The sequence below is a fragment of the Rhododendron vialii genome, chromosome 12a, assembly GCF_030253575.1.
Source record: "Rhododendron vialii isolate Sample 1 chromosome 12a, ASM3025357v1".
NCBI classification, from domain to species: Eukaryota; Viridiplantae; Streptophyta; class Magnoliopsida; order Ericales; family Ericaceae; genus Rhododendron; species Rhododendron vialii.
Window position 1 is genome coordinate 10,920,450 of NC_080568.1, and position 72,089 is coordinate 10,992,538.

General features: G+C 41.3%; 2 protein-coding genes across 2 annotated transcripts; both read right to left on the reverse strand.

Annotated features, from left to right (window-relative positions):
- Positions 1–11,801: 11,801 nt before the first annotated feature.
- On the reverse strand, positions 11,802–19,184 carry LOC131310145 (leucoanthocyanidin reductase-like). The gene is made up of 5 exons (XM_058336992.1): positions 18,761–19,184; positions 18,255–18,395; positions 16,919–17,156; positions 12,797–13,000; positions 11,802–12,266 (listed from the first exon to the last, which is right to left on the reverse strand). The coding sequence occupies exons 1-5, from the start codon at positions 18,962–18,964 to the stop codon at positions 12,004–12,006; spliced, it is 1,050 nt and encodes a 349-aa protein (XP_058192975.1). The 5' UTR covers positions 18,965–19,184; the 3' UTR covers positions 11,802–12,003.
- Positions 19,185–32,893: 13,709 nt separating this feature from the next.
- LOC131309421 (uncharacterized) lies at positions 32,894–38,419 on the reverse strand. Its single transcript, XM_058336061.1, has 4 exons — positions 37,355–38,419; positions 35,050–36,994; positions 33,751–34,911; positions 32,894–33,660 (listed from the first exon to the last, which is right to left on the reverse strand). Exons 1-4 carry the CDS (start codon positions 38,417–38,419, stop codon positions 32,894–32,896), a joined length of 4,938 nt encoding a protein of 1,645 aa, XP_058192044.1.
- Between the last annotated feature and the right edge of the window lie 33,670 nt (positions 38,420–72,089).

Sequence of the window (72,089 nt, forward strand, 5' to 3'; positions counted from 1 at the left end):
ATGCCACATGTATAACGAATCCCCTGAAATTCTTAAACATGTACTCTTGTCTTTATTCAAAATTTTTTTTTTTTTTTTTTTTTGCGTTTGTTAGTTTTATGGCAAACTTTTATGTGATATAAGTTTTTTTGGATGAGAGGAATCGGAAAAGTAAAAAATTAGTATGACTTTTACAAAAGTATTTTGGGACATATCCGAGAAAAAAAATCCAAAAGTTGATTTTTTGAGCTTTTCTTTGAATATTTTCCAAAATACTTGTGTAAAAGTCATACTAATTTTTTACTTTTCTGGTTCCTTTCGTCGAGACGAACCCATATGACATAAAAGTTTTAGCATAAAATTAATAAACATAATTTTTTTTTGAATAATGACAAAACTAAAAAGTTGTGCTTTCATAAGTTAATTACTAGCGTGAACGGGAGCTGAATTCTTAATAAGGAGCATTGAAGTGTTACTAATTAACAGAAGTAATGGGAGGTAGATAGCTATGTGGTGGTTAGAGCATGTGCACCAGCATAGCTAATTAGAAAGTCATTTCAGCTACGTTACAAAATGGGTTGTGCAGCAGCCTCAATTAGACTTAGGTAAAGTGGCTGTTCTTGGGTATATATTTACCGAGACACTGTTCATCGCAAATTTATTATTATTATTTTTTGATATTTTCGAAAATCTAGGGATAAAAGTAATTTTTTTTTTTTTACTTTTTGGATTCGTCTTCGAAATGAATCAATAATCTATGAAAGTTAGGCTCAAAACTATCAAACGCGAAACAAATATGAATACAGACAAAACAAAACAAAAAGCCCCAAAAAACTTAGTGGACGAAGGCCTAATTTTTGTTTTTGTTCCACCTGTCTCTCTCTCTCTCCACACTCCACAGTTGCCCTTCTTTGGTGAGTTTGGCATACCCACCAGGTCCCCACGTTCACAGCACTACAAATGTGGACTTTAATAGCATAATTTTAGTAGGGTTTTTTCAACAATGCTATTATAGAGATGCACTAATACCGTTCCTTAAGTTAAAATAGAAGGACACGTACAGTTTGGACATGGAAGAGTTTTTTTTTTGTCAAAATGATAGAAGTTTCATTATCAATCATACGAAATAATCGAATCCATCAAGAAAAACAATTATCTCTCCCAAAAGGAATCAATAACCAAACAAGAGGCCTAACTTTTCAAATTCTAACACCAAAATCTCACAATCCCGATCTTGCGAATGGACACTTGATACACTTCGGTGAACCAACACTAACACCAAACTCACGAGTTATTACTGGCGCCGCAAACCGATACAAATTCAGGAGTTATTATTTCTAATTATAACATACGTGCTTCTCAGTTCTCAAGTACAAGGCATCAACCTCCTGGTTGAGTTGAACCCAAGTGCTTCTCAGTTCTCAAGTACAAGGCATCAACCTCCTGGTTGAGTTGAACCCAAGTGCAGTTAGAAAAAGCATCAGAAGTCAACAGTATGAAGTCTATTTGGGTAAGGATGGGATTGATGATGAAGTTTCTGGGTGTACATTTTTTGACTCACAAGAGCAGGAGCAGAACATGATTGATAAGGAATTGCAGAACACCATCATGGCAGGTAATACTCTTGGTATAGTTTATGATCATACTGGCGTACAAAGAATGAAAAAAGATGATAGAGGAAGAGTCCAAACAATGGCAATTGATGTGGAAAAATAATTCCTTAATTAATTTGCTCCGCTGCAGAGGAATTAATAATATCAACCATAATTGCTAAGGTTTGGAGTAACTATGAAGAGTATTAATTTCATGGAACATAAGGGGACTAGGTAGCTCAGTTTAGAAGAGATTTTATCAAAACTAATAGAGGAAAAACAATGGCGATCAAAATAAGAGTGGCTTTTTGGGTTAAAGCGTGGTGCAACATTCAAGTGTATTCTATTGAGGATTTCAAGAGAAACTTGAGTGGGATTACAAGTGTATCCAGTTTTTGGAGGGCTAGGTTATCTTGGGATTTTCAGGATGAGTTTTCTAGTTTGGTACTTTTGGGTCATTGTAATCTTGGGCTCATTCAATCTTTATTGAATGTAATTTTTTTTTTCCTTTTTTTTCCTTGCAGGCCTCTTATGGTCCCCAATCTATGTGGTTCATATTTGGTCTCGCTTCGATGTACCCTTTGTCGAGTTTCTAATAAAATTTTGTTGTCTACAAAACGAAAAAAAAAAACCAAAAATGTTATTTGCGAAAAGCCACCACTGGATCTGGGCAAACCAAAGTCCTGACAGGGAGAAGCATATCCACAGCGAAAAAATTGAAAAATAGAAAATAAATCCACCAGCTTCCCATCTCTTTTATTTGGCCAATGCTTCGTCGACACCAAACTCGCCGGATCTGCACCTATCGGAAGGGTTGAAGGTGGAAGGAAGGAAATGTATGAATATCTGAGATCAGTAAAAGCAGCAAGGCACAAAGATACAAATAAAAACCGCAGGATAAACTTCACACACACACACACACACACACACACTCTCTCTCTCTCTCTCTCTCTCTCTCTCTCTCTCTCTCTCTCTCAACCCTAGCCATCACATTTAACTTCCTTCTCCCTTCTCCTCTCCCCTAGGTTAAGAGGTTTCACAACACTAATATGGCAGTGGGAGGGAAAGACCATGACACTAGTTCTCAATCTCTTTTCCTGTTTTTTAATCCTTGATTTTTTTTTTTGTGTCTCTTCTGATCAACAGCTTGTTGTGGGCAGCATGCCCTTAGGAAGGATTCCGTTCCTTCCCAAAGCAGGGCCCATAATCGAGGGAGCGCGAGCACGGATGGCAAGCGCTCAGAATACAGAGTCGCCACTCGGGTTTGAAAGTCTGACACCTAAGGAACTGTATTTCGAAGCACCTACCGCACTGTTTGATTTGGAAAAGTGAAGGCACCAGTCTGTCATAACCATATCTGGGTTCGGGAGCTAGGCTACGAGAAGAGAATGATTTTAAGGCACCCATTTCGCCCAATCCGAAGATCGTTCTCTACTTAGGCATTTGAGAAAACATTTGTGATTCTGTTTGATTAATCAATTCTTTAGAGGCGGGGGAACAGTTTAATGGGGATTAAGACTGTAACAATTTGCAAGATGTGGTTGATAGCATGGATGCGAAAGCAGTTAGTATAGGATGAAAACATAATCCTGTTGGAGTTTAAACAGACTGGATGGCTGCTATTTTGAAGTGACGTGCGCAGGTGGAAACCAATATGCACTGAACAACTCACTACATGTTGTTCACATATGCGCGCGTCAGTGAGCTCAAACCCACACCTCTTATTTTCAAACCCTCTGGGCTCTGGAAATGACCAGTGTACACCCAAGACAAACCAAGCAGTTTACAGGCAGCATAATATACAATTTAAAGGCTGAAAAGCCCTACAAATTAACAAAACACCACATAAACAATGTGGGGATAAAATAGTGGCCCAAGGCCAAGTTACCCATGCAAGGCCACTCATTGGTCAGAGACAGACAGGCGCGCGCGTATGGTGCCACGGCACGTGCGTGTTTAAACCATTTAACTAGTGTTTGATTTACATGTTTCTGGGTTTTGAAACATATCCAGAATAATTCCAAGGGTACCCCATAGCAACAGGTATGACTATTGAACTAAAGCTAACAATTTTAACTAAGGAAAGCATAAACAGTAGGACACCAAACCCCACACAGACCTGCGTGCACAGCCACATAGTGACACGCGGGTACAGTCGACCTGCGCGCGCTGGTTCCTACTACGAGAGTTTTTGAAATTTTGCCAACTTTAGGGCCAGGGCATGGTATTGATTACCAGCCCTGACCCTGCCAGCCCCACTCAGGGATCAGAAAAGAGAGCAGAACAAATGTGTTATACCTTTGGTTTTGGGGTTTGAAAAGAGTATTTGAGCTTTGATGTTGAGGCTTGATTGAGTAGTTGGATGTTTGATAATTGAAGAACAAAGTGATTGTGCTTGATTAGGGTGTGAAAATAGTTGTGGATGTTATAACACTTGTAGAAAATTGGAACCCTTTTTATGGAAGAACCATAGGGGGTATATAGAGAGAGAGGAAGGTAGATATGGTGCAAAGAGAGGAATTCAGTCAGTCCACAAGGCTGGTTGAGGGTTACTTGGTGGTTATGCTTACCATCCCATAAAGGTGATGGGGACAAGCTTAACCGGCGCTTGCGCATTGCGCCCTGGCGCGCACGTGTCATACCAACACGTGCGTGAGTCAACGGTCAAGCTTTGACTGTTGACCACCACCTGTCCGGTTGACCTGCGCTCGCGGGTTTGGGTGTAGCGCGCGCGTGTACCACTTACTCATGCGTTGGTCAACGGTCAATCTTTGACCATTGACCAACACATGTCAAGTTGATCTATGCGCGCAGACTCTCAACCAACGCGTGTTGGTAGGGTTTTTGGCTTTTGAAGTGGTTCGGCTAAATTAGATTCGATGGTTTTGCAAACACTCGATATTGCCGGGGTGTTATTGATTCTTTTTATCATTGGGGAATCAAAAACCGAAAGTAAACTAATCTGGATTGCCTTTAAGTTTCACGTACTTAAACAAGGCATACAAGTGTGCTCATACTTGTTAAAGTTTTTTGAAAATCACACAAGTGTTTCATACTTGTGTCTAAGTTTCACGTACTTAACTGTTTTTGAAAATCACACAAGTGTTTCATACTTGTGTTTACGTTTCACGTACTTAACTGTATACCTTGCTCCTCAATACGAATGAGGAAAACTAATCTCGTAGTTCGTATTTAAAACAAATACCAACATTTATACTAGAACACAACAGTTATACTAAAAAGTGATTTTATTCTTAATCTGTAAAACTCAAGAGGGCGTTATTCGTACCCCTTGTAACTAGAATAATCAAAACTAGAACAAATGAATTATATTCGTAATTCCCACACAAGTACGTGGTGCAAATCTAAAACAGAACTTAAATGATTCTTTAAATAAAGAATTTTCGTAGATTATGGACATTCCAAGGCCTCGGAAGTGGATGACCATCCAAATCTGCCAATTTGCAGGCCCCAATACCTACAATCTCGGTTACTCGATAAGGGCCTTCCCAATTGGCCCCCAAGTTGCCTTCGTTGGTCACCTTGGTGTTGCCGAGCACTTTTCGTAGTACGAGGTCCCCAACACCAAACTCTCGTGGGTGAACATGTTTGTTATAGCTCTTCATTAACTGCTCTTGGTAGGAAGCTAGATGCACCAGGGCCCTTTCTCTCCTCTCTTCGGCTAGATCAAGCTCGATTTCAAGAGCCCTGTTATTACCTCCCCTTTCAACCAAAACGGTCCTGTTGGTCGGCAGACCAACTTCAAGAGGGACAACAGCCTCTGTTCCATAGGCCAAAGAATAGGGGGTCTCTCCCGTAGACCCTCTTGGGCGTTGTTCGGTGAGCCCATAAAACTAAGGGTAACTCATCTGGCCACTTCCCCTTGGCTTTGTCCAACCTCTTCTTGATCCCGTCAAGGATAGTTTTATTAGACGCCTCTGCTTGCCCATTACTCTGAGGGTAGGCTGGGGTGGAATAATAATTTCGTATTTCATACTGAGTACAAAAAGCCTTGAATTTCTTCTGAAATTAGGATCCATTATCTGTGATCAATGAGTATGGGACCCCAAAGCGAGTGATGATGCTTTTCCACACGAACCTTTCTATCATAGGTTCAGTGATTTTGGCCAGTGGTTCTGCCTCAATCCACTTAATAAAATAGTCAGTTGCCACAAGCAGGAATTTTCGATTTCCAGTCGCTTTGTGTAGCGGACCCACGATGTCCATCCCACATTGAGCAAACGACCAGGGACTTGTCAGAGGCACCAGATCCTCGGCGGGTGTTCGAATCATTGGTGAGAATTTTTAACACTTTTCACAAATCTTCACATACACCTTTGCATCTTCCTGCATGTGTGGCCACCAGTAGCCTTGAGTAATTGCTCGGTGGGCAATGGATCTGCCTCCAGCATGGCTCCCACATGTTCCCTCGTGGATTTCATGAAGAAATTTCTGCACCATCTTAGGATGCACAGATAGCAAATATGGGCCTGTAAAGGATTTCCTGTATAACTTATCCTCTGGGGACAACCAGAACCGAGCAGATTTGATTCTTATCTTGTGAGCCTCCTTTTTGTCAGGAGGGAGTATCTCGTCTCGTAAGAACTCCATGATTGGGTCCATCCAACTTGGTCCTTGGTTCACGTCCAAGACCAAGTCTACGTTCCTCCCAATGCTCGGCTCATTCAGATATTCTACTGCCACCTTCCTTTTGAACTCAGTTGGGACAGCTGCAGCCAACCAAGCTAATGAATCTGCATGAGCATTCTGTCCAGAGCTTATCTGTTCAATATACACCCTCTCGAATGTATCAAGTAGGTCCTTGGCTGTCTGCACGTAGGCCACCATCTTTTCATTTCGAGTTTCGTACTCGCCGAACAACTGGTTCACCACAAGTTGTGAATCACAATACACCCTTACCCGTCTTGCTTTTAGGGTTTTTGCACTCCTCAATCCAGCTAAAAGTGCCTCGTACTCTGCCACATTATTTGACGCACTAAAGCCTAGCCGAACAGATAGCTCCAACATCATTCCATCAGGGGGAAGAAGCACAATCCCAATCCCTGACCCTATGTTACATGCTGATCCGTCAACATACAATTTCCATTCCAGGTGATCCTGTTCGGCTGGGGGTTGATTCTTTATGGGTGATGTCTCTGTTGCCTGCTCCTTTCTCGTAGGAGGTTGGGGAGCCACCGTGGGAGAAAATTCCGCCACAAAATCAGCCAACACCTGGCCTTTGATTGCTGTGCGTGGCTGATAATCGAGATCGTATTGACTTAACTCCATGGACCACGTCGAGATCCTTCCCGACAAGTCTGCTTTTCGTAACAATGATTTCAATGGAAACTCAGTGTAAATCACAACCTTGTGGCTTTGGAAGTAGTGTGGCAGCTTCCTTGTGGCTGTCCTAAGTGCCAGGACAAGCTTTCTAAAGGCAGATATCTCGTTTCTGCATCTAGCAATGTCTTGCTAACATAATAGATAGGGATTTGTTCCATCTCTAAGTCCCTTAACAGAACTGCACTTACTGCATGCTCGGAAACAGCTAAGTACAGAATTAAAGACTCACCTTGTTGCGGTGTTGACAAAAGTGGGGGCTCGGCCAGATACTTCTTCAGGTTCTGGAAGGCTTGTTCACACTCTGCTCCCCATTCAAATCCCTCCCTCTTTTTCAGCAATTGAAAAAAGGGTCTGTACTTATCACTTGACCTGCTAATGAATCTGTTAAGTGTTGCTGCCATTCCAGTCAGTCTCTGGACTTCCTTTGTGGTTTTGGGACTTTGTAGTCTCTGTAGGGCAGCAATCTAATCGGGATTAGCCTCTATCCCTCTCATGGTTACCAAATGACCCAGGAACTTTCCTGAACCAACTCCAAACGCACATTTCGAGGCGTTGAGTTTCAATTGTACTTCCTCAAGATTTTGAAAACGTCTTTCAAATCAGCTATATGCCCCTGTTTATCTCGACTTTTTACCACCATATCATCTATGTAAACTTCCATAATCTTTCCAAGTAATTTCTTGAACATAATGGTTGCAAGTCTTTGGTATGTTGCCCCAGCATTTTTTAGCCCAAACGGCATAACACTATAGCAGTACAACCCTCGTGGCGTGATAAACGAAGTCTTCTCTTGATCAGGGCCGAACATAGCAATTTGATGATACCCTCGATATGCATCGAGAAAACTCATTCGCTCATAACCAGCGGTTGCATCAACCAACTGGTCAATTCTTGGAAGAGGAAAACTATCCTTTGGGCACGCTTTGTTTAGGTCTGTGAAGTCTACACAGACACGCCACTTCCCATTCTTTTTCTTCACCATAACGGTGTTGGATAACCATTTTGGGTAGTAGACCTCGCGTATCGCTTTAGCCTTCAGTAAACGATCGACTTCTTCTATTACTGCATCCACATGCTGCACGGCTGCCCTTCGTTTTTTCTGAATGACCGGTTTATGCTGGGCATCAATGTTTAAATGATGACAGATCACATCTGCATCCACTCCGGGCATCTCCCGATATATTCCTTCAGAAATCTTATTGACTCAGCCTTTTCCTCTGCTGGTAATGATTTCCCAATTAAAAAATATCTTTCAGGATCAGTCTCGCTGATCTGAATCTTTTCCAAACCTTCAACCACTTTTTCAACCGGGCTTCTTCCAACATCCTCGATAGTTGGTTGATCCGGTACTTCTAACGTATGAACATAGTGGACCTTTGGGGCTGTTTTAATGATGGAGATCAAACACTGTTGAGCCACTTTCTGATTGCCTCTGAGCACTTCAACCCCATTCGATCCTGGGAACTTTACCATCTGATGTTAAGTCGAGGAAACTGCCCTCATCTTGTGCAACCATGTCCTTCCTATAATCGCGTTATAGGAAGAGGGAACATCGACTACTAAGAAATCTGTCCTCAATACCACCGTCCTAGCCTGAACAGGTAGTGTTACCTTTCCAAGGGGCCATACTGCTCCTGCACCGAAGCCGATCAGGGGTGTTGTAGATTGCTCTAAATCTGTTTGGGCCAATCCCAGCTTCTTGAACGCATCGTAGTACAACACCTCTGTACAACTTCCTGAGTCCACTAGAATTCTCTCAATGTCATATTCCCCAACTCGTAGGGTTACAACCAAGGCATCGTTGTGGGGTATTTGGACCTCTCCCAGGTCATCATCACTGAATGCTAAGCTCTCATTGCATACATCAGTCTCTCGCCCTCTCTTGTTTCCCAATCGCATCACGTGCTGATCGTGCTTAACTTGCCTTTATAACAGCCTAACCTCATTTCTCGTATAAGGTGTGGCCAACCCATGTATCATATGGATTACTCCTTTAGGGTTTTGCTCGTAACCCAGCTCTATAGTCTTCCCTTTCTCTTTAGGATCCTCCTGGATAAATTCCTTGAGATAGCCCCGAGAGACCAAATCATCAAGGTGCCTCTTGTACATCTCACAATCCTCGGTCATGTGGCCTCAATCTTTGTGGTAACTGCAGTGCTGATTCGTAGCACGTTTTGCATCCTTGTCTCCGCCTAGACTCGGGTGCCACTTAAAATATGGCTGATTCTTTATTCGATAAAGAATTCTGTATATTGGTTCCTTCCAAACCGTAGTGATAGAAAAGAAAGCTTTTGAGTCAGGAGCTTGCTTATCTTTGGACGGCTCTTTCTTAGCCTGCCCATATTCCCTTCTCTCTCTATAAGTTTTGGGCTCTGGCTTATCCACCTTTTTGGCAGGTGCCTTCGGCTGTTCGGCAACCGTCCTGCCATCCTCACGGAGTATGTCATCCTCCATTCTGGCGTGTTGCTCTATCCGTTCCATCAATTTAGCCAATGTGGCTACCAAATGTTTATTCAATGAACGACGCAGCTCTCCCCGAACAGGCAAACCAGTCTTGAAGGTAGCAATTGCGTACTCCTCACTGCAACTTTCAATCTCATTGAAAGTCTGCCAGTACTTCTTTGCATAATCCATGATCTGCTCGTTCTCCTCCTGTTTCATGGTGGAAAGACTCTCAAAGGTCTTTGGGGCTTTTCTGCTTGTCAAGAACCGAGCAGGGAATTCCTCGGCCAACTGCCTCCATCCTCGTATGGATCATGGGGCCAGTTTATGAAACCAGGATAAAGCCACCTTGCCAAGACTAGAGGGAAACATCTTGCACAAGATGGAATCATCCCCTTCATGCATAAACATAGCCTGTTGATAATGCTGTATGTGAGCCATGGAATCCGTATTTGTCTAGTAAAGTACGAATGCACCGTGCTTCACTCTACTCGGCAACCTAGCCTCTTGTAGCCTCTTTGTAAATGGGGAGGCCGCAATATTACTTAATGCCTTGCCTGCTGCTTCTCGTGCAGCCACTGTCCCATCCTCGAACTCCTTGGACTTGTGAGCCGTGGCTTTGGCCCAATCAGTATCAGGTCTCTCGTACCTATCTCGATGGTGTTTCCTTGTTCCCTCCTCTTCGGGGGTGGAACTTCTATCTCTGCTTCTCTCTTTTCGTGAAGAAGCCCTTCTCTCGGATGTTTGGCTTTTACTTCTTCTTCCCCTTTTTCGTGGAGAAGCCTCATAACGCCCTATGACAGGACTTCTGCTACTTCTCCTCCGTGAATGGGTCTGCTTATGGACTACCAGCGTCTGTCCATCCTTTGGGAATGCCTACGAGAGAGTCCAGACTCTTCTGGGTGCTCTCGTACCCGCTGCAACTCCTGTATCTCATACTCTCGTTTTTTAATTAAACGAGCATACTCCTCGATTTCCCTTATCTTCTTATCAAGGACATCGTTATCATCGTGTATACTCTTTGAACGGGTAACTGACTCTTTTCTTCGATGAGACCTACTCCTTCTCGTGGAGCCGGTAGTGGTTTTGTCTCCTTTTTCCTTGGAGTTACCTCTGTCATGTCTACCAGTGGGCTTTCTCGGAGCGCCTGGTGGGGATTTATCTCTTCCCCCACCCAACTGGTCCTTTGGACTAAATGGAGTAGCTGGATCTTCTTCTATCGTACTTGCTTTTCAAAAAAGCTGGTTCGTTTCCCACAGACGGCGCCAATTGTAGGGGGATGAAAACAATTGATGCTTCGGATCAACTGGACTGCAACGGCTTTCTCGGGCCTCTTCACCGGAACCCTAATTCGTCGTCGGAACCCTAATCTGCAAAATAAACAGGGGGTGAGCGCACCTTTGCCTCTCGTGGCAAAGGCCCTCCGATGCCAAAGTTAGTATCACGTACTAGCAGTTAAACCCTAATTCTCAGTAGGAAAGCAATAAGAATGCCAAGTATTGCGTACCTTTTGCCTCTAAGTTTACCTCATATTTATAGATTTTCGTATGCTTGTTGCCCAAGCATTCCTGGTGCCATAGGATTCCTAACTCGTATAGGAAACCCAGGATTTCAAGGAGTCTCGTTCCCTTTATCAGTTTATGGAAAAGAGTCCTTTTAGGATTCTTTTCCATTACAGGCCGAACATCCCATTCTCATTGGGTATCTTAACCTGATCCTATATTCCCGGGATCTTATTCCTTTACGGAATATGACTATTCTGGAATCTTCCAGAGTATTCCCTCTGCTCCAACACTTGATTGGAGTTCTTTCCTTGTTCGGCCATATCGTTGCCGAACAGACTGCCTGGACCAATGACTTCTCATGTCACTGGTCCATATCGCCGAACACCGTCTTGCACGGCGACTGTCCTGTCTATGTTCAAACTATGGTCCCACGTACCATTTGTTCGGATATCAATTGCATTGCTTTCAATCCGTCATCCCTCGCATCACGTACTCGGTTCTTACTTTATCTGTTCGGCTGTATCGTAACCGAACAGTTCTGTTTGGACCTGCTACTTCACATGCAACTTAGTCCAAGGTAATCGGAATGTCACTATCTGCTGATCAGTCAGCACTGATCGGCGATCAATCATGTTCAATTTCTCACGTGAACTTATACACGTGTTCGGCAACTAGATGTACCTGTTCGGAAATACCCCCTACATAAAAATAAAACTCTCTCTCTCTCTCTCTCTCTCTCTCTCTCTCTCTCTCTCTCTCTCTCTCTCTCTCTCTCTCTCTCTCTCTCTCTCTCTCTCTCTCCCCGAACTAGAGAACTTTATTCTCCTTCAAATTAATTTGATTTTCCAGATTCAAAGGCCTATTTCTCCCCCGCCCTCTGAATAATAAATTTAGATCACCCTTTAGAAGTGAAATCATAAATTGATCGTGCAACAAATTATAGTGGGCAACAATTTGACTCCCAATTTTATTCATAAAATTGTTGCCAAGAAAAAATAGTCGGACTATATAGAACGCTTAGCTAGCGCACATAGAATTACGAGATGAAATCATAAATTGATCGTGAAACAAATTACAGTGGGCAACAATTTGACTCACAATTTTATTTGCCAAGAAAAATAGTCAGACTTCTAGAACCCTATTCAAGCGCACATTGCTGTGATTGGCAGCGCATCAACAACATGGTTTTGCGCGACGATTCCATTGGCGACTTCGCCTTTGCTTGTGTCATCAACACGAATCATATAATCTTCGAAGCAATCTTCGACGGTTTTGAATGATTCATCTGGGTAGAGATCGCACACTTCAACTTCCTTAGGACCATCAATTGAAAAATTAATTTGGCACCCCCTAATAAATATGTCGTGGGTGAAAGATGCAACGACACTTTGGGGGATGATATTCGCTGCAATATCGAAAAAGTTCAAAGAATATTATATCTAATCAAACTCAAATAATCTACGAACAAGTTCTCTTGTATTGGGTTAGATTTGAAAACATTAATTTCTCCTCAATTTTTGCAAGTTGAAGTCATGTAGACACACCAATATATTACATTGGGTACTATTTTAATATTTGGGCGAAATCAAAATTTCCCAAAGACCATGGGTAATAAAATAGTTCAAAAATGTAGACTTAGTTTGAGAAATTCCCATTCAAGACGATCCTGAAAACACTAAATGCAGTGTGAAAACTTCTTTCCAAAGGTTTTGTCTTTAGTCATAATATTTACTTTTTATAATCTGCTTATATAGATGAATTATTAATCTAAATTTTTTTAGCAAATATCAGTGAAACGACCCCAAAAACAGTGACATTTTGGAAATGAAATTATTAATCTAAATTGGAAACGACAACAAAAACATTGACAGTGACATTATTAATCTAAATTAGTGATTTTTTCGTATTGGAAATGAAATTTTGGGTGAAAAGAACCTGCTGCTGCAGCTAGTAGATCATCTTCTGAGACTGTAACCCTAGGGAGGCTTCGACCAATTTTTTTCTCCCACAAAGATGCAAGTTCATTTATATTCAGATAATTGCACGTTGGTCGGAAATGAAGTTGTTTGTTCAAAGTACGAATATCATCAGCAGCTTTGATTGTAAATTTTCCGATATCAGAGCCCGCAACAAAATAAGCTGCATTAACAAAATAATCAGAGAATTAGTCAGAAGTCAACCACACGAAAAAAAAAAAAAAAAAAAAGTACTCTCTCCATCTCATTTTGTCTGTCCATGTTCGTTATTTGTGTCGTTCTTTAAACGCTTGTATGTCTCAATTCTATAATGTTTTTCATAATCTTTAAAACTTTGTATCATAGACTTGATCGAGAACTATTAAATAAGATCTGTATTGTATATTTTTGAATATTTATATTGAAAGATATAAGCAATTGAAAATTGACACGAATATCAAAAAATGACAAATAAAATAGGACGGGGGGAAGTACTGAATTTGAAATATATGGACCAGATTCAAATGACCGGAGTGCGGTTCATACCGGACCCACCCTGTTTGAAAAAATCAACTGAATCGGATAACTTTATGTACTTGATCTAATCTTTCAATTCTTCTATGTACTTGTATTTTTTGTTTTGAGTACTTAATGAAAAATTGAAAAACTAGATCAAGCACTTATAATTATCCGATTGAATTGATTTTTTTTGTTGGACCACTAGACCAACTGATTTTTTGCTGGGCTACTAAACAATCTGAGCATAGCAAAGAAATTTAAGATTAGCGCAAGGGACCACCCCATGCACCTGGATCACCCAACCTCCTCCTCACTATCTCTTTATCTATTGCATTAGGTTGTAATTAAAAAGTGGACTCTAGTAGCCCATTAAAAAGTGGGTGCATTGGCAAAGGAATAATATACTCGTCATATATTTTTTCTTTTACACATAAAAATAATAACGGTCTTTCTATTGTCAGTCCCAGTGGGTTGACAATAAGCACACAAGAGGATAAGGAAAACACATATTTCTATATATTTTTTTACATTTTTTAATACACATTCACATTTTTTATTGTCAGCCCAATGAACTGATTTTAAATTTTTTCAAATAATAATTATGTAATTTTACATCATTGTAAAAATTAAAAAAAAAATAGTGCATTCAAATAAAAAAAAAGAGCGTAAAAATCAATTCACTGGCGAAAACACACATTTGTTCATATGTCAAAAGATTTACTAATCTATCCTATGATTTTATATTTTAGATATGGTCCACAAACCCCAAAAGTCCACAACTTGATGATATTTAAGTTGCACGCTAAAAAATCGTCAAGTCCATGTAAGACCAAAAGAACAGGACCCCACACTGGCACTCAAGAAAGAAAGGCATAAAACCCACCACCAAACACAACCACACGCGGATCAAAAAAAAAAACACAACCACACTTGGTTGTCGGTCCACTCTGTACGTAATGAGAAATTTTTGGTAACAACCGGCCGATGTGGTGCCTGAGTAATATATTTGGACTGTTCAAAAGTGTATTGAATGACTCAGATTGAAATACTCTCTCTTTTATTTTTTTTTCTAAATTCGAGCCGTTCAAAACCGAAATAGACGGATCGGATGTACTGAGCAGATACCACGTGATACCCGCTCGGCACTCAAAATTTTCTCGTACGTAACTATGTTATTTTCTGGTTCTCCTTTTGTCATCGGGAAATGATATTGGCACTCCAAAAATTGATGCAGACACTTCAAAATCAGTGTAACACCAAAGCCACTTTCCTTTATTTTTTGAAGTGTCTGCATCAATTTTTAGAGTGCTAATATCATTTCCATCGTCATTTCTCTGCTTCACTCTTCCATGGTTTCTGTTTTTTTCGTACAAGAGAGAAGATAAGGTTTTGGTTTTTGTGGTTGCGTCCGCCCCGGACCACATATATTTAATTGGGGCCGCTCATAAATTGAATTGACATTTCATTCATTCTGTCACCTACTCTCCGGGACTCGAACTCATCTCCATGCCATAAATAACATCTGAAAGGGTTGTTATTATATAGAAAAAGGAAAAGAGTCGTGAGCTTCTCTACAAGTACCGGACACTCGGTCCTGTTTGTGGGTCATTTTTAGTTCAGGCAATTAGAATCGGATGTTGTTAATGCTAAAACTTTTTTTTTTTTTTTGCCAAAACTGTTATGCATAAAATCTTTGTACCACGTGCAGGGTTGATTTTTATATGTTCGCTAGATCTTTCACAGTTGACACAAATAAAAATAGTTTTGGTACTATCATTTTCGTTAAAATCGATTCTTATCGATAATTTTTGTTCGTAAAAAATCTTGTTTGTTTAATATTGATTCATACATATACCCGAAACATATTTATGTTGCGAGAAATAGGACAAATATAGAGTTTGAAACACTGACTACTAACAAATCAATTTCATGTCGTGGAGTGGATTTGATGAACTAGATCCTTTTACAATACAGATGTGTTCTTGGAAAATATTAATGAGATCTGATAAACCTGATTTTTAGCGTGAAATATGTTTTGAACAGTATTTAAAAAGCTTAGACAATTTGAATCGTTGGAGCGAGCCTAAGAAAAGACCCACAAACTGGCCCTACCGTCCGGTCATACCCTCAAAAGCAAATCACATACAATCAATGAAAGGAACATGAATTTGAAAGAAAACTCTAAACACAAATGTATCCATAGTCGTTCAATGCAAGTGGATAAAAATACATCCAACAACTTCAGACGTTGTTATTTTTCAAAATTGTGTCGAAAGGTGTGTTCCTAGTCTTTTCCCTCACGTAAAACTTTGCAAAGAGAGCGAATATATAAATGTACCCATCCATGTAAATAGACACCGAACGATTTAAAACACAGTGTCCGATAGTGCATTCCTTGGTTTTTCCCTCATATAAAACTATGCAAAGAAAGTGATTAGATAAACAACTATGTGATGCCAAAAAAAAAAAAACCTGTGTTACTCGCACAGACAAATAAGGAAAAGATCATGCACATAGTTTTTCATGGGGCCCACCACGAATTCTCAAAAGATGATTTGAATTACTCATTTTCCTTAAAACATTTTTGTATGCAGTTTCATTCTACGAATTTAGGAAAAAAAATTCATCTCTAAAAAATTCCTACCGATATCCGATTGAAATGATTTTTTACTAAGAATACATAAACAAAAGTTCAAGAAAATTGAGTGTTTTTTGGGAACCTGTGCTGAATCCGACGAAAATCTGGGGATGAAAGGTCATCTTTCTCTGTGCAAATGGGATCCAGGGGCTTTGTTGTCCCTCGTGAGGGATAGAACCTGTTGTCCCGGTCAAGTGGGGCCCACTCTAGTCTTTCTTTGACGATCGGAAATGTTCATTTTTTAAAACTCATTGACTAGATCAACTTTGCCAAAAATCAGCTCAATTAGATACTATTAAATCAAAATCAGCTCAATTAGATACTATTAAATGCCTGATCGGGACACTTATAACTTGCTAATAATGGGTTCCAATGGATTTGATTCATTGTATTGGATCCATTCTTTTCAAGATAAAAATGTTTTGATTAAGCACTTAATGATATCCGATCGAATTGATTTTTTGTAGAATTGTTCTGCTCGACAAGCTCTATACAAAGTGAACACTTCCGAGCCCCACTCAATCTGAACAGCAAGTATTGTCCCTCTCTTTTCTTTTTCTTTTTTTTATACAAAGTGAACGCTTCCGAACCCCACTCAATTTGAACAACAGGTGTTATCCCTCATGAGGGACAACAGAGCCATTGAGAGCCCGTTCCAAAAATCTTCTTAAAAAATAAGCAGCTTATTTCACATTTTCAAATTCAAAAATAATATAAATAAAAAATATTTTTTCAATTTTTTTGCATTGTGTAAAAAATCTCGATGAGATCTTTCAAACAAGATCCATATTGTATATTTTTAGATTTCAATAAACCCATAATTTTTGAGCTTGAAACTGCCTTCTTAAAAAATAAGAACTTTTTTTCAATTTTGGAACAGACCCTGAGTCCGTGAAAACGGACTTTTGGGTAGATCAATGTCCCGATCAATATAAATAGGGTTACCTTTGACGGTTCCGTCACCGTATATTTGGAACTCATCCAACGGAGGCAGGACTTCGGAGGGATGAGTGTTGTCGTAGTAGGGCCAGGAAGCAATGGAGTTGCAGCAGATATAGGTGTAGGGAATCCCCAACTCCTCTGTCAACCGTCGAACCTTCCGCTTCTCTTTATACATTGTTAGACCCGGCTCCACCGGATCCGCCCTGTCAACGTCATGCCCAAACTCCGATGGCAAGAACCTCTGCAACCAATCCAAAGACAAATTTTTTGTTTCACTTCTTTTAATAACAAAAAAAATACCCCATATTTTAGGAGTACTATATATATAGGGGGGAAAAAAAAAGTGTAGTAGCATACAATGGAGTGATATGGATCCCTTGTGCAAAAAAAATTGTCTTTTTTGGTTGGTTCTTTTCTTAATTTCTTCAGATTTGGGTCAAATTTTTTGTTGATTTATCTCAAAGAGAAAAATTTTAAAAACAATATATATAAACCACTGTTGAAAATAGTTGACTAAAAACAAAAAAAATAGAAATAATTTTTTTATACTTTCTTGATTATTCTCGTCGAGACAAACAAATGTGATGTAGTAAGAATTGTGACGTAACGAAAAATTAAATAATACAAATGTCTGTAACAAAAATTGATTTAGTCTAAACTCACCTTATATCAACCTAGACATAGTTTTTTGAATTTTCAGAATCCCTACTTACTTTGCGTGAAGCACATTTTAACTTTCCAAAAATTATTTATTCTACCAATTAGTAAAATAGTTAGATTTTTTGTGATATAGCACAAAAAGTAAGAAAATAATTCATCCATAATTTTGATAGTTGACTTGTCAAAGAAGGGGAAAAATATGGAATACAATCAATTTTCTTTTCATTGACTTTTGACTCTTCATTGGAAAATTACAAGAAATTAAACTCTGGCAGCCCTTGACTCACCCTTGATGAAATGATTTGAGAATAAAAGTATTTAAATATTTTTAATGGTGAAGTTAGGACAAAGCTGATCATGTTTTAAAGCCTTGGACAGTCATCAGTCCTTCACGTATTTTTTAATTGGACCCTTCAGACGGTTAGAAAAATCAGTACCTATATTCAATTGCTTTCAAAGGTTTTCAACTTACGAGATAATAAGGATAATTATTAATTATTCAGTGTCGCACTGTTACGTTGTGGTCCACGCATCCCTTCAACATTATTAATCGTTAACGATGAACCTCGCATCAATGTGGTAGTATATGGTTTTGATGGTGTCTCGAATAGCATAATTTCTCATATAATAATTGACTTTTTTCGTCAATACATTAAAATCTGTTTTTTTTTTTGGTTACCTTGATGGTTCCAACCGAATTGATGGCACGGACAAGGTTGAGCTGGTCCAAGATATTCTCACCACCAACAGCTGATATAACTATATCGATCTCATTCTCCTTTAGTATCTTTTCCATTAACTCTTCATCCTTCATAACACCCTGCAATTTAAGTCATTACAAAAATTAGAAATACACCTCTCTCTCTCTCTCTCTCTCTCTCTATTTTATCTGCAAAACAATATATACTGATATACACAGAAAGTTGTCGAGCACACACAATACATGTGCAAGAAATGAGAAAGAAAACACGTAATTGATTGTTTCAATTAAAACTTTACGCCAGTTTCTTTCAATGTCTCGCTTAAAAGTATGAGCAAGATACAAGAATAAAAAAGATGTGAGTCATCATTCATAGCTAGAGAAGTGTTCCTTAGATTGTTTGAGTGTGTGTGTGAGTGCGTGTGTGTGTGTGTGTGTGTGTGTGAGAGAGAGAGAGAGAGAGAGAGAGAGAGAGGGTTACTTACATGTATGATCATGGCCCCTTTGTCTTGGAGAACTTTCATAGTTTTGGCATGAGAAGAGCTAGACCGGGCAAGAAGATAAGTGGGCCGACCACCACTTAAACTAGCTTCAGCAATGAACTGACCAATGAACCCAGTGGCTCCAATTATCAGGACCCTCTGGCTCTTGGCCGCACCACCACTAGCAATACAAGTTGACACAGTCATGCTTCCACCTCTCGATTTCTCTCTCTCCCTCTCTCTCCCTCTCCTCTTTGCTCTTTCGCCAACCCTTACTGTTTCTAGTCCTTAAGTGGTGGAATCTTTGAATTCTAAATATAGGGGGATGCTCATGGGCTGGTATTTAAATAAAAAACTATTATTTTTTAACAAAAACAAAATAAGATATAACAAATTAATTCATAGCTACCCTTCAACATTTACACTTTTTTTTCTAGTGTATTGTTGTTTGCATGCATGAGGTATTTACCCATCAGGCCATCATCTACTCTCTTTGATTTGACCATTAGATTTAGAAATTTCTTTTTCTTTGATTTTTTCCTTTGACTGACTGATGGCTTGAGAAAAGTCATGCTAAATCACAGACTACTTCCTTCTTTGTCTTCTTCCTTCTCCCGTGGCCACCACAATCCATTGATTACCTCTGGAGGTCGTATGCATGGGACTGATCAGGTCCATCACCCAAGTGTGGAAAGGGTAAGGGGCACGAATAGATTCATTAGATTGTAGTTCAACAGAAGGGGCGTGAACTAACTTCCCATACTTTTGGCCGCCTTTGCACCTCCCCACATGTCATTTCGAGTCCGCCTCCATTCGTAGGCCAATAGAACCCGAGATGGACCATATGTTCAAACAATTTCCATCAACCTTGATCAGAGGCGGCTGCACATAGCAGCTTTCATGGTTAACTGAACATCCGAACAAAAAAAATTTTCTTAGAATACATGTAAAAATTAGGAGCTAGCCTTTCTTTGAACACTCAACGTAAATATCAATGAACATCCAATTCTAAAAGTCTTAAACACCTAACCTTAAAAATTAAATTTTTGTTAAACAAATAGTATATATTTTAAGTTCTCATTTTGTTTCGTAGTTAATTTTTTTAGAATAGAGATTTTGTTTTTTGACCTTACTATTTATACAACTATATGAGATTTTGTACACACACACGTATATTAATATATCAGGTGGTAAAGTTAAGGTAAATTCCGAACACCCTATCATAAATTGCTGGAGCCGCCACTGACCTTGATGTTCCAACTCATGAGCTTTTTGCAATACCTTCTAGGCATCGTCGTGAGATAGGCACCGCAACGGTATTTTGTCTAGGGCTCTTCAAATCAATTGATCATGAGTGGAAAGATCCCAAATGTTATTAAATGATCACCCATTCCACTCCCAAGTAATGTGAGACTCTATTTCCTTAACAGTTAGAGTTGCCCCTTCCAGAAAGGATCGTTGAGACTTGTGAGCATCGCTGAACTCTTCGGGCCTCTTTTGGATCCGAGGGCACAATGATCCCTCTCGAAGGTAGTCAACGTATTCCTGCTTCCAATCCTTCTCTTCAGTAAGGTTGCATTCTGTTTCCACAGCGAGCACGGGACCGCGCACCTTGATCGGGCATTGCGATCCGTTAGATATCGCAGAGGTAGGGCGGGGCTACTTGCATGGCACCCACATGTTGCACCAACCTACAGCGATATGTGAGCTGGGGTTGGTCGGTCAAAGAGTCAACCCCACGAGAGTAACTATATGTGTCACCCATTGATTAGTCAATCAACTAGTCAAATCGTAGCGCTCATTGACCTTTCTTACACTGCAAACACAAAAATGTACTCCCTCCGTCCAAATTTAACAGTCATTTTTTAGAGTTCGTGCCACTTTTCAATCGATTATATCTTATAATTTATAATGTTTTATCTAATTTTGAAATCATTGTCTTATAGAACTAATTGAGATCTATCAAACAAGATCCATATTGGATATAAAATTCATTACTAATTTAAAGATATAACTCATTTTTTATCCAATTAGGATTGAACTAGGGACTATTAAATCCGGACAGAAAAAGTAAGAAGAAAGGGCCTGGCTCCTCCCCAGTCCAATAGTTTGGACTAGACGGGACAGGCCAAATTGAGATTGTACGTTGGTAGATTCAACGGTTCGAATTATACTTTTACTAGTAATAATACATTTTTACCGGAAAAAGTATAAAAATACATCTATACATCTATACCCTTTTTTTTGAACAGGAAAGAAAATTTATTAATCTTCAAAAACATATTACAAAGATTAAAAAGGATTCAAAGCACGAGGCATCAAACAGAGCAAGAAGAACTCCAACAATCATATGCCGATAGGAACCAGAAGAGAAAAATAATCACCCCTGGATGGCAAGAAGCTAACCCGGGCCAAAAAACCCAAAGAACAGACAAAATACACCCAAGACCCAACCACCTGCCCCTGATGACTAATGATCAATTATGAATTTACTTAAAACTTCCTCATCAAAGCCCAAATAATCTTCGCCCAAGATTTTCTCAATGACCGAGTAGCCTTTGTATCATCAAGGTAACCTGTTAGTGTCTCTGGAAAAAGTAGATAAAGCCGCAATAGCAATCGCAGATCTAAAAACAGTGCATTTTTTCTTCTTTCTTCCCACTTTCTTCTTAGATTTAGGAGCGCCCAACATTTTCTCAGTCAACTTATGCTTCCAATTTCCTTTCCCCATTTCTTTAGTATTCTTAGCTTGGTCGAGTTCCACAACTAACTGGATACCATCAATAGATTTAACATGGGTCAGGTTAGGTTCAACCATTTCCATATCTGCTTGATTTAAAAAATTCACTTCTGAGAGATTCCAAAATCCTTTGTCAAACACCCCAACATCCGAAACCGGATCATGAATCAATAGTGGGTTTATCTACTTAGCTACAATTACACCATCTTCCAAGACAAAATTGCTAGAATCACCCACCACTGATTTCACAACCTTGGGACTAGAGTCATCCCCAATGAGTCTAGAGTCGGTCCCACCACTTGCTAAAGAGTTCTCATAATGGGTTCCACTCTCTTGGACAACATTAAGCTCCACACCAGAAGATGACCCTTGGTTTCACTAACTTGTGATTCCATCACAGAGAGCTCACAACCTGAAAAAGAGCCATCACTCTTAGATACATCGCTGACCTCTTTATCAACACTAGTGTTCTGACCAGACCTACTCCGAACCTCAACACCAAATGCAAGAGGTTCTTCCCTAACCTTGACTTTGTAGAGAATACCATCAATGTCGAGTTGAATAGAATCGTCAATAGTGGACATGATCTCGGTGGCAACCAGAACCCTACCATTTGTATATGACAAACAATGAATAGTGGAGTCATCAAACCTTCATGAAAGCACCCCATTTTTCACCAATCTTCCTAAAATAATCCAAGTTCCAGTCATTTAACGGAATACACCTATACCGTTGATTGCAGTAAATGAATGGTCCCGCTCAAAACTGTCTCCTCCAGTCCAAAATATAGACCGGAGAGAATCCATTTTTAGGAAGAAATTACTTTTCGAAAACCTGGGTGCGCCCGGGGGTTTTTGTTCTTTAACGAGGAATCAATTTCATACCATTGGTTTCTTTGTTCAACAGTAAGATCCACTTGTCGATAAACAAACGAGAGAGAGAGAGAAATCAAAATCAAAGCACTAACAGAAATCAACGGCCCGGATCAAAACATCTTTTTCCTTTTCCTTTTTTTTTTTTTTAAATCCGTTCGATACCTTTACATATGGGCCGTCCAAAATACTTTTGAACGACCGAGGTGTGCTCGGCACTCCTGCTTAGCAGGGGGTCCAGGTCCCTAACAGAATCCACCTTGTGGCCCAAAAGTAAAAGAAGGAGGGGAAAAAAGGGGAAGAAAACAAAACAAATACTATCATCTAGTCCTATATATAGGTACGCCCTTTGGGATACAAAATTTGCACACCGTATTATGTGAGACTCACCTCGGAGCCCTACAAAAATTATGCGAGCCGCTCATTTTGTTTAAAATAATTTTTAAAAAATTTCGGTAAAAAATCAAGTTAGTCGGATATCGGTAAAAGCTTGATCGATTATGTGCTCAATTTTCTAACATCTGACAGAAAATTCAGCACAAAACGAATCAAGTCCTTACCAATGTCGGACCGAGTTGATATTTATTAGGGATTCAGATTATTTGATAATGACTCATGCGCTTTATTTGATGAGTGTATTTTTTATTTACGAGATATGAGAAACTTAGCCAAAACTCTCTTATATTTATATTTTTTGAGATCAAGGACAAGTACCTTTTGCAATCAAACATAAGAACAAATTTGCCTATGAAAGTACTTAAAACCCTAAGGTATCCAATGAAAGTGCTTAAAATTCTAGCGTACCCTATATATGAAGTGCCTAAAATCTTAGAGTACCCTATTAAAGTGCTTAAACTACTAAAACCCTATAATAGGAAATTGCATCCCAAAATCTTATGAAAGTGCCTAAATATATTTTGGCCCTATGGCTAAAAAACTCAAAAAGTTCAAAGATCTCCACTGAAAACTATTTTGCTAGCGTCATTCCCTTAAATAAAAACTATTTTACCGTCCTCATAGCCAATTTTCCAAAAAAAACTAATATCACCTAATTCGTATGAGGAAACAAGTTTTAAGACCACAATTTTTAAAAAACTATGCCTAAGACAATGAGGCTCACCCTTTTGAGTTAATTCTGGGCCGGTCCTATTTTTCAATTTCATAGCCCACTAGATCCTTTTTCTATAGAATGCAATTCCTAATAGATCCTGTGAAGTGTATTTTACATTTTTACCCTTGTTAAAAAATAAATAAACCCATACAACCTCCTACACCACCACTACCACCACCACCACCACCACAACCAGCGCCACTACCACCGTCGTCACGCCGCCTCCACCACCACCACAACGCTGCCACCGCCACCACAATGATCACCACCACCACTCCACCATCATCACCACCACCACCACCACTGCCACCACCATGTTGCCGCCGCCACCACCACCACAATTAACACTGTTAATCGTGGCGGATTAACACTGTTAATTCGGGTGTGAATTTAGACGAAAATTAACACTGTTAATTGAGGTGTGAATTTAGACGAAAATTAACACTGCTAATTTAGACAAAAATTAACACTGTTAATTGTAGTGGTGGCGGCGGCGGCGACGTGGTGGTGGCGGCGGCGTTGTGGTGGTGATGGTGGCGGTGGGGGTGGTGGCGTCGTGGTGGTGGTGGCGGCGACGTGGTGGTGGTGGAGGAGTGGTGGTGGTGGTGGAGTAGTGGTGCCAGCGTTGTGGTGGCGGCGGCGGCGCGGTGGCATGGTGGTGGTGGTGGTGACATAGTGGTGGTGGTGGGGCGGCGGCGGCGTTGTGGTGGAGGCGGCGACATGGTGGTGGTGGTAGTGGCGGTGGCAGCGGTGTGGTGGTGGTGGTGGTGATGGTGGCTGGATCGTCTCTCTCAAAAATCGTCTATTTTTTGCGAGGGATATTTTTGTCAACAAAATAATGAAGAGGACTTACTGGACTATAGGCTCTTTGAGTAGGACCTAGTGGACTATTCTTCACCCAGACAGGACCGGCCAGGAAGTTGCTCATTGATACTCAATGCTTCTTACATCTGTCCCAATATATATAGCAAAGAGCTCTCCTTCTTTGTAGATTTTTCGACGTGGGACTTAAAAGTATTTTTTTTACGTCTGTATCAATATAAAGAAGTGAGCTCTCCTTTCTTATTTCCTCAATCGATGGTGGGATTTGTATTTATCGACAAAACTCTAAGAGAAAGAAACAAGTGCACGACCCACTCTCCACATTGTTCACTGACATAAAAAAACATCCAACCAAGACATTGCAGAGGAGAGGAAATTGCAGAGGGGATAGAGGAAAACATAAAACATCCAATGACGAATTTGGTGAAAGGGAAACAAGAGTGCCACTAAACCACTATAAAACTACGTTTCCAATTGTTAAATATAAGAAAATAGATGTTTTATTGAATTCGATAATGAAACCGTACATTGAGGCCCTTATTTATACAAGAGGAATGAGCCTGTGTGGAAGAAAATCATTCCAATTATAATAAAATCGTAATCAATTACAATCAAAATAAAATCAAGGCAATAATATAATATCGATCGTAATCGTATCAGCACATGATTATGATATTATATGATTACTATATTCTAACATTCCCTCCTAAATTCAAGTAGATCTACCAATTTGAGTTTGAAAAAGTCTAGAGAAATCAAGAACAGCCAAGCCAAGAGAAGCCAAGAGAGAGAAAGAAACCAAGAACAGTCAAGCCAAGTCAAGAGAAGCCAGAGAGAGAAACGGTCAGGAGAGCCAAAAAACAGCCATGAGCGAGAGAAGTCATAACAATAGTCATTTGAGGTGAAATCCAAATGCACGAGCTGGTTCTATATTACTACGAATGCCCGACGGATAGCGACGGAATTTTGGCAGCCCGCCGAGAGCGAAAATTTCACAGGACCTAGATCTTATAGCTCTGATACCATGTTAAATATAAGAAAAGAGATGTTTTATTGAACTCGCTAATGAAACTGTACATTGAGGCATTTATTTATACAAAATGAATGAGCCTAACTATGAAAGGAAATCATCCCAATTATAATGAAGTCGTAATCAATTACAATTAAAATAAAATCAAGACAATCATATAATATCGTAATCATATCAGCACATGATTATGATATTATATGATTACTATATTCTAACACCAATGTTCTAATCATCTACACTATCAACAAAAGAAATAGGTGTGGAAAGAAATGGAATTTGAGAAAGAGAGAATGAACACACACCCATATACATACATACAAATCATAATCGAACCGAATCTGATCGGTTATCACATAGCCTCCACCATACCTGTACCCACGGGAAACAAATCGGTTATAGTTTGGAGAAAAACATCGATTAAGATTCAGGTATCCATCGTCTGCCAATAGAAATTAAAAGAACATGACTTTTAGGCGTGTCAAATGAACCTGAATATATCGTCTGTTGCTTTTGTTGCTTAATGGAATTCAACGTTTGACAGTCATCAACATGATGGAGTACTATATTTATTTGCTTAGAAGTCTCTCCACTCTAAGGAACTTGAAGAGGCTCTAGTCCACCTTCTAAGTTGATAAAGTCTCCAATCCATTTTTAACATTTTATAGTAGGCTCAGTCCAGTTCATTTCAATTTAATACTTATACCCTCTCGCCACTTAATTGCCGGGAAGTTGATCGGCGCCTGAAAGTTCGCCAAAAAATTTAGGCATTTTCCTATGGTTCTAAGGTGTACTTAGTTCATAGGGTTTTAGTGGCTTATGTATTTCCATTGGGTTTAGGATTATAGGTACTTTCATAGGGTTTTAGTAGTTTAGACACTTTCATAGGGTTTTAGTGATTTAGGCACTCTGGCAAACTTTCTAGCGAACTTTTTAGTGGTGATGTGGCGGGAGGGGGGGTGGGGGTGGGGGTGGGGGTGGGGGTGGAGGGAGGTGGGCTTATTAAGCAAGTGGACTAGGGACTCTACAAATTCTTGAGGTGGACTAGAGACTTTACAAGTTTCTTATGGTGGACTTATCACTAAATCTCTCTTTTATTTTTGGTGAAAGTACACAGAGACCCGTCAACTAAGTTTTTTTTCCACAGAAACGCTCTAACATTTAAAACCACCCATACAGACCCCCTCAACTATATGAAATGAAAAATTGGCTAACCTTGTTAACGGAATAAGGAAAAATGACGATTCTACCCCTAAAAATTGCCCACACTGACCCCCGTCATCCATAGAAATTGTCCATGTTGATCCCTTCATCTTAACAGTCTTTTTGACAGAAAAGTGCTGAGTGGTTGACGGTTATAGTTGAGGAGATCTGTATGAGTGATTTTAAATAAGAAAATGATATTGACACTCCAAAAATTGATAGAGGCACTCTAAAAAATAAAGGAATGTGGCTTTGAAATTACACTGATTTTGGAGTGCCTTCATCAATTTTTGGAGTGACAATATCATTTACCTTTTAAATATTGGGGGTCTCTATAAAAAAAGTTATAGTTGAGGAGATCTTCGTGTACTTTCACCCTTTTTTTCAACACAAATAAGGAAAAAAACATCGCTAACCTTTTTTTGTGTTCAATCAAAGACTTATTAATTTTTCAAAGTCAAAGCATCCTTGGAGAGACATATTTAGAACTAGGGCTGCCCGAGGATCGGTTTGTTGCGGATTGGTCCGGTTTCCAATCCGATCTGCTTGCGGCGGATTGTCGTTTTCTCCATCCGTCAACTGTCCATAGTATTGTTTGATTGGTTCGGTTGGATGCGTTTTGGGCAGATCGGTTTGGGTGGTTTCAGCGGATTTGAGAAAGAAATTTTTTTTTTTATACACACCAAAAAATTGAAAAATAAAACCCTAAAACTTCAAGTCCGCCACAAATTCAAAAAAGCCTAAACCAACATTACTTAAAAATTAAGTTACTTTCATCCACCCTAAAGTTTAAAGGTAAACTATTAGACGCCAATAATACTCAAACTTGGAGCTAGACTAGAACATGACCTTGATTCAAATTCTAATATACCAAAAAAATAGAGAAGGTTATTAACATTTTCAACATAAAATATAAAAATATCATAGAATACATGTTTATTACTTTATTACCTATGAAATTAATTTTGTTCAACTTGCTCAACATCATCCATAACCTTTGAAAGAGAAATAAGAACATTGTTGATTGGGCGTATTAGCCGGATTAAGTGGAACCGAACCGATCCGATCCAATCCGGATCCGTCAAAATTAATATTTTTAGATCCATATCCGTCCATAGCATGCCTCAGTTTGATTTGGTGCAGATTGAGCGGATTAGGCGGTTCAATTTAGCCGCTAAACAACCATATTTAGAACCGGAGTCGAACTTTTAGCATGAAAATTTTTCACAACTACATTTGTTTTTTATATTTTTTTAAAGTCTTGGATTTTAACCTTTAATGGTACGTATCACATGTATGTCAACAATTCCTCGAAACTGAATGGTACGTATCACATGTATGTCAACAATTCCTCGAAACTGTGATGCAGTGCCGTAATGCAGTTATAAGGGCTAGTTTGCATATTACGTAAATTCATTGGTCAACAAGTTTCCTGAGCAAAATAGTAAATACGCAAAAAGCTCACTAAATATGTGGGGGCGTGATTTCTTCGTGCTCCTTCTGGTGCGGCCGCCTTCGAATGTGGGACCGTGAATGCTAACGCCGGTTTTGATGTACCTGCAGAACCGGAGGGGGCTGTTCCTCCGGGAAGAAGCTCCGATGATTAAGTCAGTAGGTGGAGAGAAGTTTAGTAAGAACAATATGTTGGAGAGAAAGAAGTGTTCTTTTAGATTTGATTTTTTTGGATCCCTCTCTCAATGGTCATGCTTCTCTATTTATAGGCAAAGAGGTGAAGTGCTGAGCAAGTTGGCCATACTTTCCACGTGTCACGTTCTGCTCGGTTGGCGCCTTCTAGCAGGGCCAGTTAATGAACACCACTTCCCTAGTCTTTCAGAACCACATGGGTTGATGTCAGAATGGTCACATCGTTCAGAGATGTCATTTCGAATGTCTGAGAGGACAGCTTTCTTATCAGTAGATATTTATGGAAGGTTCCACAATTATCTCCAGGTTCGGCGGGACCCACGTCCGGCATGCGAATTATCCGAGCGTAGGATATCCCGGCCGAAGCACACCCTAGCCGAACAAACGGAAGTTCGTACCTGTGCGCCCGATAAGACCCCGAGCGACTTTATGTGTCGTACGTTCGGATATAGCCTATAATTGTTCGGTGAAGTACTCGTGGTCCTGTCTATCCTTCGGTCCAGCCGATGTCCAAACTTATTTACAGGTGAACTGTGATAGCTTCGATGATGGGTCAAACAGCATATGAACCCTCATCCCCCCTTTTGGACCTTGTGAACCTTCGGATATTTCGGCCCCCTACAATAGCCCCTCAACTCCTTCTTTTCTTGCTCGGAATGAAAGAGGAGTTGAATAAGAACCTGGCCGAACGAAGATATAAATCCGAAGAACCATATGTCTGAAGAGCGATCGACTAGACGAACCGTCAAAGTTGAACGGACAGAAACTATTTGAAACGCTTCGAGATGCGCGCGCAGCCTTTCATTAAATGCTTCTGTAACCGTCGATTTGAATCGATGCCAGGTGTCACGATTTCATTGGGTGGTGGTACGGCATGCTTCACACCTGCCACATGTCCTTCATCGAGCGGCACATCAGTCTCCCGCCCAAATCCGACGGTCAGGGTGAGAAACCGCTTCGAATTCTACACCCAGTATAAAAGGGGAGAGGGAAAGAGAGAGAAGGTTACTCTCTCTCTAACTCTCGATCGTTTTACTGTTCAAGCACCATTCCAGACTGAAATCGCCAGAAATCTGCATATTTGAAGGTTTTTGATCACAGATCTCTCTCGATTTCTCAGGTATTTCTCGAGCCCCTCCATTTCTCGATGCATTTTGAGTGTTTTTCGAATGTTTTCCCCCTTTTTGGTCGATTCTTTCCTTTTTGTTTGGACTGAAACAACCGCCAGATACCCAGGTGTTCATGTGTTCTTCCGAGCGTATGAACACCTTGAAATCGTGTTCTTCCGAACACGAGGGCATCTTCAGGCATGAGGTTTTTCCAAAGGGGCAGTCTTTAAGAAGCTTTACAAGCCCTGTTAAGCTTCTCAATCTCTGTTTCCCCATTGTTTCCCTGAGCGGTATAAGTCCTTCCTTCGGAATTTCTTCCGAGGGGAAATCGCTCGGGAAACAACCGAGCAGAGGTGGGATCTCTCCTAACGACACAAAACAACGAACGTAGGCACTTAGATTCCTGGCCATGCAAATCGCTAACGGTCTTATCCCATGCACTTATCTGTTTCTAGGTATGGAGTCTGCAAAGTCACCTTCTTCGGGCGAATCTTATCGGTCGGTGGATTCCGAAGATTCGGATTTTGGTAGATCCGATCCAGGGTTAGCCGAAGCTATAAGAGATTTCGCCCGGAACTACCGAACGGGATCAAGTGGAAGGATCCCCAAGGGCGTAGAAGGAGTCGACTACCCCGCCATGGTGGCTCCTCTCCGAACAGTGGGGCCGGACCCCGATATTATAGATATAGGTGAGTCGTCATCCGAGAATCCTCATGACGAAGCGGAAGAGGAAGAAGAGGCCGAAGGAGATGACGAAACCGAGTCGAGACCAGGGACTCCACTTGTTTCGTCAAGCCGAGCGAATGAAGGGGCTGGATTTGCTGGGGAATCCTCGTCGCATCCGCCGAAGGTGAAGAGGAAGATCGTCCCGATGGACCCGGATGTGATCCCTGACCGAACGGGGAAGGACCCCTGCCCTTATTTGGAATGCTTCCAAGATAAGACGAGCCTGGACACCTTCCGAGCCGTTTACGACATCCCCGACGACGTTATCATTTCTCCAGTTCGAGGGAACCGAATAAGATACAGTGACGAACACGTCACCGTCCCCCTGATGGCAATCTCAGAAGGGGGCCTTCGGTTTCCGATGCACAGAGTTTTGAGAGAGATACTTCATCGTTTCAATCTCACTCCGTGCCAACTGAGCGTCAACTCCTACCGCATCATTCACTCGGTAATCGCCCTTGCCGAGGTGAAGATGTTTCGACTAGAAGCCTTTCACTTTTTTGAAAATTATATGATGTCGAGAAACGTTCGGTACTCTCGATACTACCTCTGTTCCCGGAGGAAGATGCAAAAGATCATTCCCGAGGGCATGTACGACTCGGAGAAGTGGGCTTCTGACTACGTCGAAGTTCGAGGAAATTTCCAATTCCCCGAACATGAATACGGTCAGTTTGAAATAGCCACACGCAGAGGAACGCCGAGTAAGAACACTTGTCCGTTATTTGAAATGTTTATTTCTGTTGCTCTGATTTCAGTTGTCAAAATTTAACTAACGATTTCATGCTTTTCTTCGGCAGATACCACCAAGATCAACAAGGTACTGTTAAGGGCGGCCAAAAGTTGCGGTCTTGCCGACTCCCTGCTCACTATCCCAGCGGAGGAAAGAGACGCCCCAACCATCCTCAAATATACAGCAACCTACGGCGGTCGGATCCGACGAAAGGTAACTGACGAGCCTGAGAAGTCCGAGGACATCCCACAAGAGCTCCAACCGAGCTTCGACAAACCCCTCCGAGGGTCAATCCGACTTCCAACCGAAGAAAAGACTTTCCTTGAACAACAAGAAGTTATGCCTCCGAGAAATATCAAGGAAGTTCTCCAGAAAAAGCTGGAGGAAAAAGAGAGGGAGAAGGCCCGACTGCAGAAGGCTGGAGGTGCAGCCGCTTCGGGCTCGGTCCCGAGCAAGAAAGTCCCACCTCCCCCACCCTCTAAAAAGCGACCACTGAGCGCTCCTCCTTCCCCGAAGGAACCATCTGCGAGCAAGAAGGTGAGGGCGGCCACTAAGGGAAAGGGCCGAGAAGTGGAGCACCCGAAGGAAGCCGCCGCAGAAGGAGAAGGGAGGGTGACTGCCTTCGACCTTGACACTCCATGGTGCCAAGCTTCATCACACTTTGCAAGAAACAGGTTCTCAAATCGGATAGCCTGAGGGAGGATCCCTCCCTGGCTTTCACTCTCCACTCGGGGCTAGCTTTGCCGAGGGATGTACAGAATCCCCCTTCTCTGAAAGCAGCCCTGAGTGAATACTACTATCACGTAGGAAGGGTAAGTAAATGCTTTTACACTTGCAAATTTGTTTTGTTTTTGCACAAATGCCTTATTTCGTCGGAATGACTTTCGTTTTGCTTTGTTTACAGGCCACCCAGTCCATAATGAGTGCCCAGCTTCATCTCACCGAATATGACAAGAAGTCAAAACTGCAAAAGCAGTCGGTGGAATACAACAAGGCCCTGGCCGAGGAGTACAAGAAGGGCTTGGAGCAATCCGAGCTCGTGAGGCAAAGCCTCGAGGTTCAGGTCGCCAATCAAAACGACCTCATCAAGGGGTTGCAGGAGTCTACCGAGCAGACCAGAGCCGAGGGCAAAGATGAGGGGCTGGCCGAGGGGAGAGCCTTGGGGAGGGAAGAAATGAAGGAGCAGATGGAGAAAGAGGTGCAGGGGCAGTACGAGAAAGGATACGCCCAGGCCGAAGAAGACGTGACCGATCAAATCCTTGAAGTGCAGGATGAGATCAAGGAGGCCCAGCACAAAGAGAGCTTTATGCTCGGCTACAACATGGGTCTCGACGATGCAGGCGTTGAAGCTGACGACGAGAGGAGGAGTCTGGTGGAAATACCACCCTTCGCCCCTGCCGAAGTTACAGCAGAGGAGACAACAGCTGATGCTGTCGACTCGACCACTCTACCAGCCCCAGCCGACGCTCCAATCCCACCGGCCCAAACCGACACTCCAACCCCACCAGCCCCAGCCGACGCTGCAGCGGATTAGATTTGTTCTTGTTTAGTTCTGTGTTTTTTTTTTTTTTTTTTTTTGCATATTTTTGAATATGGTTGGCTCCGAACAATGGGAACCCTGACGAACATTGAATGTAACTAAAACATGGAGAATTTCTTTTTGAATGACAATCGTTTATTCGTTCGGTATGGATGTTGTTTCCAAGTATATAAATATTTGCCAAGTCTTTTTATTCGGTATATACATCATAACTCAGAAATTTTCGAAATCTGTTCATTCGGAAGGACTATTTATGTGACTGAAGTTAATAAGAGATGAACTCAGGTTTACCCATATAGTAGCCCCCTGCCCTATTGTATTACTAGAGAAATAGAATAAGGCAGTAGGATGGGAAAACTGAACCGAAAGAGTGATCATGGTTTCGAGAGTGTCACCCGAACGAAAAAATGGCTTCGAGAACAAACAAATTATCATGGGCTTCGAGAATTTCACCCGAATAAACAAATGGCTTCGAGAACGTAAACCAAACAATCAAACTAGCATGGGCTTCGAGAATTTCACCCGAACAAAAGATGTTATCGGGGCTAGATGAAATACCCCATATACAAGAATAAAAATAAAGCAGAAGAGGTCAAATGGGGAATGCCAACACTAGCCATGGAATTTTCTCAGTTTTTGAGCATTCCACGGATTGGCGATTGGCGTTCCATCCATCTCAGCAAGCTTATAAACACCGTGCCCGATCTTCTCCACCACTCGGTAAGGGCCTTCATAGGGATCCTTCAGCTTGGTCAACTTTGTCGCTTCGGTAACCATCCGAAGGACTAAATCCCCGACGTTGAATGGTCGAGCACGAACATTGCGGTTGTAGCCCCTTGCAACTTCTTGCTGGTACGCGGCGTGCCGAAGGTTAGCATTGTCACGTAGTTCTTTGGCTAAATCTAACTCGGTACCCACAAGAGCACTGTTGTCGATAGGGTTAAAATTCTCCGTCCGAACTGTAGGGATCATAGTAGATAAAGGGAGGACAGCCTCCATACCGTAGGCCATAGCGAACGGAGTACGGCCGGTGGACCGCCGAGGTGTTGTTCGATAGGCCCACAAGACGTGTGGAAGCTCTTCCACCCACTTACCGAGCTTCCGATCCAGACGGCGCTTCAGCCCCCGAGTGATTGTCTTGTTCGATGCTTCGGCTTGTCCATTACCTTGAGGATATGCCACCGAGGAATTTTGGATGGTAATGTGGCGCTTCGCATAAAAAGCTTTGAGAGCGGAGGCAACAAATTGGGAGCCATTATCAGAAAGGATGGCGTACGGTACGCCGAACCTGGAGATAATGTGCTTCCAAATAAAGCGTTCCACGTCCCCGGCGGTGGTCTTGATCATGGGGGAAGCTTCTACCCACTTGGTGAACAAATCTGTGGCAGTGAGCATGTACTCAAATCCTCCAGGCGCCTTCGGCATCTTGCCAACTATGTCAAAAGCCCAAACCGCAAACGGCCACGGACTGGTGATCATTTTAAGGGGGAATGCAGGTTGGTGGATGAGAGATGCTTGCTTTTGACACCGAACACAGAGCTTTACGTATTCTTCGGATTGTTTGACCATCTTCGGCCACCAATAGCCTTGTGTCAGGGCACGCTGTGCAAGGGACCGTCCTCCTGAGTGAGCCCCACAGCTACCCGAATGAAGTTCCTCCAAAACGGCTGGCACAAGGTCGTCGTGGACGACATGCAGATCGGGGCCAGTGAAAGTCCGTCGGTAGAGATTGTCATTCGGTCCCAAGAAAAAATTGGCGGCTCGGCAACGGATTTTGTACGCTTCGCGCTTGTTCGTCGGTAGCACTTGATTCTTCAGGTAAGCAACCACAGAATCCAGCTGGCTTGGGCCGAGGGCGATGGCCATAACCTGTTCAGACGGCTTTTCGAAGCTCGGTTTGGGGACCTCGTCAAAGGTGATGGTGCGACTACCCGAGGTCTTGTAAACTGAAGCAAGACCTGCAAGGGCGTCAGCATGGGCGTTATGCTCCCGAGCGATCCACTCCACTTCTACGCGTCCAAATCTTCCGAACAAAGCTAAGACGTGGCTCACGTAAGCATTCATACGTTGATCTTTGGCTTGATAATCGTCGTTTAAATGCCCCACAATGAGCTGAGAGTCACAAAAGACATGAACCGAATCCGCATCCAGCCGAAGAGCAAGTTGGAGGCCTGCAATTAGAGCTTCATATTCCGCCTCGTTGTTCGTCGCCGTGTACCCAATTGAAACCACGCTTTCATGAACAGTCCCGCTGGGTGAGACAAGGACGATGCCTGCACCAGCTCCATGAACATTAGAAGCTCCATCGACGGTCAGTCGCCAAGCGTCGCCGGAGAAGAGCTTCCATTGTCGTTTGGGTTTTTTGCGTCCGAAGGAATACCGAGCACGGAGTGGTTCGGTTTGACAGACGGACGGCCCTTCCAAAACTTCTTCTTCTTGAATCCGAGCTTCATCAGCAGTAGTTGCCAGGGCATTGGCCTCGTCTTGTAAGCCGGGAGTGAGTTCGGCAAAGAAGTCGGCCAAGACTTGCCCTTTGATAGCTGTCCGAGGCTCGAATTGGATGTCGAAGTTGGCCAAGTCTTGAGAGAATTTCAGGATTCGGCTCGACGTGTCCGTTTTCCAAAGAACAGCTTTGAGAGGAAACTCAGTGAGGACCACAATCCTATGGGATTGAAAGTAGGGCAGGAGGCTCGTTTTAGCAGAAACGAGAGCCAATGCTAACTTTTCCATAGGCAGATACCTCGTCTGAGAATCCGTCATCGTTTTACTGGAATAGAAGATCGGTTGATGGTCCATCCCCTCTCTCCGAACAAGAACCGCGCTCGTTGCATGGTCGGAAATGGCAAGGTAAAGATAGAGATCTTCATCGGGCAGGGGCTTGACGAGCAAAGGAGCGTGAGATAGGTATCGCTTTAAAGATTGCAGAGCTTGCTCGCATTCCTCTATCCATACAAACCTGCGTCGGCTTGTTGTGATTGCTCGGAAGAACGGGCGGCAGAGATCGCTCGAACGTCGAATGAAACGGTTCAAGGCAGCAACCATCCCCGTGAGCCGCTGTACCTCTTTAATTGTCCTTGGAGCTCGTAGCCGCTGCACAGCCAAAATTTGGGTAGGATCAGCTTCAATTCCTCGGCGACTCACCATGTATCCTAGGAATTTCCCCGAGCTAACGCCGAACGCACACTTCTCGGCATTGAGACGTAGCTTCCTATGTTTTAGAACAGCAAAGACCTCTCCCAGATCTCGAAGGTGGTCCCGAGCGAACATGCTCCTGCAAACCAAATCGTCAATATAAGCTTCTACTTTTACGCCGAGCATGCCAGGAAACATCTTCGTGATGGAGCGTTGGAAAGTGGCGCCTGCATTCTTCAAGCCGAACGGGACAACCTTGTAGCAGAAGGTTCCCCGAGGCGAGATGAAAGCCATTTTTTCCTGATCTTCCGGATCCAGAGCGATTTGATGGTAGCCCCGATACGCGTCCCTGAAGCTTAAGCGCTCGCATCCTGCCGTTGCGTCTACCATCTGCTCAATCCGAGGAAGTGGAAATCGATCCATGGGGCAGGCGTCATTGAGGTTCGTGTAATCGACACAGACCCTTAGTTTCCCATTTTTCTTCGGGACTACCACTGGGTTGGCAAGCCAGGTGGGGTATAGCACTTCCCGAATGACGCCAGCTTCCAACAGTTGATTCACCTCTGCTATCACAGCTTCGGTGTGTGCGGCCGACGAGCGTCGGACTTTTTGCACAACCGGTCGCCTATTCGGATCTACATTCAATGAGTGCATGGCGAACGAAGGGTCCACGCCCGACATGTCTTGTGGTGTCCAAGCAAAGACCTCTATGTTTCTCATCAGGAATTGATACATCTCCTCACGTTCGTCCATGCTCAATGAACTCCCGATCAAAAAATATCTTCCTTCTTCCCCAGGAATGGAAAAACGTATTAGCTCCTCGGCTGACCGTTGTTCGGCAAGTACACCAACATCCTCAATCACTGGGATAGGAGCGGCAGCCACGCATTGTACCTCCATGCAGCTCTGTTTGTTCGTTACAGTGCTGATGTAGCATTTCTTGGATTGGATTTGATCGCCTCGCAGGCTTTCCTGTCGTCCGTTCCATCCGACGAATTTGACCACCTGGTGATATGTTGAAGCAACCGCTTGCATTTCGTGTAGCCAGGTTCGGCCAAGAATGACGTTGTACGGACTTGGCGAAGCGACCACCACAAATTCGATCTCCAGGATGCGTGATCCAGCTCGCACAGGGAGGGTAGTCAGGCCGAGTGGCCAAACCGGGGCTCCCATAAAACTGACAAGGGGAGCTGACGCTGTCCGAAGTTGAGCGGGAGATAATCCGAGGCTCTGATAAGTAGAGAAAAACATGACATCGGCCGAGCTTCCCTGATCTATCAATACCCGTTGTACGGTTGATTTTTCAATGGCAATAGTGACGACGAGGGCATCTGCATGTGGAAGTTGCACTCCTTTTAAGTCGTCGGAAGAAAAAGTTATGGTACCGCCGAAGCTCGGATCTTCCCATTTTCGCTTTCCCGAAGCTCCCACGTTGCAGACTGACGTAGAGGCGACAGCCCTGTCAATTTCTGAACGAAGTTCGGCCGCCCTTCCTTCGGATACTAGCCCTTGTATCACGCTTACGAGATTGCCAACAAGAGGGGGAGGTGGAGGAAGTGGATTTTGCCGAACGTCGATCCACTAATTGAGGTGACCGGCAGCTGCTAGCTCTTCTAGATACCTTTTGAAAGGTGGGCATTGCGTGGTGTAATGGCCACGTTCCTTATGATACGTGCACATCCCCGGTCCGCTTCCGACGGTGCCTAAGAGTACTGTTGGCCAAACAAAGAACGGCAATTTGCCAATGATGTTAAGAAGTTTATAAATAGGTTCAGTGAATACCGTACGTTCGGCGACGTATTCGTCCGGTCGGGGTTCTCTTTTCGTTTGTGTCCAGGATTGTGGTTGAGGGTGCTGCGGGGGTCGGCCCTTGTTGTTCGACTTGTTCGAGGCCTGGCCCGAGCTACCCTGGCTTCCTTGCCCTTGGCGAACGTTCGATACCTGCTTCTTCGGCCCTATCGTTTTGGCAGGTTCAGCCTTTGATGTATGTCGCTCGGCCATTGCTTCTTCGTGAACGCAATCTTTCTCGATTATTGTCATGAGCTCCCCCATTGTCTTAGGTGGATTTCGTGAGACGTCACGAAACATTGCCGAGGTTGGGTCCAATCCATTCATGAAAGACTCGGCTGCTACCCCTTGATCACAGTCGGGAATAAGGTTATAGACTTCCCAGTAACGCTCGGTATAGAGTCGCAGTGTTTCTCCCGCCGTTCTTCGCATGTTCACCAGCATCGATAATGTCTTCGGTTGAATGTTGCTGGTGACGAAGCGTTTGCTAAACTCCAATTCTAGCTCGTTAAAGCAAGAAATGGATTTGGGCTTCAACTGATTGTACCATAACATGATCGGTTCACTGAGAGTGAGCGGGAAGATTTTACACATAAGAGCGTCAGAAAAGTTATGGAGGCTCATGGTTTGCCTGAAGCGACAAACGAACGCGACTGCGTCTTCTTTTGCCTCATAGCGCTTCAGCTTCGGCATGACGAATCTGTCTGGCGGCCGCTCTTGTTGAATAGCATCCACGAAGGGGGAAGCCTTTGCCTTCCCGAGCTTCGAATTGTCTTCGGCCTGCCCTTCGGCTGCGATCTGCGGGGCGATAGGGGGAGGAACATTAGTATGCCGCTCCGGAGTCTTTCTTTTTTCCCGCCGTTGGTGCCGACGGTGCTCCTCTTTTTCCCTCGGTCGTGGAGCAGCTAGCGTTAAGTGCGCATGTGCCTCCCTCAAGCTCGTCAATGGGGCGTTCCGAGGTTGAAGAGCCGGGTCGATGGGTTGGTACACGGTTGGCAGGCCCGTGAATTGATCGTAGAGGATAATCGTATTATCGTGCTCCGAACGGTTTCCTCTGCTTTCTGTTCGGTGTCGACTGCCAGAGTTGGCGGAGTGTCGCCCATCGTGACGTTCGGAATCATGTCGCGATTGAAATGAATATTCCCGATTGCTACTGGTATGGGGTCGCCGAGGTGGATCATTTAAGTCCACGGGCCTCTTCCCACTTTTCTGACTCATCCTTCGTTCGGAACGGTGTTCTGTTCGGACAGAGTCGCCTCCCCTATTGGTTCCTGCCGTGGAGCCCGTTGCCGAGGATCTAATACTCCCGGCTCGAATGATGCTTGTCAGCCGAGGTCGTGAAACCCCCTGATCGAGGCGCTCAAAGACGTTTCGTCGGTAACGGCCGTTTGGGCTGGGCGAGACGGTCTACTTCGTTTGTGGGATCTCTTCGGTCGACTGGGCTCGGCATGATGTTCGTTTGCAGGGGTTACGGCCAACCCTCCGTCCCGCTCCTCCAGCCGCTGTTGCAGCATGGCAATAACCGCTGCCTGACGTTTTTGTTCGGCCAAGGCGATATCCAACTCGGTCGGTGGAAAAGAAAGTTGGCGGGCTACATGTGGAACCGCCCTAGCCATTTGACGGGGCTCAAGGTTGATAGATCCGTAGCCCTCCAACCCAAGGGTAAAGTTCTCTGGGCCCGGAGGTGAGAGATGCTGAGCCATTTGTTCCGTGCAAATATGAAGAGCAAACAGGATCTGAGATGAACAAAGGCCCTCAGCTAACTATGAACGCGAAGAACACAAAGAACACCCCGAAAGTTGTTTTCAGAAAGTTCCCCAGCGGAGTCGCCAATTGTGGGGGCGTGATTTCTTCGTGCTCCTTCTGGTGCGGCCGCCTCCGAATGTGGGACCGTGAATGCTAACGCCGGTTTTGATGTACCTGCAGAACCGGAGGGGGCTGTTCCTCCGGGAAGAAGCTCCGATGATTAAGTCAGTAGGTGGAGAGAAGTTTAGTAAGAACAATATGTTGGAGAGAAAGAAGTGTTCTTTTAGATTAGATTTTTTTGGATCCCTCTCTCAATGGTCATTCTTCTCTATTTATAGGCAAAGAGGTGAAGTGCTGAGCAAGTTGGCCATACTTTCCACGTGTCACGTTCTGCTCGGTTGGCGCCTTCTAGCAGGGCCAGTTAATGAACACCACTTCCCTAGTCTTTCAGAACCACATGGGTTGATGTCAGAATGGTCACATCGTTCAGAGATGTCATTTCGAATGTCTGAGAGGACAGCTTTCTTATCAGTAGATATTTATGGAAAGTTCCACAATTATCTCCAGGTTCGGCGGGACCCACGTCCGGCATGCGAATTATCCGAGCGTAGGATATCCCGGCCGAAGCACACCCTAGCCGAACAAACGGAAGTTCGTACCCGTGCGCCCGATAAGACCCCGAGCGACTTTATGTGTCGTACGTTCGGATATAGCCTATAATTGTTCGGTGAAGTACTCGTGGTCCTGTCTATCCTTCGGTCCAGCCGATGTCCAAACTTATTTACAAGTGAACTATGATAGCTTCGATGATGGGTCAAACAGCATATGAACCCTCATCCCCCCTTTTGGACCTTGTGAACCTTCGGATATTTCGGCCCCCTACAAAATATATATGAATTTTGTGTTTCTAAACTTAAGTCCATAAAAAAGTCAAACCAAAAGACAGGACGACTATTCGCAGCTCCGTATTTTCTCTCTTAACCCGTTAAAAATTTTCAATTATACTCGACAGTTAGTTACCGAAATTTAGATATATTTTCAGCATACAATTACCGAAATATAATATTTTTTTCAACAACTATTTATCGAAAATGTATGTTCGGCAGTTAATTACCGAAGGTTGAATATATTTTCGACATGTAGTTAATCTTGTTTTCAACAGCTATTTACCGAAATGTTATGTATGATTCAACAACTATTTACCAAATGTAGTGGGCTAAGGGAGAAAATACAAGACTGCGAATAGTCGCCCCCACAAACAAAAGCCAAACCATATATATATATATATATATATATATATATATATATATATATATATATATATATATATATATGTAAAGTTCTTTTCAGGTCCGGACGCCTTATGGTCCGGACTGTCCGGACCTTGCATTTTTCGATCGAATTTCGATGATCCGAGCCGCTCAAAGTGATCAGAACGTGATTTTAAGGGTACTTACGTGAAATCAGCAAAAAAAATGATCGGGAAGGGCTTGATTCGAACAATTTTTTATTGAACGGTTCAGTAAAAAACTGCTCGGATCAAGCCCTTCCCGATCATTTTTTTTGCTGATTTCTCACGAGTACCCTTAAAATCACGTTCTGAACACATTGAGCGGCTCGGATCATCGCAAATCGATCGGAAAAGGGAAAATTCGGACCATAAGAAAATCCGGACGATTGGACCTGAAAATTACTGTATATATATATATATATATATATATATATATATATATATATATCTTTATTGTTGTCAATTACAAATTTTTCCCTATAATTGTGTTTAGTACATAGTTGCCCCTGTTAGAATATCTACAAACCGAATATTGAACTAAATTGATGCCTACTATCTTTTAAAAAGTCAACTTGGCTTTTTGTTTCGTCCTTATTTGCATTGTTTTCGCATTTGTTAATTTTGTGTCAGTTTTTTGTGAACTATTGGTTCGTCTCTCAATTAGATAAATCAAAAAAAGTAAAGAATTGTGACTATTACCCTTTTTTTTTTCCGGAAATCCAAGAAAGAGCCTAAAAGGCCCAAATTGTCTCGACGAGAGGAGTCAGAAAAGTAAAAAATTACTCCACCCAAGTGTTTTTTAAAATATCCAAGTAAAAACCCAAAAGGTCCATAACTTTTTTGATTCTTCTAGTCGAGTAGAACATTATTAAACAAAAGTTTGACACAAAACTACGGAGTAACAAATTATACACAAAAAATTTAAATGAAAACAAAACAAAAAGGCAAGTTAAACTAGGCCTGAGTTAATAAGTTGTTAATGAGAAACCATACTTGGTGAGATGGTTTGCTCATGCCCACCTCTGTGGAGCCCAAGGTTCGAGTCCACGAGGAGTGGGGTCTGGGATTTCAGGGTTATGGATAATCTCTGAGCCGCTCGTTGACGAACTTTTTACTAACCCCGTTAACTATAAAATATGAAAAAAAAAAAAAGTTGTTAATATAGTATCATCGAGAAGCCTACTGTACCCATAAACAATTGGCTTCTAAGAGCATCCACAATATAATAATCAAAATTGGATAATTAAAAGTTGCCATATTATCTTTTAGTTATTCATTTACGACATTACTAAGGTTCGCAATGTAGATGTCCATAATGTAATAATAAAAATTGGATAACCAAAACTTACCACATCAACTTTTCAAACTACAAAATTCTAAAAAATAAAAACTGTGATAATAATTTGAATAGTTTTTTTGAAAAAAAAAATTTATAAAAAAAACAGTTTAGTGAAAAACTTTTTTCTTTAAAAGTAAACAATTTAAAAAAAAACTGTTTTGTGTAAAAACGGTTTTTAAAATATTTTTTTTTAAGTTTTTAAAAATTATTTTTTGAAAACATTTTTGAGAGAGAGAGAGAGAGAGAGAGAGAGAGAGAGAGAGAAAAGGGAAGAAAGAAGGTTTTGTTTAATGATAGGTGTACCTGATTGAGAAAATATGAGGACCATTAGATTTCATTATTGGCCAAAGATTGTTAGTTTTGATTATTCAAAGGCCAAAATTTGATGAGTTGTTAAAAGATTGTTAAGTTTGGTTATTGCAATGTGAACACTTTTTTGAGCAAACATTATTAACTTTAGCAACTTTTTTATTTTGATTATTACATTGCGGATGCTTTAAATAGAGTAACTTTTTTTGTTTTAGTGCTAAGGATACGATGTCTATTACAAATTTACACTACAAGAAAAATGAAAATTGGTGACGAAAAAGTGGCGACGAAATTTAATTTTGTCACTAGATGAGTATATTTGGCGACGAAAAAATAAATTTGTTACTGTTTTAACAACTTCCGTGACAAAATAATTTTGTTGCCAATTATACTTGTTTAACGACAAAAAAATATTTTTGTCACCAAAGGGTACCCATTTGGTGATGAAATACATTTTTCGTCACTGAAAGCTTAAAAAAGGTGACAAAATTATTTTTCGTCACCAAAGATAATCATTTGGTGACAAAATATATATTTTGTCGCCAAATGAGACCAATTTAGTAACGAAATATTTTTTTCGTCACCAAGTGCTTAACTTTGGTGACGAAAAATAATTTCGTCACTATTTTAATGCTTTCAGTGATGAAAAATATATTTCGTCATTAAATGGGTACCTTTTGAGACGAAATTTATGAATTACGCTTTGTCACTAAATATATTTTGGACATAACACTTTACTAAAAACTCCGATTGAGATAATTTAAATTGGGTTTGAACAATAACTCAATTGCCTACAACTTTCATATTTATCAAAATTGCTAATTTAATGTTTAAAGGTTCAAAATTACATTCGAAATATATTTTCATGTTAAACATATATTTTATATATTAGATATTTCAAATATTTATTGAAAAGTGTGTGTGGTATACTTGGTAGGGGTTTATGCGAAAAACTCAAGGAACTCGGTTTCGAAACCCTGTAGGAGCAAGAAAAAAGGATTTTTTTCCCATATGAAAACGTGTTTTGCAACGAAAAATTTCGTCACCGATTTCTTATATTGGTGACGAAAATTTTCATCACCGATGTAACCCATCGGTGACGAATTTTTTCGTCGTCAAACAGCATAATAAGTGAGGAAAAAAATTTCGTCACCAATTATTCACATTTTGGTGACGAAATATTTCGTCATCAAAAGACACTATAGGTGACGAAAAATAGATTTCGTCACCAAGTAGGAATCCTCGACAACCTTTAGTTGACAATTTTTTTTCGTCACCAATATTATTTGTGACGAAAAACATGCAATTTGTGACGATTTTCATTCGTCACCCAATGTAATTTTTCTTGTAGTGGTAGAAAGGAAAATTCTAAAATCAGCCTACTAGGCTGACAATATTAAATATGTAAATGTGTATTAAAGGGTATAAAAGTGCATAAAAATATATATTTTCCTTGTCTTTTAATACTGGGCTGACAATAGCAAGATCGTTTTTAAAAAAAATAAGAAGCTTGGGGTATTTAATTCCTACAAAGTCTTCTTGTAATTGAAATGACAACAAACCAGGTGCAACAGATAGAAATAGAAATTAAACCCAACAAAAAAATATTTAGAGCTTAATTCCAAGAGGTTGGCCAAGTGGTCTTGGCCTGAGACTTAGGTATTTTCTTTATCCTAAGGTTTCAAGTTCGATTTTCCTTGCCAATAACTCTTGAGGTCACCTTACCCTCACGCGTAAATGTGTGAAACGGTTGTGGGAAAGGCTGTAAAGATTATATTGAGGTGAGCGCAAGCTAGCCTGTGGGGGTGGATTTCTTTGTGATCCTTCCTAAATAGCTGTTTCCGTGAGTGGAGCCGTGAGAGTGAGCGCCGGTCTTGGTGTACCTGCAGAACCGGAGGGGGATGTTCCTCCGGGAAGAAACTCCGACGAACTTGTCAGTAAGTGGAGAAGAGAAGAAGTTTAGTGAGAAAAAATATGCTAGTAGAGGGAAGAGAGTGTAGTTGTTCAAGAGTTTTGAGCCCCTTTCTTAGTGGTGTTACTCTTCTATTTATAGGCGAAAGGGGTAGAGTGCTGAGCAAGTTGGCTCTACTTTCCACATGTCGCGTAATGCTCGGATGGCGTCCTGCAGCAAGGTCATTTAATGAACACTACTTCCCAAGTCTTACAGAGCCACATGGGTCGATGTTAGAAAGGTCACATCGTTCAGAGATGTCACTTCGAATATCAGAAAGGACAGCTTACTTATCACAAGATATTTCTGGAAGGTTCCATAACTGCCTATACTCGGTGGAGCTCATTTCTGACATACGAAGAATCCCCGAGCATATGGTGTTCTTTCCGAAGAACAACACAGCCGAACAAAGGGACATTCCGAGCGCTTGGGAAGGGTTACCGAGCGAACTCAAGTATATGTACATTCGGATAGGGCACACGACGTTCGGAAAGAACCACGGGGACCTGTCTATCCTTCGGATAACTGATGACGCAACGGGCCGGAGCTCATCCCCATTTTACAGATGAACTGAGACAGCTGGGCGATGGGATAGCGTGAACCTTTATCCTCTTTGCTGAACTTTATGAACCTTCGGATATTTCGGCCCCCTACAATAGCCCATCAACTCTTGCTTTTCTTGCTCGGATGAAAAGGAGGAGTTGAATAGAAGCTGGCCAAACAGGAAGTAGCTCCGAAGAACGAATGACTGGAAGAACTGTTGAAGTTGAACGGATAAAAATGTTTGGAACTTGTGGATATGTGTTTGCAGCTTTCATTAAATGGTTCTGTAACCGCCGATTTCAAACGATGTCAGGTGTCACGATTTCATTGGGTGGTGGTACGGTACGTTTCATTCTCGCCACGTGTCCCTCATCGAGCGTTACATCAATCTCTCACCCAAATCCAACAGTTAGGGTTTGAGTTCGCTTTGAATTCTGAGCTCAGTATAAAAGGACGGTGGAAGGAGAGAGAAAATTACTTTCACCACCATTCTCGATCGCCTTCCCTGTTCAAGCGCCACTTCAAACCAAAAATCGCCAGAGATCTGCAGATTTGAAGGTTTTGATCACAGATTTCTCTTGATTTTCAGGTATTTTTTCAAGTTCTTTCATCTGTTGATGCATTTTGATTATTTTCGAGTGCTTTTGCCCCCTCTAAGTTGGTTTTTTCCTTTTCGTTTGGGCTGAAACCATCGCCTGATTCCGCAGATGTTCACGTGTTCTTCCGAACACACGTTCGTCTTCAAATCGTGTTCTTCCGAAGACGATGGTACCTTTAAGTAGGAGCTTTTCCCAAAGGAATATTCATTTAAGAAGCTTAGTGATTCGTATTAAGCTTCTTAATCAATGTTTTTCCATTGGAGAAGCTTAGGGCTCCCGACCCTGTCCCTGAACGGTAGGAATCCCTTCTTCGGAGGATCTTCTGAAGGGCGCTCGTTCGGGAAATAACCGAGCAAACCTTAGGTCTCTCAGAACAACATAGAACACCGAACATAGGCACGTAGACTCCTGGCCATGCAAATCGCTAACGGTCTCATCCCCTGCACTGATTTGTTTCTAGGTATGGAATCTTCGAAGTCAACCTCTTCGGGCGAATCTTATCGGTCGGTGGATATCGGAGCTTCGGATTTTGGTAGATCTGATCCAGAATTAGCCGAAGCTATAAAAGATTTCGCCCAGAACTACCGAACGGGGTCAAATGGCAGGGTCCCTGAAGGAATAGAGGGAATCGACTACCCCGCCAGGGTGACTCCTCTCCGAACAATGGGGCCAGACCCCAACATTATAGATATAGATGAGTCATCGTCCGAAAGGGAGCTTCCTCATGACGAAGCAGAAGAGGGAGAGGACGCCGAGGGGGCTGACGGGGCCAAGTCGAAAAAAGAAACCTCAGTCGCTTCGTCAAGCCGTACGAACGAGGGAGCGGGCATCGTAGGGGAATCTTCGTCGCAACCTTCGAAGGCGAAGAGAAAATTGTTCCCCTGGACCCCGACGTAATTCCCGACCGAACGGGGAGGGATCCCTGCCCCTACTTGGAGTGCTTCCAAGACAAGAAGAGCTTGAGCCTCTTCCGAGCCGTATACGACGTCCCCGACGATGTCGTTATCACACCGGTTCAAGGCAACCGAATAAGATACAGTGACGAACACGTCACCGTTCCCTTGATGGCAATCACAGAAGGGGGCCTTCGGTTCCCGATGCACAGAGTTTTGAGAGAGGTCCTTCACCGTTTCAATCTCACTCCGTGCCAGTTGAGCGTTAACTCCTACCGCATTATTCACTCGGTAATCATCCTTGCTGAGGTAAAGATGTTCCGACTCGAAGCCTACCATTTTTTTGAAAATTACATGATGTCGAGAAACGTTCGGTATTCTCGGTACTACCTCTGCTCCCGGAGGAAGATGCAAAAGATCATTCCCAAGGGCATGTATGACTCGAAAAAATGGGCCTCCGACTACGTCGAGGTTCGGGGAAATTTCCTATTCCCCGAACAAGAGTACGGCCAATTCAAAATCGCCACACGAAGGGGAACTCCGAGTAAGAATAGTTGTCTATTTTAATGCTATTCCTTCTGTTGTTCTGATTATACTTATCAAAAATTTAATTAACGATTTTGTGTGCTTTTCTTCAGCAGATACCACCAAGCTCAACAAGGTATTGTTAAGGGCGGCGAAAGGTTGTGGTCTTGCCGATTCCCTACTCACCATCCCAGCAGAGGAGAGAGACGCCCCAACTATCCTCAAGTACAAAGCTACCTACGGAGGTCGGATCCGAAGAAAGGTGACTGAAGAGCCTGAGCAGTCTTTTGACGTTGAATCCGAGGATATCCCAGAAGAGCTTCGGCCGAGCGTCGACAAACCTCTCCGAGGGACGATCCGATTACCTACCGAGGAAGAACCCTTTGGCGAACAAGAAGACATGCCTCCAAGGAACATCAAGGAAGTTCTCCAGAAAAAACTGGAGGAAAAAGAGAAGGAGAAGGCCCAGCTTCGGAAGGCTGGGGCCCCAAGCGCTTCGGGCTCGGCTCCAAGTAAGAAAACCCCACCCGCCCCTCCCTCCAAAAAACGACCACTGAGCGACCCTCCTTCTCCGAAGGAACCTCTTGCCAGCAAAAAGACAAAGGCGGCTTCGAAGGGGAAGAGCCAGGAGGTTGAGCTTCCCAGGAGGTTGAGCTTCCGAAGGGAGCACAAACAGAGGGAGAGAGGGAGCTGGCTTCGGATCTTGACACCCCATGGGTGCCGAACTTCGTTACCCCCAGCAAAAAACAAGTACTAAAATCTGATAGCCTCAGGAAGGATCCCTCCCTGGCCTTTACCCTCCATTCGGGGCTGGCTTTGCCGAGGGATATACAGAGTCCCCCGTCTCTGAAAGCAGCCCTGAGCGAGTACTATTATCATGCTGGAAGATTAAGTGAATTTGCACTTATAATGATTATCTGTTGATTCGCTCTATTTCGTCGGAATAACTTTCATTCTGTTTTGTTTGCAGGCCACCCAGTCCATAATGAGTGCCCAACTTTATCTCTCCGAACAAGACAAGAAGTCAAAGCTGCTGAAGCAATTGGTAGAGTATAACAAGGGTGTTGCCGAGGAGTACAAGAAGGGCCTGGAGCAATCCGAGCTCGTGCGACAAGGCCTGGAAGTTCAGGTTACAAATTTGAATGACCTAATCAAGGGGTTGCAAGAGTCGGTCGAGCAAACGAGGGCCGAAGGAAAAGATGAGGGGCTCGCTAAGGGGAGAGCCCTTGGGCGAGAAGAAATGAAAAAAGAGATGGAAAAGGAGATGCAAGGGCAGTATGAGAAAGGGTATGCCCAAGCAGAGAAGGATGTGGCAGATCAAATTATTGAAGTGTAGGCCGAGATCAAGGAAGGCCAACACAAAGAGAGCTTCATGCTCGGATATAACAGTGGCTTGGACGATGCAGGGGTCGAGCCAGATGACGAAAGGAGGTCCTTGGTAGAGGTCCCGCCCCTGTCATCTACCGAGGCTGAGCATCCAATCGCTCATCCTTCTGAGACTGTGGATGCCGCCTCTGCTCCTGGTGAGCAAACGGAGTCTACCTCGGCCGTACCTGCTCCCGACGCCCAATAGATGATAATGTTTTTTTTTTTTTTTTTTGTTTGAAATATGGTTGGCTCCGAACGACTAGAACCTTGCCAAACCATTCAATGTAACTAAAACAGGTTGGAGGCCCTCAGTGAATGATTAACAATCTTCGTTTTTCGTTTGACCAAACTTGCAAATTGTCTTTTTGATCGGAATGGATTTATTGTGTCCATTGTGTTTCCAAGTAAAATTTTGCTAAGTCTTTCTGTTCGGATAGAGTTTATTGTGTAGCCTGTTCGGATAGAGTTTATTGTGTAGCCTAATGTAAGCCCCCTGGCTTAGTGGATGGTCAGTGAAAAACTGAGAATCCAGTAAGACAAACAGATGGGTACACAAATAATGAGGCAACGGCACCGAAGGTGAGAGTGGTTTGAAAAATTACTCCGAACGAACAAAACAGTAACCTACGAGAGTGTTTACCGAACACATAAAGCATCATGGGCTATGAGATGTTCAACCGAACAAACATATCATCATGGGCTTCGAGATTTTCACCCGAACTAAGGAACCATCGTGGGCTTCGAGATTTTAACCCGAACAAAGGAAGGGCTAGATGAGATACCCTAGTTACAAGAATAAACAGAAACAACTGAATAGGTAAAACAAACTTGCATTAAGGACATGACGCTCACAAGCGTATTTGCCGAACAAAAATGTAAATACAAGAGAAGAAAAATAAAAAGGCTGAGGATGCCAATACTAGCCATGGAATTTCCTAAGTTTTTGAGCATTCCATGGATTGGCAATTGGCGTTCCATCCATTTCAGCAAGCTTGTAGACACCATGCCCGATCTTCTCCACCACTCGGTAAGGTCCTTCATAGGGATCCTTCAGCTTGGTTAGTTTTGATGCTTCGGTAACCATCCGAAGGACTAAGTCCCCAACGTTAAATGGACGAGCGCGAACATTCCGGTTGTAGCCCCTTGCAAGTTCTTGTTGATACGCAGCGTGCCGAAGGTTTGCATTGTCACGTAGTTCTTCGATAAAGTCTAACTCGGCACCCACAAGTGCATTGTTGTCTACAGGGTTAAAATTCTCCGTGCGAGCTGTAGGGATCATAGTAGACAAAGGGAGGACAGCTTCCATACAGTAGGCCATAGCGAATGGAGTACGGCCGGTAGACCTCCAAGTGGTGGTACGGTAGGCCCATAAGACATGTGGAAGCTCGTCCACCCACTTACCAAGTTTTCGATCCAAACGGCGCTTCAGCCCTCGAGTGATGGTCTTGTTAGATGCTTCGGCTTGTCCATTACCTTGAGGATAGGCCACCGAGGAATTATGGATGGTGATGTGGCGCTTTGCATAAAAAGCTTTGAGGGCAGACGAGACAAACTGAGAGCCATTGTCAGAAAGGATGGCGTACTGTACGCCGAACCTTGAGATGATGTGCTTCCAAATAAAACGTTCCACATCACCTGCGGTGGTCTTGATCATTGGGGAAGCTTCAACCCACTTAGTGAACAAATCCGTGGCAGTGAGCATATACTCGAATCCCCCAGGCGCCTTTGGCATCTTGCCTACTATGTCAAAAGCCCAAACCGCGAACGGCCACGGACTAGTGATCATTTTAAGGGGGAAGGCAGGCTGGTGGATGAGAGATGCTTGTTTTTGGCACCGAACACATTGCTTCACAAATTCTTCGGATTGCTTAACCATCTTCGGCCACCAATAGCCTTGCGTCAGAGCACGCTGTGCAAGGGACCGTCCTCCTGAATGCGCCCCACAGCTTCCCTAATGGAGTTCCTCCAGAACGGCTGGCACAAGGTCGTCGTGGACGACACATAGATCGGGTCCAGTGAAAGTTCGTCGGTAAAGGTTGTCGTTCGGATCCAGGAAAAAATTAGCCGCTCGGCAACGGAGTTTGTACGCTTCGCGCTTGTTCGGTGGCAACACCTGGTTCTTTAAGTAATCAATCACTGGATCCAGTTGACTCTGTCCGAGGGAGATGGCCATGACCTGTTCACACGGCTATTCAAAGCTCAGTTTGGGGACTTCGTCAAAGGTGATAGTGCGACTGCCCGAGGTCTTGTAAATCGAAGCAAGACCTGCCAGGGTGTCAGCATGTGCATTATGTTCCCGAGCAATCCATTCAACTTCTACTCGGCCAAATCTTCCGAACAGAGCCAATACGTGGCTTACGTAAGCATTCATACGTTGATCTTTGGCTTGATAATCATCGTTTAAATGATCCACAATGAGTTGAGAGTCACAAAAGACATGAACCGAATCTGCATCCAGCCGAAGAGCAAGTTGGAGGCCTGCAATCAGAGCTTCATACTCCGCCTCGTTGTTCGTCGCCGGGTATCCAATCGAGACAACGCTTTCATGCACCGTCCCGCTCGGACACACGAGGACAATGCCCGCTCCAGCCCCGTGAATGTTAGAAGCTCCATCGACGGTCAGTCGCCAAGCGTCGCCGGAGAAGAGCTTCCATTGCCGCTTGGGTTTCTTTCATCCGAGGGAGTACCGAGCATGGAGTGGCTCCGCAGGATGGCTGGACGGTCCGTCCAAAACCTCTTCTTCCTGAATTCGAGCTTCTTCAGTGGCGGTGGCCAGGGCATTGGCCTCGTCTTGCAATCCAGGAGGGAGTTCGGCAAAGAAGTCGGCCAAGTCCTGACCTTTGATAGCTGTCCGAGGCTCAAAATGGATGTCGAAGTTAGCCAAGTCTTGAGAGAATTTCAGAATCCGGCTCGACGTGTCCGTCTTCCGAAGGACAGCTTTGAGAGGAAACTTAGTGAGGACCACAATCCTATGGGATTGAAAGTAAGGCAAGAGGCTCGTTTTAGCCGAAACGAGAGCCAATGCCAATTTCTCCATAGGCAGATACCTCGTCTGAGAGTCCGTCATCGTTTTGCTGGAATAGAAGATTGGTAGATGCTCCATCCCCTCTTTCTGAACAAGAACCGCGCTTGTTGCATGATCAGAAACAGGAAGGTAAAGATACAGGTCCTCATCGGGTAGGGGCTTGATGGGCAAAGGAGCGTGGGACAGGTATTGCTTTAAAGATTGCAAGGCCTGCTCGCACTCTTCGGTCCATACGAATCTGCGTCGGCTAGTGGTGATTGCTCGAAAAAACGGACGGCAAAGGTCTCCCGAACGTCGGATGAAGCGGTTCAAGGCAACCACCATTCCTGTAAGTCGTTGTACTTCTTTGATAGTAGTGGGAGCTCGGAGATTTTGCACGGCCTGGATCTGCGTGGGATCAGCTTCGATTCCTCGGCGGCTCACTATGTGACCGAGGAACTTCCCCGAACTGACACCAATCGCACACTTCTCAACGTTGAGGCGCAACTTCCGCCGCTTCAGAACAGCAAAGACCTCTCCCAAGTCCCGAAGGTGGTCCCGAGCAAACGTGCTTCTGCAAACCAGATCATCAATATAAGCTTCTACTGTTTTGCCGAGCATTCCGGGAAACGTCTTTGTGATGGAGCATTGGAAGGTTGCTCCAGCATTCTTCAGGCCGAACGGAACGACCTTGTAGCAGTAAATGCCCCGAGGAGAAATAAAAGCCGTCTCCTCCTGATCTTTCGGATCCAACGCGATTTGGTGATAACCTCGATAGGCATCCATAAAGCTCAAGCGTTCGCACCCTGCAATTGCGTCCACCATTTGCTCAATCTGAGGAAGGGGAAATCTGTCCATAGGACGAGCGTCGTTGAGGTTTGTGTAGTCAACACAAACCCTTAGTTTCCCATTTTTCTTCGGTACGACCACTGGATTGGCAAGCCAAGAGGGATATAAGACTTCCCGAATGACGCCTGCCTCCAACAGTTGATCCACTTCTGTCATTACAGCTTCGATATGTGCGGCGGACGAGCGTCGGACTTTCTGCACCACCGGCCGCTTACTTGGATCGACATTTAATGAGTGCATGGCGAACGAATGATCCACACCCGACATGTCTTGTGGAGTCCAAGCAAAAACTTCTATGTTCCTCATCAGGAAGTCATACATCTCCTCACGTTCGGCCACGCTCATAGAACTCCCAATTAAAAAATATCTTCCTTCGCCCCCAAGGATTGAGAAGTGTATTAACTCCTCGGTAGATCTTCGTTCGGCTGGCACTCCAACATCTTCGATTACAGGAACGGGAGTAGTTTCCACGCATTGCACCTCCATAGAGTTCTGTTTGTTCGTCACAGTGCTAATGTAGCACTTCTTTGACTGGATTTGATCCCCTCGGAGGCTCTCCTGACGTCCATTCCACTTAATAAACTTTACCACCTGGTGAAATGTTGAAGCGACTGCTTTCATTTCGTGCAACCAGGTTCGGCCGAGTATTACGTTGTATGGACTGGGAGAAGCGACCACCACGAACTTGATTTCAAGAACCCTTGATCCAACTCGCACGGGGAGAGTGATCAAGCCGAGTGGCCAAAAAGGGGCTCCAGTAAAACTGACGAGTGGAGTTGACGCTGTCCGAAGTTGAGCGGGTGATAATCCGAGGCTCTGGAATGTCGAATAAAACATCACGTCTGCCGAGCTTCCTTGGTCTATCAATACCCGATGAACAGTTGATTTTTCAATAGCAACAGTGACAACGAGGGCGTCCGTATGAGGGAGTTGCACACCTTTCAAGTCGTCGGATGAGAAAGTAATAGTATTGCCGAAGCTCGGATCCTTCCATTTTCGCTTTCCCGGAGCGCCAACGTTGCAAACGGATAAAGAAGCGACGGCTCTATCAATTTCCGAACGAAGCTCGGTAGCCCTTCCTTCGAAAACCAACCCTTGTATAACGCTTACAAGGTTGCCGATAACAGGGGAAGGTGGTGGAGGTGGATTGCGCCGAACGTCAATCCACTGATTTAGATGCCCCGCTGCTGCTAGCTCTTCAAGATACCGTTTGAAAGGTGGGCATTGCGTGGTGTAGTGGCCGCGCTCCTTGTGATACGTGCACATCCCTGGTCCGCTACCGACGGTGCCCAAGAGTACCATTGGCCAAACAAAGAATGGCAATTTGCCGATGATGTTGAGGAGTTTGTAGATAGGTTCGGTGAATACAGTATGCTCGGCAACGTACTCGTCTGGCCGTGGCTCCCTCGTCGTTTGTGGCCACGACTGCGGCTGTGGGTGCTGCGGAGGTCGACCCTTGTTGTTCGGCTTGTCAGTTGCTTGGCCTGAACTACCCTGGCCTCCTTGCCCCTGGCGAACGTTTGTTACTTGTTTCTTCGCCCCTGTTGTTTTGACAGGTTCTGGAGCCTTTGGTGTGTATCGCTCGGCCTATTTTTTTTTCATGAACGCAATCCTTCTCGATTATAGTCATGAGCTCTCCCATCGTCTTAGGTGGATTACGTGAGAGGTCACGGAACATTGCCGAGGTTGGATCCAACCCGTTCATAAAAGACTCTGCCGCAACTCCTTAATCACAGTCTGGAATAAGATTATAGACTTCCCAGTAGTGCTCGGTATAAAGCCGAAGAGTCTCTCCGGCCGCTCTCCGCATGTTCACCAGCATAGACAATGTCTTCGGTTGAATGTTGCTGGTGACGAAGCGTTTACTGAACTCCAACTCCAGCTCGTTGAAGCAAGAAATTGATTTGGGCTTCAACTGGTTATACCACAACATAATTGGCTCGCTGAGAGTGAGTGGGAAGATCTTGCACATAAGGGCGTCAGAAAAGTTATGGAGGCTCATAGTTTGTCTAAAGCGACAAACGAACGTGACTGCGTCTTCTTTCGCCTCATAACGCTTCAGCTTCGGCATGACGAACCTGTCCGGCGGCCGCTCCTGTTGAATAGCATCCACGAAGGGGGAAACCTTTGCCTTCCTGAGCTTCGAATTATCCTCTTGAACTGGGGTTTGCGGGACAATAGGGAGGGGAGCGTCAACGCGCGGCTCTGGAGTCTTTCTTCGTTCTCGTCGATGGTGCCGGTGATGCCCTTCTTTTTCCTTCGGTCGCCGAGTGGCTGGAACCGAAGGCGCACGCGCCTCTCCTCTTGAGCCTGCCAAGTGTGCATGCCGAAGTTGAAAACCTGGGTCGACGGGTTGATATATGGTCGGCAAACCCGTGAACTGATCGTACAAGACAATCGTATTATTGTGTTCCGAACGGTTTCCTTTGCTGTCCGTTCTGTGGCGACTGCCAGAGTTAACCGAACGCCGCCCGTCGTGGCGTTTGGATTCGTGTTGTGATTGTACCGAATATTCCCGGTTGCTGGTGGTACGTGTGCGCCGAGGTGGATCGTTTAAATCCACGGGCCTCTTTCCACTTCTTGGACTCATTTGTCATTCGGAACGGAATTGTGCTCGGGCTGACGCGCCCCCTTTATTGGTGCCGGCAGTGGAGCCTGTAGCCGAGGATCGTGAGTTCTCGGTACGAATAACGCTCGTCAGCCGAGGTCTTGGAACTCATTGGTCAAGGCGCTCAAATACAGTTCGTCGCTCGGAAACTGCGGGTTCGGCCGTTTGGGCTGGACGAGATGGTCTGCTTCATTTGCGGAGTTTGTTCGGTCGACTGGGCTCGGCTGGATGTCCGAGCACAGGAGTTGTGGTCATCCCACCGTCCCGCTCCTCCAACCGTTGTTGTAGCATGGCAATAACCGCCGCCTGACGCTTCTGTTCGGCCAAGGCTATATCCAACTCGGTGGGTGGAAAAGAAAGTTGGCGGGCCACATGGGGAACCGTCCTAGCCGTTTGACGGGGCTCGAGGTTGATAGACCCATAGCTCTTCAACCCAAGGGTAAAGTTTTCTAGACCCGAAGGTGAGAAGTGTTGAGCCATTTGTTCCATTTAAACGCGAGGAACAAACAGAATTTGAGATGAAGATCGTATCAGGCCCTCAACTGGTTAAGAACACGAAGAACACAAAGAACACCCCAAAAGTTGTATTTTCCCCAGCGGAGTCGCCAATTGTGGGGGTGGATTTCTTTGTGATCCTTCCTAAATAGCTGTTTCCGTGAGTGGAGCCGTGAGAGTGAGCCCCGGTCTTGGTGTACCTGCAGAACCGGAGGGGGATGTTCCTCCGGGAAGAAAATCCGATGAACTTGTCAGTAAGTGGAGAAGAGAAGAAGTTTAGTGAGAAAAAATATGCTAGTAGAGAGAAGAGAGTGTAGTTGTTCAAGAGTTTTGAGCCCCTTTCTTAGTGGTGTTACTCTTCTATTTATAGGCGAAAGGGGTAGAGTGCTGAGCAAGTTGGCTCTACTTTCCACATGTCGTGTAATGCTCGGATGGCGTCCTGCAGCAAGGTCATTTAATGAACACTACTTCCCAAGTCTTACAGAGCCACATGGGTCGATGTCAGAAAGGTTACATCGTTCAGAGATGTCACTTCGAATATTAGAAAGGACAGCTTACTTATCACAAGATATTTATGGAAGGTTCCATAATTGTCTGTACTCAGTGGAGCTCATTTCTGACATACGAAGAATCCCCGAGCATATGGTGTTCTTTCCGAAGAACAACACAGCCGAACAAAGGGACATTCCGAGCGCTTGGGAAGGGTTACCGAGCGAACTCAAGTATATGTACGTTCGGATAGGGCACACGACGTTCGGAAAGAACCACGGGGACCCGTCTATCCTTCGGATGATTGATGACGCAACGGGCCAGAGCTCATCCCCATTTACAGATGAACTGAGACAGCAAGGCGATGGGATAGCGTGAACCTTTATCCCATTTGCTGAACCTTATGAACCTTCGGATATTTCGGCCCCCTACATAGCCGGGAACACTTTGCTGCATTATATATATAGAGCTTCCTTCAAAGTCCGCACATTTGTTCGCTTCTCGTTGATCAAACCTCAATTCGTACAAAGGATGTGAATTGTGTTGATCCTTAAGAATTCAGAAAGGCTGTTGCAGACTGATATCCTTAAGAATTCAGAAAGTTTGTCAGAAAGTTTGTTGCAGATTGATATCCTTAAGAAGATGTTCTTCAGGAAGTTTGTTACAGACTGATATCGATTCAGGACCAATCCACATCCCTGACACCCCATAACTTTGCTGCCAGAGCGGAGCATGAGCAAATACGGTGTGGAAACCTGCCAGAAAATTCCCGTAGTGATCTCTAATCATCCCCTGCAGAACCGTGACGATCAACTCCTCCATCCATGTTAACCTTAACTGAACCAACAAGTGGTGATCCTTTCCAATCATCTTTTCACAATACACTTGAGCAGACTTTGAGCAAGTTTACCAATTGTGAGGTAAAATTGCTAGTAAACAGTACATTTTTCTCATTTTATCTACTCATATCTCTTTTAACACTGCACCAAATTATCTATTTAACCTATTCTCTATTAAAATATTATTACTTTTATTTCTTTTTTTCTTTTTTGGGGAGAGAGAAAGAGAGAGGAAACAATAAAATATTTTGTAGCTTTTGAATAGTTGTTAGCTTGTTATACCGAAGAATTGTAGCTAGAGGCACTATACCAACATGTTTACCTCATGTGCTGAGGAGAAATTTTGTCCTTTTGATTAGTCAAAATAGTTTTTACTCCTCCTTATCTCACTTGATAAACTTGCTCTTAGCATTGTAAACAGTGAAGAACCATTCGGTGGCACGGGCCAACACATCTTGTTGGATAAGCCCCTGTTCGGTGATGGGTTTGAAAAAAAATTTCAAAATCTAAATCCACTCATTACATATATATTCCATTACTTTCATTTTTCTCTCTATTCATTACCACTATATCCAATCATTAATCTAATTTCTCTCTCCACTCATTATCCCTATCCCCAATTATTACTCTATTTTCTCTCCTCATTCATTACCCAAAAATCAAATCCAAAAATTTTTCATACCCACAACCGAACAAGGGCTAAATAATCTAGAATCCAGATTTCAAGGTAGAGTTAGAATGGAAATGATGTTTGTTGTGATTAAGCCACGCGGTCCAACACCCAAGCGAGAAGATGAAGAACCATGGGAAACCTGACAAATGGGAAAGAGGGGATTTGCAATGAGATTTAAGCCAAGATTGAAACGGAATTGAATTATCATAGAAAGAGAAATGAATGCTAGGATTGATGAGATGGGACCACATATCTCTAGTCAGATAAAGAAGAGAGTCTGGCGGAGCCAAGATTTTAAACTTGGGAATGGCTTAATAGACTAATATTTTTTGTCGGAATTATATCATAAAGGTTATGTTTTTCAATACATTCATTTGTACATTAAATCAGTTATACGAATCATTTTGTTTTTTCTTTAAGGTACTCCAACTGTCGCATGCTTATTTTTTATTAGTTATAAAAAAGATTGAAAAATGAGAATGTAAAATAACCATTTTTTTATCAAATAAAATCAAAATTATTAAGATTATAAGGAATAATTGTCAAATAATATACAAAATAAAAATTTTAGAACTCGAGAGTTCGAGGAGCCGGACCCGTCCCAATATAGCTCGGCCCCTAGTCCTAGAATACAAAACGTGAACTATGAACACTAAAAGAAACTCAATGACGGTAATTCCTGTCTACAACACCGAATTTACACATCTAGACTTATGAAACATCAAAATATGATTGGCGGTGTGCCCATCGGCCCAACCGCTTCCATTGCTTGAATCTAGCCCTAGAATCTAGCCACTAGGGGTGATATTCAAGCCAAACAAGCCGAACAGACATTCCTTCCGCTTGGATTGAGCTCTTTTCATTTTTTGTCAGGCTCGGCTCAAAGCTTGAGAATATTTTGGCATAATTTTTCAAGCTCAATTACTTGGACTTTTTTGATTGTGATAAGTTTGTCTTGGCTCGTGAAATGTACAAATCTTTTTTGAACTTTCAAGCCTGGGTTAATCACGTGAAATTCTAAATAAACAATCAAAAGTGATTGAGCTTGGATTGTATTTTTACGCGAATGAATTTGAACAAGCCCAAAGTCATGCCAAGCTTGAGTCGCCTCAAACTATTTGGTTCTTGGGATTAGCAAGAGGGTCCATGAAAACCATCCACTTTTTCAGTTTTGGGTCCATACCGTGTCCATTTTGATGATTAAAACCGGTTATATTTTAGATTTCGTCCCGGATATTGACCACATACGCCAAAACTCACATTGATCTGATACTGGTTGATATGAAAACAAAACGCATTTATTATGAGATAAATGGATTTCGGTGTTGTAAGCTCTTTTTGTTTTTTCAAGATAATTTTTTTTATTATTATCATAGCAATCGGTATTCAATAAACTTGATTTTTAATGTGATCAATGTAGTCGACGAGGTCTAAAAAATGAACAATTTAAACCATTTTGCTGTGTTTGGTTTGATATTTAAAAAGTTTTTTGAAAAATAATAAGGGTAATAAGTTGAGAAAGATAGAGAATGAAATATTAGAAGTAGAGAGAATTTTTTGAAAAATGCTTTTAGAAAAAGGAAGAGAACAAGGCACGCAATCGGTATTCAATAAACTGAATCGTCCATTCATGAATTGAAATGATGGACTAGAGAGGATGCAGTTGGTTCGTGTTGCAGCGTACAAGCCATCTCATTAACTACGTAGTGTAGAATGTGTGTCAATCAGTCTGTGTGTCGGTGATGGAACCGATACCAACTTCTAAAGCCGCCCATATGAATGTCACCTACCTCCCGAAAAAACCCCAAAGCTAACCCCTTTAATTAAACAGTACACATGCCAACTAGTACGAAACAGTACTTTTGAACTCCTCGATATTAAAAGTTTAGGCCCCTAAACCCTACAAGCGTTGGGATGAGATAAAAGACTCTCCCTCTCTCTCTCTCTCTCTCTCTCTCTCTCTCTTTTTGTGGTACCAACCTTCATTATGTAGGGTTTCTGTTTAACATCTTCTTTTCAACAATCACCACAAAGTGATGTCATGTTTATTAAAAAGTATATTGCATGGTAAGTATGATATCACTTTGTGATGGAATCCACATCATTTTTACCAATAAAAAAGAAGATAATGTTCACCATCTTTTGATCACTGTTTCATTAGACATTATAAGCACGTTTCTCAGTTAAGCCTTCAAATCCCAAGTTTGGTGCCAAATTAATCTAACGTTTTATTCTTCAAAAAAAGACGTCTTTCTACATTGAACATATTTCTACATTGAACATATTCTAAAACGTTATTCTCCTTTAGCTTTTTCTTTCTTTTTTTTTTTGTGTGCTTTCTAGACATTTTGAGTTGTCTTTATCAAAAAAAAATTTCGCGTTTTTAGTCTTGCGTCACACTTTTGTGGATTAATGTTTCATCTCACCAAGACAAATAAGTCAAAATTTGTACTTTACCCAAATAATTTTGAAAATATCCAAGATAAAAGCCAAAAAGCCAGGCTTTTTTGGCTTTATCTTGGATTCCGATTCCAATTTCTTTCGTTGAGACGAATCAATAATTCATAAAAATTTCACAAAACTAATAAATGCAATTTTTTTTAAAAAGGACAAAACGTTCAAAAAGCCCAAAATGTTAAGAGGAACGGGGGATAAGTTATTTACCTGATTATGATTCGTGATTGAGGGTATTTTTACTAATGTATGTGAGAAAAATAACATGCCTAAAAATTCGTAAAAACATGAATTTTAGTGCATTTAGGCCTAGTTCCAATAAGATTCTTAATTATTTTTAACTACTTTTTTTTTCCGCTTTATGAGACATATTATTTTCTTACAATACATTGTCCAATTCCACCCTCTAGATTAGCAGTTAGGTTTCCTTTATATCTCCATATTTTGGACGATAATTCTCCTCCAACCCTTCCTGCAAAACTCTTCTCCATTCCAGAGAGTTTGGGTGATTGTCCTCTAAAATGGGGGATTGAAGGGAAAATGGCCTATACTTGGAGGATATAACTTTATTCATTTAATGCGTATAACTTTATTGGAGACCGTGCGCAAAAATTTTGAATACCCCAAACGAACAAGCCCTTAATGTATACGTTTATTTTTCATAAGATTTGTACTATTATATTCATACTTATAAAACCTGATATCAATATTGTATATATTTTTCGTAGAAGTAAACATAGAGTAATTGTTTGAATTTTGGAGGGGAGAAATGTTGAAGTTTAGATAAAAATAGAGAATAATTTTGAAGAAATAGAGTGTAAGCTCCATAGCTAGGCTGAGCTCCATTTTGCGTTGACATTTCATGACCAAAAGTCACATTTACATGTATTCTTATTATCGAGTTATATATTTATTCAATTAATATCTAAAGCGGCTATACTAAGTTGTGGAAAGAAACCTCAAATGGGTATATTTATTTTTTGAGTGCGATAGTTATTAGTCAAGTAAAACATGTGTGTTCTTGAAGAAGAGGATTTGGCTCTAGCAAAACTGTTTTGCTCAAGCAAAACGGGAGGTTGTCTACAAGAAAATATGCTCTATAAATGTTGACCCATTAGGTCATAAACGTGACACTACAAGAAATTACACCATTGCCGACTAAAATTTGTCGACTAAAGTAAATTTAGTCGCCAATTGTTGAACAAATACCGACTAAATAATTTTAGTCGGGAAATAATAATTTTTGCCGACCAAATCCTATTTTAGTCGGGAAATAATACTTTTTGCCGACTAAAAAATGAATTTAGTCGGCGAATATAAATTTTTCCCTAATATAAAAAGCCAATTAATGAAAAACATTTTCCGACTAAATAATTTAGTAGGGAATGGTAATATTTGCCGACTAAAATTACATTTGGTCGGGGAATATCAATTTTTTCCGTAATATAAAAAGTCAATAAATGAAAAAATAGTTCCCGACTAAATAGTTTAGTAGGGAATAAGAATATTTGCCGACTAAAATTACATTTGGTCGGCAAATATCAATTTTTCCTAATTTAAATAAAAATCAATAAATAATAAAATATTTCCTGACTAAATTGTTTAGTAGAGAATAGGTATATTTGCCGACTAAAATTACATTTAGTCGGCGAATATTAATTTTTTTCCCTTTTAAACGAATTTCAAGGAAATATTTGTCCCGATGACATTGAGCACGATGCAACCTTCCCGATCGAAGCCATTCTTTTTTTATCTTTTTTTTTTTCCTTTTTAATCATAAGATTTTTGTAAATTTTTGGCTCGATCGGGTTAAGGAAAGCCGTTTACCGGCACGCAAATTCTTAAATAAAAAGAATTTTGTTGGCCGATCAAGTATCTATTCATATGCGGTTAACTTCATTCTTAGTATGAATGATCTATAATTCGTATTACATCAAAGATAGATGATTTTGATTGCAAAAAAAGACCTCAGGCAAGGCTTGGTTAGTTCACTATAACACTAAAACGTCTCCGAACTCATTAAATATCTTTTGATCATGTGGTCCCCGATATCGAGTGATCTTCGATTTTGGTGACAATGCTATAATTGGTAATAAGTGAAATCCTAACGGTTCAGATCGGGCATTATAAAAAATTACTCAACAATTATGTTTACAATCTATACTTTGATTTACTTGATAGTCAACTAGGCCTTATGTTGCACTCATTATTGTAGAAGGCACACGATCGCGAGAAAATCATTACGATCAACACCGTTCATTTTGTTACACTTGTTGAATAATTCATTCTCGTAAATTTGTGGCTCGATCAAGTTTAGATAAACCCTTGTTATCTCGTTAAAGAACGATTTTTTAACCTATATAATAAAACAAAAATAGATTGGTTCTAACCGGGCAAAAAATACCTCAAATGGGGCTCGGGTGATAATGGTTCTAATTGTGTATTGGAGAATAGGTTCTGTCTTTTTATGAATGTGATTGAAATATTATCTTCCAGTGTGTTGGTAAAAAAAAAAAGGGAAAAATTAAAATAAAATAAAAAACCTCTGAACTTATACCGCAATGTCCCATAGGCTTCCAAACTTAACGTATTTTCAATTTAACCTCCAAAGTTTACAAAAAAAAGCTTACAATTAAGCATTTGCCATCATTTTCCGTCAAGTTACAAATAGAATTATGAAATATGTACTGTTCATCCAATGTTTAATATTTATTTGGACCTATTACGGATCCTATAAAAATGATTCAAACTGCGAGTCATTCTTAAAATATTTTTTATAGGTTTCATAAAAAAATTAGCCCAATCCAATATGGGTAGTGCTCTCATATGAAGTTAAGGGATCTCTTAGGGTGCTCATTGAAAGCTTTTAAAATCAAAAATTAATTATGACCATTTCGGATAAAATTATCAGAAAAATAAAATCTTCGCACCAGTTGAAATAGATTGAAAATTGGAGTACTTAATTTTTTATTCATATTTTTTTTAAAAAAATTCACAAATAGATTGAACTGGATAAAAAAAATTAAGTGCTCTAATTTTCAATCTGTTTAGACCGATGAAAAGATTTTATTTTTCTTATCATGTTTTCCTGGATGTTCATATAATGAATTTTTGGCTCTAAAACCTTTCAATGAGCACCCTAAGAGACCCCTAACTCATATGAGAGCTCTATGCAAATCGTATTGGGCTAATTTTTTTAAAGAACCTATAAAAAAATATTTTAAGAATGACTTACAGTTTGAATAATTTTTATAGGATCTATAATGGATTCAAATAAAATATTAAACGTTGGATGAACAGTAAAAAACTGAGGGCAAAACAAACAAAATCCAATGGTATAAGTATATTTATTACCGAAAAGTAAACAGAGAATAAAGGCGGCGGAGTGGCAAGTTGGGTGTGAGATGAAACCCAAGGTCTCAGGTTCGAGACCTTGGAGGCTCTATCCGGAAAGGAAACCAACCAGGCAAATACAAAAGGTGCATAGGAAAGTGGAATATTATTTATCCAACCCTTTAATTTTTTTGTCATGCCACAATGCGATTATTATTGCCGACTACAAATTTAGTTGGCAAAAGTTACATTTCCCGACTAAAATAGAAACCGCGACCAAGTTTTTAGTTGCCCCATTTAATAGTCGCTAAAATCATACATTAGCCGACTAAACCTTATTTAGTCGGCAAATGTTCCATACATTAGCCGACTAAACATTATTTAGTCGGCAATTACATTTGCCGACTCTCATTCCCCGACTAAATTGCCGACCAAATTATTTAGTCGGGAAAACCATTTCGCAACTAAAAAGGCTACATTAGGCAACTAAACCTTTAGTCGGCAATTGTGTTTTTTCTTGTAGTGTGACTAGCGCCAAAATAAAGTTGAGAATCCATATTTCTCATCTGTCAACACTTTTGGCAGCTAGGGTTTGTGAACCTTGAAAATCAGCGAAAGGTTTATCAATACGTACGTATATTCTAACGGATCATCTCCGATAGGTTTTCAACTACAACACATTCAATCTCTATTTAATGCCCTTTTGTGGAGTTCAAAAGACAATTCGTTTGGAAGACTTGAGGATTCAAGATGCGACGATCATGTAAAGGTATTAGGAAAATATAAACACATTCTTTCTCTTTTTAAAAGATCCTAGTTACCTATCAATGGAGTAGTCCTTATTTTTCGTATCCCTTATTTCTGGATAATTCTTCCAACTTAGGAAATTACCTTCCAAACGGCAAACCCTGGAAAGTGATGTGAAATTAAAGTGGAGATGCTTAGCTCGTGTCAAGGTAAAACTCAATGAAGTTGGGTACTTTATGCGAAATTGTATAGTTAGCAGTTGGGGACCAGAAGTATTACTCCCTCTGTTGTAATTTATTTATCTTTTTTAGGAGTTAGTGCTACTTTAATTGATTATATTTTGTAATCAATAATTTTTTAGGTAATTTTGAAAACATTATTTAAAAGAACTAATGGAGATCTATCAAATAAGATCTATATTACATATAAATAAATGACCGGAGACACCGAAGTCATTCCCTTTATAAATATTATCAATTTTTATCAGTTAAGATAGAACAAATTGACTAAAATTTAGCGTAAATGAGGGGGCCAAACTATGAAGAGTAAGCACAAGTGAGGGACTGAAAGTAATGTTATTTGGGCCATCTTGTTTATGGGCCCATTCAATATCCATTGAATGTTTTTTTCTCTTATTTTTTTTCTTTTGTAAGTCTCTTATGGTACTTCATCTTCTGTGGTCCGTATTTGGTTTGCCCTCGATATACCATTTGTCGAGTTATAATAAAATCTTGTTGGCTATCAAAAAAAAAAAAAAAAAGTAAGCACAAGTATCACCACTTTAAGTAGGTTGCTGATCTTCTATCATTTAGAAACTTTATATCCATCTCAAAGTCAATTGGCAATAAGTGGAGATGTCTCATATGCTATTAAGTGATCACTCATCCCACTCTTAACTAATGTGGGACTCTATTTCCTTAACATTAATCAAAATTGATATAGCCTGAAAATACTCATAATTGTTTAAAATTTCAAGATACCGAACAACATTATGCTCAAAATAATTAAGCTCCATTTTTGAAAATGTTGTTTAAACTTTTCAATTCTTGAAACGGTCTTGAAAATGCCTCCCAATTAATTGGTCTTGTGAACTTGAAATATTCATATTAAATTTTTAAAAAATTCATAGACCACTAATGGTTCCGTCTCTGGAACTTAACAGAACTACATCTCATCATTCTGATTTGATTCACAAACCTCAATTATTCATGGTCCCCATTGGTACGTTTGTTAATTGTGATGTTCTCTCAGTTTTGGATTTTTGACAAAGCCAAAATCAGAAAGGATGGACCACCAAACTTTTTTTTTTTCCTCGGCAAACGAAACATTTTATATAAACTCGAAAGGATACATCGAGGGTAAAACAAAATGAAGGAAAACAGGAACTAGCCCATCCAACAGAAAGTTGGACAGCCTCTACACCTCATCAAAAACTACAATTTGAGCTTACGAATACCATCAAGAAACACCTTAAATTCCTCCACAGAATAAATCTTGATCCCGAACTTAGTCTTCATCCACATTGCGACTCTAGTTTTCACCAAATCCCCAATTGCCGCACCACTCAATGGTGCATTGTTGAACACATGTTCATTACGGGCTAGCCACAAATACCACAGAGTTGCATAGAAAGATGCTTCCCATATATTTTTCTCCAGATTTCTAAACCCATTGTCAAACCACCAAAGAGCCAAATCTGATAGCGAATTAGGACAAACCCATGAGACATGCCACCGATCTAGATGGACCACCAAACTTAACAGATCTAGAACTACATATCAACTTCTGTTTTTTATTCAACAACCACAATTATTCATAGTCTATATTAGGCTCCGTTCCGGAAATCTTCTTAAAAAATAAGTATTTATTTTGCTACTTTTCATTCAAAAATAAGAAGGGTCATTCCACAAAACCCAAATAAAAAGTTCCTTTCACATTTTCAAACTCAAAAATAATGTAAATGATCAATTTTTTTTTGCACTGTATTAAAGATCTCAATGAGATCTATCAAACAAGATCCATAATGGTAGGAAAATTATTTGCGTAAATACATGATTTTTGAGCTTGAAGTTTCCTTATACAAAAAATAAGACTGTTGCTATGATAATGGGCGCCAGTAGAGGGAAATTGTACCGGCCGTCGTGCCGGGCCGTCTCCGGCCACCGGACGGCCGATCCGAGCCGTCCAAAAATTCTATAAAAAAAAAAATGAGGGGGCTCGTGCGGGAATCAACGGCATCCGAGGTGTGTAGAGTGCTTGATCCGAGCACCCCTTTTCCGTGTATATATGATCAAGCACTCTACACGGAAAATGGGTGCTCGGATCAAGCACCCTACACACCTCGGATGCCGTTGATTCCCACATAAGCCCCCTCATTTTTTTTATAGAATTTTTGGACGGCTCGGATTGGCCGTTCGGTGGCCGGAGATGGCCCGGCGCGGTTGCCGGTACGATTTCCCTCCCCGGCCGGTCGGTACCTATATAAATTCTTCCAAAATAAGTAACAGCCTTCTTATTTTTCGGAACAAGCCTTCTTATTACACAAAAAATAAGTTCTTATTGTGTTTCTGGAACGGGCTCTTAGTACGTTTCTTGTGATATCCTCTGTTTTGGATTTCCGACAAAGCCAAAATTAGAACATGCTCCACCAATCTCATTATCATTATTATTTTTTTGTTGGGTTACCAATCTCATTATTGTACCTACATGAACATAATTTTGCGTACAAGTCCCCTTGGAGAATTTCTCTTGGCTTTTCATGCAAAATATTCATGAGAAGTTCTTTTCTTCTTTGTTTTTTTCATTCGTTAATCCTAATCAAATATATTTTAAGGGACTTGGGAAGGGGGTGAGTGCTTTCAAGAATCGAACTCTGTCCATGTGAATGAGAGTATAAAGAAGGTACCAATTGCACTCCACTCCACTTACATTCAAGACAAGTTCAAAAAGTACAAAACTATGAATTGAAGTTCCAATTATATTTGCGAAAAGACAAAAGAAAAGATAGTAAAAATTCCCCTTTCAATTTTTTTCCCGTCTTCTATGAACTTTTTTATTTTTATTCCATACTATTTAGTAATTAGATTGCTCTAGTCAAGACAAAGGATATATTAATCTAAAAAAAATTAACGCGGATATAACAAAATTTCAAATAGAACAAACAAAAATATATTTCTCATAAAACAAGACTAAATGACTTCCATTTTATATCAAACTTTTACATGAAAAAAACAAATGATGCATTTCCCTTCATATTTATGATTATATATATGTTAAGAGCAAAATGAATTATAATAATCTCATAATGTTACAAGGAAATTGATAAAAAAAAGTTTGATCAAAACATTAAAACAACTATTTTGATAAGGACAAATGACTTTAAATTAAGTTATTTGTAATTGTTTTCATGTGTTTGTGATCGTGGTGGTGGAGAGGTGGTTGTTGGATGTAGTAGTGTGGTGTGAAAAGATCGATGGTGGGTAATTCTGGTGGTTGTTGCAGTTGGTAGCGTGTTGGTGATGTTTGTAGCAGAGGTGGTGCGTTCATGATTATCACGGAGGTGATGTGGTGGAAGGATGGCAAGGGTCGTGCTGGTGGAGAGATCGAAGACAATGGTGGATAACGGTGCAAGTACTGATAGAAGCTGGCGTCGGTTTAATCTGGGCGGTAAAAAACTGAGGTTAATGTACCGATACAACATAATGGAGAGATCGAGACATAGTTGTGGTTGGAGCAGAGGTGTTAGAGAAAAGGTGGCGGTGGTGGTGGTAATGATACAATAATTTTTTGAAATAAAATAGACGAAAAGAAGAGATCATCGTAGAAGCTAATGAAAATATAAATTCCGGAAAGAGTCATGTGTTATACATTCCGACAGGAGACTTGTTGAAATGCAAGAGAAAGAATTAAAGGAAAGGTCCCAACCTCTGGATAACGCTGTGGAGGAGTTTGTCTCAGAGACAAAAGATGATTGTGAGGATGGTGCATCTCTCTCTATGGTTTTTTAATATCGAGTTGTGGTGGGTTTGGGATGTTTTTCTTTCGGTGCTTTTGGTTTTTTTTCTTTCGGCTAGTTGTTTTGGGTTGTTTTGGATTTTTTCAGTTCTTTTTTATGTTCGGTTGACATCTTGACTTCCTTTAGGTCTCAGGTGGTTTCTTACTGGTGTGTCATTGATCCTTTTAATCTTTGTAATTCTTTATAAAGATTAATAAAAAAAATTGGCTAAAAAAAGAGAGAGGAGATATTGGACTCTGAGATCTGAACAAGGTGTTCAAATTAAACATGACTATTACACGTGCCACATAAAGCTTTTTAACGATAGGGGAGAAATAAATATCAAAAGTCAAAAAGACAAAAGTACAAAAATGATCTATTCACAGAAACATTATATTTAGTGACTAGATCTTGGTCGCCGTTGTGTATTAATTTTTTATGGCCACTTTCGCTAGTTGCTGATACTCTACCGCCACGTAGACAATCGTTTTTGTCGTTGTTTAGTGTGCTTTAATCGTTTACCTGAGATTGTTTACGGAGTTAATAAGTTGAGTTGAGTGCATGCCCTTTTGTATTATTCAGTGTATTTTATCTCTGTATTTCAATCCTTGAATCGTTTATATCAATAACAATGATCTTCTTTTAAAAATAAAAATAAAAGTAGATATGATTTGATGACTGGGTCCAAGTGAGAGCATTCAATTGCGTATATCGGTTGCATTTGGATTTTGTATAACTGGTAGATGAGGAAATTATTTGCACCACAAACAAACGATGATTAAATATTGACATCTTTCAATTACTATCAACTCATTTTAAGTTAGTGATCATTTAGAGTTGTGCTCTGACTTTAATTGAGACTCCCCCAAATTGACAGTAGGATTGCCCCCAACGATAAGCGGAGAGGCGTGAAAACTCTCTTGGACATCTAAGTTATAAAAACAAAAAATAAATGAGAAAATTATATGTCTTATTTATGCGATCAATTAACTGTGGTCATTTTTTAATTATGAGAGGACCTCGTTGATTCGGTCAGCTTCAATTTTGCCACCTTAGAGCATCTCCGGCAGAAGTAAGAAACACCAAATTTGTTATCTCTAACAGATTTTAGGTGCTCCAACAGAGATAGTAAACACTAAACTAATTTAACCCAACATTCAAATCCATCTTCTCTATGCAAATTTGATACATGGAAACCAACCTTCAAATACTAAATTATGATATTCTATTGATTCTTTAATTATATATACAATCATACATATTTATAAATAAACATGTACTATTTATTTATAAAACAAATATAACATATATATAAACATATATGAATAATATATACATTAAATACAATCTATTAGTAATATCTGCAAACATGTATATAACTGCTACATGAATTGTAATGGAGTAATATTTTATAAAAACAATTTTTTATTAAAATATTCTGTGTAGATATAATCATGCATATTAATAATATATACAAATGCAATATATACGTCATATCTATAAATATGTAGATAAAGGTTATATGAATTATAATGTGAATAAATATAAAAGTAAAATAAATGGTTAATATACGATAACTATCACTACAAGAAAATCGGGATCTAACAACGGTAAAAAACGTTACTAAAAAACACAAAAATCGTTGCTAAAAGCAATACCAACGGTTCACCAACCGTTGCCCAAACCGTTGCGAGATATTCGTTGGTGTAGATGTATAGCAACGGTTTTGACGAGCGTTGGTATAGATTTTTTTTTAGTAACGGTTTCTAAAGCAAAGGCAAGTTTTTTTTTTTTTAAATCTGGGGTAATTTTTTAGTAACGGTTTCTTAACCGTTGCTAAAGGCAAGTTTTTTTTTTTTTAAATCTGGGGTAAAATATGACATGGTAGCCACGTGGCCTCCACGTGGCGCTGACGTGGACCTCCCACCTGTCACCCACGTGGCGCTGACGTGGCCTCCACCTGTCGCCCACGTGGCGCCTGCGTGGTGCATGGAAGGCAACACAATAATTTTGCTCCTCCTAGGAATCGAACCCAAGACCTCGCGTATGCGCGCGCGAGTGCGAACCAGCGTATAATATTGAGGGCCTTTTAATATTTATATTATGCAAACCGGTTGGGCTAACTTATGTCATTAGAGTTTTATCGATTTATTCTTAATCCAAGTTTTTAAATTCGGTTTATACTATACAAACACCTACTCTCTTTTTTTCCGATTGGAACAGTCTATTTTTTACATAGTAAAGATAGCTACGCTTGTTCGGACAAATAAGCTAAAGTGGCTTATTTTTTGTCCTTATTCAATTTTTTTTTTTGCATTTGTTAGTTTCTCGTCAATTTTTTTGGGATTATAGCTTCGTCATGACGGGAATAATCTAAAAAGTAAAAAATTTCAATCAAAACTTAATTTTTTTGAATAAAGACAAAAAATAAGCCAATAAGCCAATTTTTTCGTCTTTATAGTCCGGTTTTTAGTAACGATTTGCATGAAAACCGTTGCTATAGTCCTATTTCTAGTAACGTTTTGCAAACCGTTGCTAAACACCATCTATACCAACGGTTTTTTCAACCGTTACTAAAAAAACCGTTGGGAGATCCCAAATTTCTTGTAGTGTGTATAGTATCTTAAATTACATTGATAATTAAGAATAGTACAAAGAAGATGACAATAATGATAAAATAAAAATATTTGTAGATTCTGTTCCAGGACGTGTCTACTAACTAACCTTTCAAATTTGTGAAAACATAATATAATACAGTTTTGAAGCTAACTTTTATTACTCGTGAAAAAGGTACTCTTAGACATTGATTGTGGCATTATTCATGATGGATGTGCAAGTTATCTAAATAAACAAATTAAATATATTTTTTGTCAGCAATAAACAAATAAAATTTTGACACCTCTAATTAACAGTACTATTGATAGTATTAGTTGGGTACTGTCTTGCGCAACTAATACATAAACTTGCTTATCACGTGCCATGCAAGGTAAAACGAATCAAAATATAAGATAGAACAAATTTAGGAGATATAATTTTTTGGGCGGCATTGTTTTGACATTTCGCTGCGACTTATTAAAAAGAATGTGAGGTACTTTAGGAGGATCCATGAATTGGAAGCATAACTTGTTTTGCAAGTACTAAAGTGTGTGTGTGTGTATATATATATATATATATGTATATATATATATATATGTATATATATATATATATATATATATATATATATATATGTGGGCGGCATTGTTTTGACACGACTTATTAAAAATAATGTGAGGTATTTTAGGAGGATCCATGAATTGGAAGCATGACTTGTTCTGCAAGTACTAAAGTGTGTGTGTGTGTGTATATATATATATATATAAAGACAGCATAAAATTAAGCTTGAAGTGAGAGAGTGGTTGTGGCGAAATGATGAATGGAATTGGTTTTCGAAAGTAGTAAAATGCACGTTAAAGATGGTCTGAGTAAGTCTACAGTTACCGATCGGGAAATCCCGATCGGAATCCCGACGCCCTACCATGCACGCTCCGGCTACCGGACGGCCGATCCGATCCATCCAATAATTCTAGAAAAAAAAACCAAGTGGGCTCTTGCGAGAATAAACGGCATCCGATGTGTGTAAGTGGCCGATCCAAGCACTACATTTTTGTGCTTGGATCGGCCAAAAACGGAGTGTTTGGATCGGCCAAAAAAGGAGTGCTTGGATCGGTCACTTACACTCGTCGAATGACATTTATTCTCGTGTAGGCTCACTCGGTTTTTTTTTTTTAAATTATTGAACGTATCGGATCGATCATCCGGTGGCCGGAAAGTGCCCGACGGGACATCGGGATTCCGATCGAAAATTTCCGATCGGTAACTGTAGACTTTCTGGAGACAAATTGTGAGAAATCTAAGGTAAGACTGTAAGAGCAATGAATGTTATTCCTAAGGAGAGAGAAACAATAAAAAAAACAAGACCGTTAAAAATTCACCTGATGAGGAATAATCCTACGTACTAGGCGGCAGCCAGCTATGTCCTGTTGTCTGTTTACTCGATCTGCCAGAAGCGGTCTGGCAATAATAATGGGACGACAGACAGACGACAGGTGGACTCTGCGGCCATGCATGGGAGCGGACCTGAATTATTCGTCGGACCCTGTTTGTACTTTAACTGAGATTTTCTTTTACCTGCGATCGGACGACACGTGGCAATGGTAAAATTGGGCAAATAAAAGAATAGAATTGACTCACCTTAATTAGTTAGGATGGAATTGAATCGATGATGAAACTATGAAAAGTCTTATCCATCGATTGGCCAACACGTGGCGTATTTTTATGGTCCTTTGGTCCGTCGATTAGGTGACAGATGTCAAAGGGAATTAAGTCTCATGATTCCACGATTAAAGAGGATGTTAACCACAATTAACGAAATAGTTTTCCAGACGTGGGCATGATCGGCAGTTGAAGAAGTTACTTCGCCAGAATTTGAAGGAGTTCCAACTGCTACTTCGGAGGAAAGATTTGAATTCAAAAGTAAAGGGATCTCTATTTATAATCAAAGTGCAAAACGATTTATGGACACACAAAAACGTCAATGAGGCCTTTATCTTTTCTTTTCTAGGAGTAGAGGTAACTTGTAATTGTTCACTCAATTATCTTGATTGATTGTTCTTCTACTTTGAGGGTTAATAAAGTCCATTTTATTAATCTTCTTTTATACTTCATCAACTTCATTGTTTGTTTCCAAAGAAGTCCTGAAATACGGCAAGGAACCAAATTTCACTTTTCACACCCACATTCCAACAAGTTTACGATACGATTTCCCGTCGATTCTCCATCGATTGGAAAGAAAACAAG

Bases quoted from the DNA above. Each gene is read 5' to 3' on its own strand.
- LOC131309421 (XM_058336061.1), bottom strand. From the start codon at position 38,419: ATGAGTCAGAAAAGTGGGAAGAGGCCCGTGGACTTAAATGATCCACCT. The intron at 36,995-37,354 runs GTATCGAACGTT...CACCTCAATTAG, and splicing joins CGATAGGGCCGAAGAAGCAG to TGGATCGACGTTCGGCAAAA. The intron at 33,661-33,750 runs GTCCGTGGCCGT...TCACTGCCACAG, and splicing joins CCCCCTTAAAATGATCACCA to ATTTGTTCACCAAGTGGGTA.
- LOC131310145 (XM_058336992.1), bottom strand. From the start codon at position 18,964: ATGACTGTGTCAACTTGTATTGCTAGTGGTGGTGCGGCCAAGAGCCAG. The intron at 17,157-18,254 runs GTAACCAAAAAA...GATTGGTTGCAG, and splicing joins ATTCGGTTGGAACCATCAAG to AGGTTCTTGCCATCGGAGTT. The intron at 13,001-16,918 runs GTAACCCTATTT...TTGTTAATGCAG, and splicing joins CGGTGACGGAACCGTCAAAG to CTTATTTTGTTGCGGGCTCT.